Raw genomic sequence first — 72,089 nt, 5'->3', positions numbered from 1 at the left:
CTTATGAGACTCCTGTTGTCTTCATTGAGCCATGGGAAATAGGGCTATAAGGTCAAATGTTTAATTGGTACCAATCACTGTGGCTCCACTGACCTCAATCCAGGTGAACCCATTTACACCATCCAAGGATTGGGCCTTGAATAGTGGCAGGGTGTGAGCGCAGAGCTATGACAGGTTACAAGGACAGACACAAATAAACAAATAATACAGATTTGGGATGTCAGGCTGGAGTTCTGTTAGGCATGAAGCATTCTTAAAGAATCCAGCCTCACTGATAAAAGCTTTGCTAAAAATTGCCCATTTGTCTCTGTGTGCATGATCCTGCTCTAAGAAAAAAAAATGCAAATCACATGTAGGCAACTGTATTAGTGAAAGTTATAAAGCCTTTAATTATACAATAGTTGGGGAGTTACTGCACAGCTAACAGTGTTAAGTGTTCAGTAATGCCCCACAGCTATTTGTAAAAACCCTTCCTGTTAGTGCCAAGTAGCTTACAGGGACAGTAAAACAAGCAGTGAGCTACAAACTAAAAATTAAACTATAGTGGTAATTGCAGGTTCCAGACCTCTGTTGTCTTGTTGTTGTGCTCAGTGAAAGGAGGAGATGAAGAGGCTTTAAGTCTTCTTTGAAGTCCTCAGCCTTTGATGTGATTTGGCTGCCTAAATCATCCCAGGTGTAGGTTAAACCAGTCACAGGATTGCCATAACCTCTTGCTCTACTTCCTAGGAGTACTGATTGCCTTGGCTACTCCTTTTTGCTCTCAGCTGCATGCAACACTCCTGCCCTCTTAGCCAGATGAGCACCAGCTGTTGCATGACTGGTGGCCAATCACAATCACAAGCTATAAAAACCAAGCCTAAAGTATATATTCCAGTCAACTGAGGTTGACATTTCATCCAGAACATGGCAAGTAGGAAAAAAACAGCCTCCACTGATGGCTAGTGAGCTGTGATTACCAACCTGTCCTGTACAGCATAAGAATCTAGCACAGGAGGTTTCTTCCAGGTTGGTTTCTGAAAGGCTGAGGCAGAGAGTGGTAGGCAGTGACTCTGCTTTGTAAATGTTGGTACAGACTTACTGGAGTTGCTGCAGCAGAATGTGAATTGCAGTTCAGAGTACTAAAGAGATAAAAGTTACATTTTTCATGTGATTATCTCCTTTAAAGTGCTCTACAGCTGTGCCATGACACATGTGCATAGCTGCAGAGTGCTTTTAAGTGGCTGATTATAAATTAACCCTTATCAAATGAAGGCACTCCACTTGAGAGCACTTTAGGGAACTTGTGTTCTGTATGGTTAATTTTGTTGTGGGATCCAGGTTGGGATGCTGCAGCTCAGCCCTGTCCCACCCCCAAGACTGTCAGCAGGAAGGGAGTGGGGAGGGGAAGTGAGATCCTGCCTGGGGTTTGCCCTGGCTGAGCTGGAAGAGGTGGGTGGATTGGAGTCCCCCTGCCTCATGCCCTGCCCTCCCCCCAGTTCAGTCGGGGCAAACCTCAACCAGCAGCTTGCTCCCCCTCCCTTTTGGCTGGCAGCCCTGGAACTGGTGGAGGGTGGGGAGAAGGGGTGGCTCCTCAGCTTCAGGCAGGCTCCTTGGACTCCTACAGGCAGACTTAATTTGTACCCCCTTCCCCAACCAAACAGGCAAATGTCTGTTGGGTCGTGGGGGGGGGACACTCTAATTCATGGTGCTTTATATAAAGTGGCATGAGTTACAGCAGGGGCCTGCTTGTCTGTCACCCTTATATGTCAGCCTGGGACAAGCATCACTTTCCTGCTGGAGCACCTGGAGGAGGGGAACCATTGCAAGAGCTGTTGCATCCCTGCAGCTTAATGGCTGTTGCTTCTTTGCTAGAAAGAGTTCTTACACAAGCTTCATTCAAACCCTGAGGAAACAACCAGAGGTTTTGCATTAATTTTTAATGGGGATTTGATTGAGCTTTAAGGCAGGTAGTGTAAGCATTCAAAGCTTTTTACAAAACAATACATGCATGAGTCGGTCTGATTTTTTTCCAATTTCTTGGCAGCCAGGAACATTTCGGAGATGAATTTATCAAGTTCTCAAGTGACTCAGTGCTCTTCCTCCCTGGGCTTTTTAAAACTTTGCTGCACTGGGGATTCAGATCATTGTTTTGATCAAGCAACTTTATCTTTAAGCAGGAAGAAGATTAGAACCCCCTTCCTCCCACTTACATTGAGCTTCTTCCTGTCACAACTCCTGCTCACCCCTTTGGCTCTGGTTGCAGCATTCTTGGGCTGGATGGTGCTGAAAATGACTACACCCTGTCTACAGCAGAGATTTCCCTGTTGCAAATATAGCTGGCAAGATATTTCCTAGTGCAGGTGCATCCTTGGAGTCAGCAATGAGGCACTAGCCCAATATGTTAAAGTACCTTCCCCTGATCCAGTTCCCAATAGTTACTGAATGATTTTCATGGAGATAGGTGGGACACAGATGGGCCATTATTGTGGCTGAGAATGTCCTACCAGCAGCAGCTAAACTCTCTTATTTCAGTGGTTAGTCAGAGGGTGATCAGTCACTAAAGAGGCAATGGGCCCTATTTCAACTCTTTTATTGGTTTCAATAAGAAGTAACCAATTTTTTTTGTTTGGGTCACCATTATTGTTGAGCTACATCAAACCCATTAAAAATCTGGTAGCAGCTGCCTCAAGTTCGAATACCTCTAAAGCTGCTCTTTGACCCCACCTCCCACTTTGATGGGTATAAATCTAGAGGAGAGTGGCTGACCCAACTCCATTACTGAGGATTGGAGCCCAACCAAATCAAATCACACTCAGATATTGGTTTCCTGAAATTCAGCTCTGGGTCATGGTGTCATAGCCACCTCTAGTAATTATTTGTGTTATCTGACAACTGAGACAGAACAATGGGTGACCCCTTCCATCCTCTCCTTGAGAAACTGACTTCTTTCCTGCTACAGGGTTAACAAGCATCTTTGTACTTTGCTGTCAATATGGAGATGAATGTGAGCCCACAGTGATTCATAGGCAATACTGCATTCCATGTTTATTACTGAGAGTGGGTTGGGTTAGGGATTTAAAAAAAACAGCCATGGCTATTCTCAACTGAATGCAATGGCTGAATCCAATGCAATGGCTACTTCTAATCTTATCTATTTAACTGATTTATTCATACACCTGTTCTTAAGTCATTTCTCCAGTTCCTGGCCAGGATTAGAATGGTTCTATAGTGCTAGAGAAGTTAGAGATGTTAGCTGCATTCAGATGCAGCTGTAGCCTGAAAGGTAACTTTTAGGGGGATGCCTAATACTTTGACTAATCCACTGTGGATCATGCTATCAGAACTAGACAGTCACTAAGACTCTTGAGCATATAATTGGGTAAGGGGCATCTTTTCACTTATCTTAGTTTATTCTTTTCACAACTGTAGCTCTGTTCTTACTGGAGATGGATAAGAAAGCCTAGTATGCAAAGACTTTAGTTACCAATTGGTTACTCCTTTCTTGCTATTTCACTGCTCCATACACAAGTTAATTTGTTTAACTAAAGGCATGATATTAAACCAGTTGCGTTAAGCTGGTACAAATTTGGGTATGGATGTAGTTGGAGAAGTTTAAATCCAATTGATATTTGTTTAACTTAGACCTGTCAATGACCATGTATATATTTGTGGGAAGATCAGACCTTATAGACCCAGTTCACATATAGTCAGTATGTTTTAAGCACATGCTCTGGTCATACTTCATGCTTGAACATGTTTCATGACTTGTTGAATGACAACTGGAAAAGTGAAGCAGCCTCTTTATCTCCAGACACACTTTAAGAATAGCCCTATAAACAAGAGCTGCAGGGCATGGGGTTCTTCTCCTCCTTCTCCTTTCCCAGCTCAGTTGAGCAATACTCTGTTTCTGTTGTGGCTGTTTCTTACTCCTCCTGTTTCAGTGGGTTTATCCTTTTCTTCATGTTAAGATGTGCATAGAATGTTGAGGAGACTGTACACCACTGCTAGTGCTATCTCAACGGGTCGTTTTGGGGGCATAACAAACATGAGAAACATAGTTGTATGGGTCACCACCTGATCACATTATGCACTGATCATAGTTTTATTTTGTTGTGAAATCAGCACATTTAACAAGGTCAGATATTTCACAAAATCATAAAAGATAAGTCTTCCCTCGTTTCCTGAATCATGAAGTTTGAGCGCCCATAGTTTAACCTACATAACTGGAAATTCAGACTCTTTTAATCTGCATTTGGTATCTGATTCCCAATTCCTTTTCTGTTCCAAATTTAGTTCAATTTATGTGGTAAAATTATACACGGAATCATTTGGCTGCACCTAGTGAGAAGGATAGAGGCCTTGCAGGTAAAGGCATTAGGAAAGAATCTTGACATTGATTACAGCGGAGGGACAGTTTACTGCTGAGTGTATATGGCTAGGGACAGACATTCAAAAAGCCTGAGCCTGAATTGATTCAATTTTTGCAGGTTAGTCTAACCTGGCTAGGCTGAACTGGTTTGTAACTGCACAGGTATCCCCTCTGGACTGAGAAAATGCTAGCACATGCCTGCAGTGGCTCATGCTGAGCTGCAGGAGATAGTGACGTGATACTCTGAGGGTTCTGCCCACCCCTCCCCCCACTGTTAATAACAGAGCATTGAGTTACACAGTGGGCAGTTACACAGGGCATTGTTAGCATTTATCACCCCATCAGCAAAATGACAGCCTCTCTCATTAGTTCAAGCTCTTCTTAAACAACTTCTTCCAAGGAAGAAGCAGAGGGACATTACCATCTACCTGTTGATTAGCTCCAAAAAGCCCTAGGTCAACACTGTTTTGTCTGCCTTTGTCCTGTCTCCCACAGCATGGACTATAGCCAGTATGTGATATGCTAGCTAATGCTAAGAGGTCTTTGTGTAAGGCAGAAGGGAGGAGAAAGCCAAGCAGACTCCACTGTACCTGCAGTCTCTGCTGGAGCTGCAGCCAGGGAGCAGAGGGGAGAGGCCAGCCCTGCTGGGCTGGAGCAGAGGGCAGAGCCCTACCCTGAGTTGCAAAGCATCTTGGATGCTGGACAACTCTGATTTAACTTAAACCAGGTAGGGGTCTGGGACAGACATTGCATAAACCAGTTTGAGCCAAATCAGTTAAGTCTGACACTATATTCAACCAGGTTTATCTCAAACTGGTTTCAGTCATATTCAAACTGGTTTATGTGCACTGAACATCTGTTCTGTTACAGGTTTAAACCAGTATCTGATCACTTAAACTGGTGTATGTGTAATATCTGTCCCTAGTCTATGAGGCAGTAGAACTGACTTAGGCAAACGGCTAAAATATCAAGATATCAGTGACAAGAGGGAGTGGGAGAGTTGTCATGGAGAATTGGGGACTTGTGTTTCTTCTTTAGACAGACAAGGAAGAGAAGATGAGAATAGCTGCGGCAGTCATGGAAGAGACCAGGCAAACTTCAGAGAGAACAAAGATGTTTGTACACAGAAAATTTATGATGTATCCTTTGAGTGGGTACCTGACGGATGGTTGAGATTGAAGACAGAACTCATGGAAATGAAGATGCAAAGATCAGAGGTACAGCTAAAGACAATGGTGGAGTTCAAACAGAAATTCAAGGACGTGATGGAGGAAAAGGGAGACAAGGTTTCATGGACAACTCAAGACTTGCCAAAAAAGGGGATATGGAGGGCAAATTCCTAGACAAAGTTGGCAACCGTGGGAGAACAAGACCGGGAGGATGAAGCAGAGGAATAGACCAGGAGAGTCCAGATATTGGAGAAGAGAGAGAGTTAAGAGACATGTTTGCTTCATTGGAGGAGAAAAAGGCTGAAACAGAAGATAAGGTAGCAAGGAAGAGAAGAACAGCTAAGCCACAACAAAAGCAGAAGAAACAATGAAGACAGTCAGAGACGAGAGCCAAATGATAAATCAGCACAACAAATAGAAGACTGTGAGAGACACCAGAAGACAAGGCAATTGTAACAGGGAGTCAGAGTCTCCTGTTACTTTAAGGGGAGAGCACAGCAGGCCAAGCTTGCTGTGTGACAACTGGAAAAGTGGGGCTGGCAGTTGGGCAAAGGCTAGCTGCTAGAAAGCAAGCAGACCAGAGATAACAGGGATAGGAGCTACCCCTGGGGAGTGACTATCCTGGAACTAGCTGCATTGCAGGAAGCAGCCAAAGGGCAGACCTCCAGGCAGCAAGCAGCAGGATTAAGCTGCAGCACAGGAAGGCAGGCTGGCCATTAAGCCAAAATGGCTGAGGCTTTGGGCACATAAGCCTAGCACCTGAGATGAAGCAGTTAGTCTGGCCCTGAATGCTGCATGGAGAGGAGCTCCTGAGGGAGACAGCTTCAGGAGACAGACTGGCAGGCACCTGAGCTGTCTCACAGAACTGGAAGGAGAGAGTTACGGGGCACTTGTGACATGCAGTGAGGCAATGACCCAGAGTGGGGTGCATTGCAGTAGTGAAGCAGGTTGATTTTATTTATGTTGTGATTATATATGGGACTGGAGGACTGGACAGTGGCTACAAGGGAGGAAGAAGGCACAGAGGGGGTGCCTGTGGGGCACTCCATCATCTAGCCTAGCCTGTGGTCAGGGACCCAGAGGCCTGAGGACTGGAGTGGAGATAAGCCATAGCTGAGAGGATTGAGGCCTGTGTAGGAGAGCTGGAACCCAGGAGGCACTGCAGCCAAGACAGGACCAGGGGCCCAGAGCTCAGGGCACATGAGTGCAGGACAGTGGACCTGGGCTGAGGGGCACAGCCAGAATAAAAGGGCTAAGGCTGGGAAGTCTACAGCCTGTACAAAGGTTCAAGGCCTCAGGGAGCAAGGGCTGTTCTGGGGCCAGGGAACCCCCTCCAAATTAATATGGAGCAACACCTTAAAGGCATGGGCATGGATATAAGGAAAAACAGAGGCCACAAATACAGCTTATAAAATGACTGGTGCCTTGAGGCACTGATAGGGCCAAGAGAGCTACAATTTAGTGCCTAAGGGTTGAGACTGAGGAACTAAGCCTCAGTTTTGGACACTGAGGAAGCCTCACTATACAGGATAAGATACATCAAGGTGATATAAAAATCGTGGTTCGTTTCTCGGGAGGTGGAAAAAGACCTTCACAGACACACTCTATTAGCAACACAAAAGGTATATATTTGCAAATAGGGTCAGAGAGAGAGACAAAAGATCAATCACTCTGCCCCCGAGCACAATCATTAGCAGGCTTTTATCCCCCCTCTCCTGACCACGTGTGTAGAAGGAGGAATTTTTACAACTCATTTCCGGTTCATACAAACATATATGTAAACATGTCGCTTCATACGTCCCATGTGCATTATAATTAACTACTTAAGTATGCGGGGCGGGTAGGCTTAATATGCATTAGGCTATCACGCGTGCGTGGATGGAACCCAAGGTTACTCAAGGTTCAACCTGAAGGCAAAAATGGCATTTGCTCTTATCTTAGCCTTAGGAATGTGGGGTCATGAAAGAAAGTGTGATTTAGTGTAACAAAGAGATAGTAAATTTGCAGGACAGAGAGGGAGTGATACCTTAGTACAATGGGCTTTTGGTGGTTTTTCCCATCAATTTCCAACCCCCCCCTTCCCTCTCCCATTAAGGAGACAAGGAGGGGTAGCAGCTGTGTTTTTTTTTTTTTTTCCCTAAATCTGCTATTGATAATGCATTTTTAATAATATTTCTAACAATATCCCCCCTCGAGATGCTTTCTGATCTTTACTTCATTCGGGCATATCAAGATAATTACGAGGAATTTTTCTGAGGACCATGACCTTTGCAGCAGTCTGTGCTTTTAGAGGGACTGCTGCAACCTGCATTCCTTCCACTGTGGTGGTTATCAATCTAGTGAGACAAGGAATAAGGCAAGGGATAAAAATCAAACCAGTTAGAGCACACAAAAGCACAAACCCTACCTTTTTCCACCAGGGTCCTCCAAATAATTGAAACCACCAGTCCTTATTCCATGTGGTTTCCCACGTTTGTATTGGTACATGGGCTATTTTTCTAATCTCTTTGGCAATCTTTAAGACTGCTTTCCCGTTGTCATCTATTTGGAGGCAACAGTTAGAAAGGTTGAGCTTTTCGCAGACTCCCCTTCCTCTGCAAGTAAATAGTCTAAGGCCATCCGATTTTGGTATATGGCTGCTCTCATCTGAGAACTTTGTCGGGCCAATAACTCGAGAGCAGTGGCGGTCTGGTTAGTAATTACTTCCAAGACTGCCTGCAACCGGATGATTCTATTCAGCATATATATTGGTGTCCGGTATCCCCAACTCCCATCATTAGCCCATGTAGCTGGTCCATAATACTCAATAATCCTCTGAGGGGGCCACTCATCCTTCTTCCACTTTTGGGAGCTACCCTGTGTCAAACTTACATCAATACTTCTCTTGGCCCTTTTCCAATCATCATACAAAGAGACTCCTAGCTTATTTCCAACCTCAGACGGTAACAAAAAGAAAGCTGGTACAATTACTCCCATATAGCAAGTTCCCGTCCACCCCTGTGGTAGTATTGTATAGGCCCGTCGTCCGCAAATCCAATAGTATCCTCTTAAGGCCCTATTTTCTCTATTGGTGGCATTTGGAGGGGCCCAACCATAGGGCATCTCGGGAAACCCCAAGCCTCCTTCTGGACCCAAAGGACCAGCAACTGCGTGGCCTCCTTTCATGGAACATTCCCATAGCCCATCCTGGTTCTTGTCTGTACAATCTGTCCGATCATCACTTTGATTTGTGGCACTCCAATATTTATTAAACCACACAATTGTTCCATTGGGATGCTGCCACATTAGCCGATTATACCCTGGGCTATTAGGATAATAAAGCCGTTCTAATCTTGTAAGGTTCATCCACCTTACTTTTAAAGTCCATATGCAACGGCTGTGTCCCAACCTTTTTCCTGTACCATTATTACTGATGCAATACTCTCCTAACGCCACTTGGGAAAGTTCCCAACTGTGGTTCTCATCCCATTTTTGACTAGTACTTTTAACATCTGCCTTACTACTTACTAGCCATTTCGGGGCCAAAGGAAAAGCCCTCCCAGGCCACTGGCCTCTGGCCTCCCGAAGCCCCCCACAGGCCCAGCAGTTGGTAAGATTAAAAGTACCTGCAATTCTTTCCATCATATCAACATACAAATTTGTCCCTGGGGGAGCAATTTGGGAAAGCGAGGGTGTGAGCCAGCGGTTAAGGCTGCTCAATTCTGCTTCTTTCATTATGCAGATAACAACAAGGCACATTAAGATTCCCACCATATTTTCCCTTTTACTTCCTTGTCTAATTTTCTGAGCTTTGATTAAGCCGTCTCAGGCGCACTTGGAGATCACCAGTAGGTTCACAGCTCCACTTGCTGGCTTCTTGTTCCAAAGACGACTCAGCTTCCGGAGTGAGTTCGTCTTGGGAGTTGTTGTCCTCTGACGCTTGTGGATGTCGTTTCACACGGGTATGGTGTATCCAACGATCATGGCCAGTAATCTTTACAGCGGTGTGGGTTGTTAGAAGTACCTGGAAAGGGCCACTCCACCTCTTAGTCAAAGGCTCCTTTTTCCACCGCTGCACCAAGACCCAGTCTCCCGGGGAGAAGTCATGTACCGGTACGTCTAAAGGCAGACGCTGAAAGGAGGCTGCATACCTGTGAAGAGAAAACAAGACAGACTGCAAGGCAATAACATATGTATGAAGTTCACTATTACCTAATTCAAAAGTTACATTCTCTCGCATCCCAGGAGGTAAGACTCGAGGCGGCTTGCCAAACATAATTTCATATGGGGTCAATTTGAGGCCCCGTCGGGGAGTGTTTCGAATGCAAGTAAGAGCTAGCGGCAATGCTTGAGGCCACTTAAGGCGTGTTTCAATACAGATTTTGGTGAGCAAAGTCTTTAAAGTTCTATTCATGCGTTCCACTTGTCCTGAACTCTGTGGTCTCCATGGTGTGTGTAGTTTCCAAGTAACCTTGAGAGCTTGTGCGACTTCTTGAACCACTCTTCCCACAAAGTGTTGTCCTTGATCCGACTCGATGGACTCAGGCAGGGAATACCGGGGAATGATCTCCTGTAACAAATACTTCACTACTGCAGCTGCAGTGGCAGTCCTGGTGGGCCAAGCCTCGACCCAACCAGAGAGCTGGTCTACCATGACAAGTAAAAACCCGTGATGTTCGGATCGTGGGAGCTCGGCAAAATCAATCTGCCATGCCTGTCCAGGGTACGCTGCCCAGGGTCTACCTCCCATTGGCACAGGGGGTTTCCTTCGAGGGTTTACTTTCTGGCATGTAATGCACCTGGTAGCAATGCGCTGAGCTTCTACATATAGCCCTGGGGCTACTGCTTGGTGGATCATTAGATCACCCATTGCCAAACCTCCCATATGGGTTCTTGCATGGAGCTGTTGCAGCACCTCCCGAAGCAATGGCCTGGGTATCATGACTTTCCCTCCTGGTACTATCCACCACCCCTGGGAGTTCTTTTCTGCACAAGCTTTCTGTGCAAATTTATCTTCTTCAGGGGAATACTGTGGGACTAAATCCTGAACGTATGGCCATATGGCATGGGACATGGCCTGCTTGGATACCTCTTCCGCTTCTCCCCCAATAAATGCAGCTTCCTTTGCTGCTGCATCAGCCTTTGCATTTCCAAGCTTATGCTTTTTCTCAGCAGCCTTCCCATGGGCCCGCACATGAATGACTGCTACCTCTTTAGGCTGGTGGAGTGCCTCTAGTAGTTTGATAATCTGGGGGCCATTAGCAATCTTATTCCCAGAGGCAGTAATGAAACCCCTTTCTTTCCACAATAGTCCGTGCGCATGGACTGTAGAAAAAGCATAGCGAGAGTCAGTGTATATATTAACTCGCTGGTCTGTCCCCAGCTGTAATGCTCGGGTGAGCGCAGTGAGTTCCGCGGCCTGTGCCGACCATGAGCTCGGCAATGACTCCCTCCATACTACCTTATCCAAGGTTACCACTGCACATCCTGTTCGTCTTTTTCCATCGATGACAGAGCTGGAGCCGTCCACAAAGTATTCAACATCTGGGTCTTCAATTGGGTCCTCAGCAAGATCAGGTCGCACCTGCGTGGTCTGATTCAGGACCTCAAGGCAGTCATGCGTCGGTTGCCCTGGCTCTGGCAGCAAGGTTGCAGGGTTTAAGGCTGTAGTATGTTTGAAAGTAAGTCCTGGATTAGAGAGCAAAAATATCTCATACCGTGATTGTCTGGAGGGGTTAAGAAATTTCCCTCCCTCAGTCCCTAGGATCTGGGGAACTCCATGAGGAGTGAGTATTTCCATATCCGCACCCATGACTATCTTCTGGGCTTCTTCAACAACCACTGCTGTGGCTGCCACAGCCCGAAGACAGGCTGGCCACCCGAGTGCAACTGGATCTAGAACCTTTGAATAATATCCCACGGGTCTCCAGGTCGGGCCCGATGGCTGTGTCAGCACCCCTGATGCAACCCCTCGATTCTCATGAACATACAGTCGATATGGCTTTTTACTGTTTGGGATGGCTAAGGCTGGGGGCTGGGTTAATGCTGCCTTCAGCAGATCAAAAGCATGCTGCATTTCTTTATTCCATTTCCATTTAGTGAGACTCTCCTTAGTCAGGGATTCATACAGTGGTCTAGCCTTCCCACCATAATCTGGTATCCATAGTCGACAGAACCCAGTTAGCCCTAGGAATGCTCGCAGCTCCTTGGGTGACTTAGGTGGGGTTAGACCTTGGATTGCCTGTATGCGATCTGCACTCAGGGCTCTGACTCCTTTTGAGAGCTTATATCCCAAAAATGTGACTTCAGGCTGACATATTTGGGCTTTTTCTCTAGAGACTTTATATCCTTTTTTTCCCAGAGTGTTTAGGAGTGACCTGGTGGCTTCCTCGCAGAGCTGCAAGTTTGGGCTTGCAACTAGCAGGTCCACATACTGGAGGAGAGTCACTGCGGGGTGTGATCCCTTCCATTCCCCCAAGTCCTTCTGAAGGGCAAGTCCGAAAATATGGGGGGCTGCTATAAATCCTTGTGGAAGAACTGTCCACATGAGTTGGGCTTTATGGAAAGTATCTGGATCCTCCCATTCAAAAGCAAACAATTTTTGACTCTCTTGGTGAAGAGGAATAGAGAAGAAAGCATCTTTCAAATCTAGCACTGAAAATATTTCAGCTTCCCCCGGTACTTGTGTCAAAATCGTGTGAGGGTTCGGGACTACAGGATGGTCTGAAAGGACCCTCTTATTTACTGCCCGTAAGTCTTGGACCAGTCTGTATGAGACCCCATCTGCCTTTGGCACTCCAAGAATGGGGGTGTTATAGGGTGAAGACCCTTCCACTAGCCATCCGTACCTCTTGTATTTCTCTATTAACGGCTTGAGTCCAGCTCTGGCCGCTCGGCTGAGTGGGTACTGCTTTACCCGAACGGGCCCCTCCCCATCCTTGAGTAAGATCCTTACCGGGGAGACGAACTTAGCTCGCGCAGGGGTTCCATCAGCCCATACCGAGGGGTCTACTCCGGTCATGTGATCTTCTGGACTTACTGCAGGGCGTCGGTCCTCCAGGAGAGCCATCTGATAGTTCGAGCTCTGCTTGACAGGTAGCTGGACCACCATCTGATCATCTCTGAAAAAGATTTCAGCTTGCAATTTTGTGAGTAAGTCCCGCCAAAGGAGTGCAACCGGGCAACTTGGAGAATACACAAAGGAGTGCTCGAGCAAATGGTCTCCCACCTTGGTGAGGAGTGGTTTACAAACAGGGAGTCGAGTTTGCATTCCCTCAATCCCTTCTACAAGTACATGCTGTTCACTAGTTCCTGCACAGGGGGGTTTTTCTGGAATCATTGAAAATGTAGCCCCAGTATCCACCAAGGCTTCAAAGTTTTTGCCACCAACCCTAATAGTTACCATGGGATCTTCTCGGGCTCCAACCCGAAGGGTAGTGGTCTTAGATCCCTGTCCCCTTCATTCTGAATCCTCACCCTTGTCTTCTGCCCGCATGAGGTGACCTCTCGGTTCCCCCTCTCTCTTCTCCTTCAACTTCGGGCATTCTCTCTTCCAGTGTCCTTTCTCCTTGCAATAAGCACAAACATCTGCTCCCACTCTTTCTCCCTTCCTCTTCTGTATCCCAGCCTTTCCAGGGTTCCCTCCAGTTATAGCAGCTGCTAGTGCTGCCATCTGTCGCTGAGCCTTTTTATCCTCCTTGCGCTCCTGCACTTGCTCACGATTCCCATACACCTTATATGCAATTTCCACCAGCTCTGAAATCGGTTTCCCAGCACCTCCCTCAGTTTTCTGTAACTTCTTACGGATATCAGCAGCAGATTGACCAATAAACATAAGATTTACCATGCGCTGGTTATCTGGGGCTTCTGGATCCAGATCCGAAAACCTGCGAAACGCCTCATACAGCCTCCCAAGGAAAGCTGAGGGATCCTCCTCTCTTCCCTGTCTCACTTCATACAACTTAGACAGATTGGTAATCCGAGGCACTGCCTTTCCCATTGCTTCCACTATAATTCCCAAATACCATGCACTCAGCTCTCTGCCCTCTGCAGTATGATTGTCCCATCTCGGCTCTTCTACCGGGTAGGTATCACGCAGAGTACGACCAGCAGCACCCTCTGACTCAACTCTGGCTGCCGCAATATGCTCTGCTGTACCTAACACTAATCTCCTCTCCTCCGGGGTTAGGAGGGTCTGGAGCATCATCTGGACATCAGCCCAAGTGGGTCGATGAGTCTGCCCAATAGATCGAAACAAATCCCTCATCTTTTCAGGGTCTTCACGAAAAGAGGGGCTCTGATTTTTCCAGTTAAATAAATCTGAAGTGCTAAATGGGGTGTAGACAAAAGTTGCAGTGCCTCCTTCCCCAATAACCTCTCGCATCGGACAGTTCAACACCGGCTGTGACTCTACAGGCTTGCGCAAATAATAACCCTTATTTCCTGATTCAGATGAGGCACTTGGCTGAGGCTCACGCTCTAACTCATTAGGTATGCATTGGTACGTCGGTGGTGGTCTCTCTGAGGGAGGGGGCGGTGGTGCAGAAGGACTGGATGCCGAGGAGGCGTCTGACTCATCTTCGCTACCCGACAGGGCAACCGGCGCACGGGTCCGGTACTCAGCCAATTCAGAATTCCCCCCCTCATTAGACTCAGGAAGTACAGGCAGCCCCCCCCGAGCCTTTTTCTTAACAAGCATCACATGAGACTTCGCTAAGTAATTCTTAATCCAAGGTGGCTGATTTTGAACCACCCACAACCAACAATCAATATAAGGAAACTGATTCCAATACCCATTTTGCATAACAATTTCATGGATAGCTATCACTTCTTTTAGCACAAAGGATCCTTTCGGGGTCCAGTGGACCCCAAATGTTGGCCACTCGAGTTGACAAAACTTAGTTAAATCACCTTTTTTCATTTTTATTCCATAATCGGCCGGCCTTGCAAATTTATTAAAATGACGTAATAAGACTTTTAGAGGGGTATCAATATTGTTTTCTACACGAGAGCTATTCGTACCCATTTGCCCACAAAAATGCGCCCAATGCACACCAAATACCAAAAAGATCTCAACAACAGATGATTTACAATGAGAGCTAAGCCTAGAATTTCTCAGCAAACTTACACATCCTTTGTTTTAGATCCGTACACCAGATTGGGCAAAGGGAATTCGTATACTCACTCAGATACCCCAGAGATCTCGATCCAAATTCCAAAGTGTGTCTGCCTCTCCAGAAACTCAGAATTTACATAGGATACTTCCTTTAACTTCCCGGATATTTGGACTTAAACCTCAAATACCAGGGTGAGTCCAAAGTCGGCTCGGTGTGCACAAATCCCTGGTACCGGAGGTGCTCCGTCACTGAATTCCGGGGTAGTCCTCGAGAAGCCCCACGTTGGGCACCAATTTTGATATAAAAATCGTGGTTCGTTTCTCGGGAGGTGGAAAAAGACCTTCACAGACACACTCTATTAGCAACACAAAAGGTATATATTTGCAAATAGGGTCAGAGAGAGAGACAAAAGATCAATCACTCTGCCCCCGAGCACAATCATTAGCAGGCTTTTATCCCCCCTCTCCTGACCACGTGTGTAGAAGGAGGAATTTTTACAACTCATTTCCGGTTCATACAAACATATATGTAAACATGTCGCTTCATACGTCCCATGTGCATTATAATTAACTACTTAAGTATGCGGGGCGGGTAGGCTTAATATGCATTAGGCTATCACGCGTGCGTGGATGGAACCCAAGGTTACTCAAGGTTCAACCTGAAGGCAAAAATGGCATTTGCTCTTATCTTAGCCTTAGGAATGTGGGGTCATGAAAGAAAGTGTGATTTAGTGTAACAAAGAGATAGTAAATTTGCAGGACAGAGAGGGAGTGATACCTTAGTACAATGGGCTTTTGGTGGTTTTTCCCATCAATTTCCAACCCCCCCCTTCCCTCTCCCATTAAGGAGACAAGGAGGGGTAGCAGCTGTGTTTTTTTTTTTTTTCCCTAAATCTGCTATTGATAATGCATTTTTAATAATATTTCTAACAAAGGTGTGGCAGAAGAGGTAAAAAGGGAGGGTATCCCAAAGAGCCAGAGTTGGGTAGGAGTCAGGGAGAAGTTGCTTGCCCACAAGGGGGTGTCACACCTACCCCGGGGTCAGATCCTGGTACAGTGATCTGCAGACAAAAGGAAGAAAGGAAGGAAAAGGGACTAAGATTCATACCAGCATCAGGAAGACACAGGTCTTTATGCCTGGGGACTCCTTGTTAAACAGCATTGACAAGCCTGTCACCAGAGCAGATCAAGAGAATAGAAGGGCAAGTTATCTGCTTGCATGTGGATGTGAGGCTGAAAAGGATATGTTATAGACTAGAAAGAATCTGCCAATCACCCTTTATGTTGGAATAAAAGATGCTGGCAGATTCCTGGTGGAATGGGTGAAGCTAGGAAAGATGTTAAAAAAAAAAAAAAGGGGGGAGACCCAGACAATCTTCTGGTCACTAGAAAAAAAGGGCAAAAACATGACAAAATAATGAATCATAGAAAAAAAGGGCAGGAAGGACTCTTAGGAGGTCAGCAGATGAATAAAAAATTGGTGTCATAAGGAAAGTTCTGTGATGACTCATCAGAAGCACTGATGGAAAAAGGGCTCTTCCCAATGGATAGATACCATTTGTCATGCCGGCCCATGGGCAGCCAGTTATGTGGTCACCTTAGAGTCCAGAGAAGCCAGGAAGTCATAAGCCAGGAGACCTGTCTGGGGAACCAAAATGGAGATCCAGAGGATCAGGCAAAACACAAGATCAGGAAGCTAACTGGATCAGGTATCAGGGGCTAGGGACAGATATTCAAAAAGCCAGAGCCTGAATTGACTCAACCTTTGCACGTTAGTCTAACCTGCTTAGTTTGAATTAGTTTATAACAGCGCACACATGCAGGCACATGCCTGCAGTTGCTCAGGCCAGGAGCCAGGGGTGCTAGAGCATACCCTCTGCTTCAGGGAAGCTGTGTTGGGGGGGTGCGGCCAGTCTGGGCTGAACTGGCCAGAAAGGGGTTTAATTCCTCCCTCCCCGCTCCACTGGCAGGGACAGGAGCTGGATCTGCCAGGCGCTCCCCTCTTGCTGCTGCAGCAGCAGACCAGCATGGCCCCTGAGGCGCCTCTGTAAGGCGCACCAGCATTTGCGCTGGTGTTTGCACAAGGCAAGTGTGCAGAAGAAACCAGGTCGGAGACTTAACCAGGGGATAAAGGAGGACACTTTGCTCTACAATAATGGTGAGTACACAGTGGACTGCCAGGGCCCTGGCCTAGATAGCGCTTTCTGCCTAAGGCTCCTCTGCAGCCTCCACGCAGACGGAGCCCATGTGGGGGCTGGAGCCACTCTCCCCCCCTGTCTGTGGGGGCTGCCTGGAAGGGCCTCGGTGGCCTGGGGTGGGGGGCAGCAGGAGTTCCCTCGCCTGTCCCACATGTGCCCTCCTTCGGGCCTTGGAGGAGCAGGTGGGGGAGCTCCAGGCTGAGGTCAGCAGGCTGCAGGGGATTAGAGCAGCTGAGGATGAAATTGATGGATACTTTCATTCTCTGCAGAGACAAAAACCTAGAGGAGAAGCCACCCGGGAAGCACCCACTGCAGAAGTATGGCAGATGGTCACCTTGAGCCAGGACTATTCATGCTATCTCAGTGGCAGCTCTCCAGGTACAGTTGGGGAATAGGCATGAGGCTCTGGCAGCCATGGAGGAGGAGGTAGGAGAGGATGCCTCCAAGGGAGCTGAGGCCACTCTAAGCACAGCACAGGCCAAGAACTACCGGAACACCAGGAGGAAGACACGCTGAGCCCTTGTCATTGGCAATTCCATTCTGAGATGAACAGAGGGGCCCATCTGACACTCTGACCCCAAGACATGTGAGGCTGTTGCCTGCCTGGAGCTCGGATTCAGGATGTCACAGAGATGATCCCAGACCTCATCCAATCCTCTGATCATTACCCCATGGTCCTCATCCATGTGGGAATGAATGACACAGCCAGGGGCAACCTGGATCACATCATGAGTGACTACAAGGCTCTAGGGGTAAAGCTCAAGGAAACAGGGGCACAGGTGTTTTTTTTCTTCTATCTTTTCAGTGCGTAGACGTGGATGGCACCATGAGACATGCATCGGCGAGGTTAACCAGTGGCTTCATCCAGTGTTACCAGGCAGGCTTTGGGTTCTTGGACCATGACCCACCTTTCTGCACAGAGGACATACTCAGGCAAGACAGGCTTCATCTCTCCCCAAAAGGTAAGCGTGTTTTTTCTTCCGGGCTGGCTGATCTCATACAATGAGCTTTAAACTAGGTTCGCCAGGGGACGGGAACACAGAGGAATATGAGGACACTTCACCATCAAGCCAAGTGACATGCATAGGTAGTACCCAGGTAGGTGTTGGCAGCCAGGGCAGCCTTAAGAACAAGGGGGTGGCATGTGCACCTACAGGAGGCTTCAAATTTCTCTACACAAATGCTCAAAGCATGGGGAATAAACGGGAGGAACTCGCCTTCCTGCTAGCTAGCAAAAACCCAGACCTAATGGGGCTCACAGAAACCTGGTGAGATTCTACCCACGACTGGGCAGTGGACATCCATGGGTATAGGCTGTACAGGCAAGACAGAGCAGGAAACTGAGGGGGTGCTATATATCAAAGTGCAATACACGTCCTCAATGATCAAGATGGGGTCAGAGGAGGGGCAAAATGAGGCGCTCTGGGTAAGAATGCAAGGGTTCGTGCAGAAAGGGATTTGCTGGTGGGCGTCTATTACAAACCGCCTCACCAGGGGATGAGCTGGACCTGGAATTCTCAGGTCAGCTCATAGAGGCTGTGAAGTCAAAGGGATATGGTGGTCATGGGTGACCTAAACTACCCAGACATCTGCTGGGAGGAGCAGTCAGCCAGGTTCAACTGCTTATGTAGGTTCCTAGCTGGAATACAGAACCTCCATCTATCCCAGGAGGTTCATAATCCCACCAAGGGAAATGCCTTGCTGGACTTGGTCCTTGCCACAGGCAATGACCTGGTGAGGGATCTGTGGGTACTCAACCACCTGAGCAACAGTGACCATTGCCCGCTGGAATTTATTATCCGGCGCAGGGTGGTGAAAGCTAGCAGCAAAGCAGAGGTCCTCAACTTCAGGAGGGCTGACTTCTGTAAACTAAGAAGTTTAGTAGGAGAGGCACTGGGGTCTCAGAGCTTCAATGAGATGGGAGTCCAAGATGTGTGGTTGTTCCTCAAGGAGACAATCCTCTGAGCTCAAAGAGAGTCGGTCCCATTGTGCACCAAGGGGGACAGGAGTGCTAAGAAGTCCCCATGGCTCAGCAAAGGCATCCAGGGATGCCTGAGGGTAAAAAAGGAGGCATACAAACAGTGGAAGCGAGGGGCTATCATGAAGGAGGATTGCACCTCCATTGCTCAGGACTACAGGGAGGCAGTTAGGAAGGCCAAGGCTGAAATGGAGCTAGGGCTACCAACCAGAATTATGGATAATGTAGCAGGCTTGCCTTTTAGAGCTTGGGTTGAGTCCCAGGCTTGAAATCTTGCTGTTTTGATTGGTGGAGCTCATCCCCCAATCAGGAGGCAGCCCTTTCCTAAGGGGAGGGGGAGAGGAGTTTCCCACCCCATGGACCTGATTGAAGACTGCAATACTCAGGTCCAGAAGACTTTAGAGGCGGAGCCCTGGACAGTATAAAAGGAGCTTGGTGCCCAGCATGAGGGGAGCACATCCGGGAGAGAGAAGAGCAGGACTTAGAAGAGCTGAGGAGAGCTGCAAAGCAGTAGCACCCCTGAAGATTTCCATCAGTGGGGAATGGAAGATGGCTCTAGCAGCTAGGCTCTCGCTATGCAGCATGACACATGGCATACAGACCTTAGGAGCTGCATGAGGCGGCTCAGGTCTGCAACCTCTGGTGTGTGGTCAGAGACACAGTGCACAGAGTAGGACCTTTGGAGCACTTGGGAGGCTCAGGTCCTCAACCCCCAGAACAAGGCTGGGAGCTCGGTGCAGGAGGCACTGCGCGGAGGGTCCAGGAGCAGACCAAGCCTAGTGCTCCATGAGGCAGCCCAGGTCTCCTACCCATACCAAAAGGTTGAGTCCAGAGAGCCCAACAGTGATTGAGCTACTGAGCCAGCTGACAGGGCCAAGTCAGAGGCCCCAGAATCCCTGCATAGTGAAGCCCTGTTCCAGGGGACAGCGACCCCCCACTAAAGCCCACTGCAGGTGAGAGAGCAGCCTGGGCCAAAGGATGAGGACAACCCGCCATGCCTGGGAGCCTTGAGTTGCAGAGAAGTGGATTCCCACAAGGGAGGGGAGTCCTCCCCAGTTACTTAAGGGCTCCTGAAAGAGGAGGTCCCACTGAGAGGGGCACCCCAAAAGTTACCAGTTTCTTTGTAGAGCTTGGGAAAAGCCCAATGACATTATGGTTTCCTCTCAGGATTAAGTTTATCTTTGGGGTTTATCTGTTTCAGATCAGATACTTACCTGTATCTGGAACACTGATATAAGGTTTTATGTCATTTACCCAGAGGGTATTGTTTATGTTACTGGTTTAGATATCTTATAAATATATATATACATTGTACGTATGTTTATATCCACGTTCCTTTCCCTTGTGATAAGTTAATGTAAATAAATTTGTATATAGTTAAGTCCCCTGACTGTCCTGGCCTGGTTCTATAGAGACGGAGGGAAACTGAGCGGTCTGCAGTTCCCACCCCACAGCACACCTGCCAGCTAACAGTCCCCTTCAACTGGAGAAGGGGATTATATACTCAAGTTAGCTGGGCTAAAATAATAAAAAGTCCTTTTTCAAATGCATAGGAAGTAAGAAGGCACCAGGTAACGTGGGACCCCTACAGGATGGGCTTGGCAATCTAGTGATTGCAGCAAACCAAAAAGCTGAGCCCTTTAATGAATTCTTTGCCTCCATATTCCTGAACAGGGACCAGGACATTTCCCCCACTAGAATTGTGGACAGACCCAGGGGAGGCACTGTCATGCCTAGGGTCAGGGATGACCTATTTAGGGAACTTTTGAAGGGGCTGGACGTGTTTAAATCAGTAGGTCCAGATGCTTTTCACCCAAGGGTGCTGAGGGAATTGGTGGGGGTGATAGCGGGGCCCCTGGCACAGCTCATGAGCACTTGTGGAGCACTGGCCAGGTACCAGAGAATTGGAAAAGGGCCAATGTGGCCCCCATTTACAAAAAGGGGAGAAAGGAGGACCCTGTCAATTATAGGCCAGTCAGTCTTACCTCAGTCCTTTGAAAGACCTTTGAGAAAATTATCAAGGAGCACATCTGCAAGGGTCCAGCAGGGAAGGTAATGCTCAGGGGCAACCAACATGAGTTCATTGAGGACAGGTCCTGCCTGACTAACCTGGTTTCTTTTTATGATCAGGTCACAAAGTCCCTGAACAAGGGTGTCAGGGTGGATGTCATCTTCCTGGACTTTAAGAAGGCCTTTGACATGGTTTCCCACCACATTCTCTTAAAAAAAACTTGGTGACTGCAGTATTGATGCCTACACAGTCAGATGAGTGGTAAACTGGCTAGATGGTTGCACCCAGAGAGTGGTTGTGGATGGATCATTTTCGACCTGGAGGGATGTGGGCAGTGAAGTCCCCCAGGGTTCAGTCCTGGGGCCTGTACTGTTCAACATATTTATCAGCGATCTGGATGTGGAATGCACGCTGTCCAAATTCACTGACGACAACAAGTTGTGGGGCAAGGTAGGCACACTGGAGGGGAGGGACAGAATCCAGCTAGATCTAGACAGGTTACAGGGGTGGGTGAATAAGAATAGGATAGAATTCAATGCAGACAAGTACAAGGTGCTGCATCTGGGGAGAAAGAACCAACAACACACCTTTGGCGGTGGAACACTCTTCTTGTCAACACAGTGGTAGAAAGGGATCTTGGAGTCATTGTTAACTCTAGGATGGACATGAGGCACCAATGCAAGGAAGCAGTCAGTAAGGCTAACCGCACCTTGTTGTGCATCTATAGATGCATCACAAGCAGGTCCAGAGAGGTGATCCTTCCCCTCTATGCAGCATTGGTCAGGCCACAGTTGGACTACTGCATCCAGTTCTGTGCACCGCACTTCAAGAGGAATGTGGCTAGCACTGAGAGGGTCCAGAGGAGGGCCACTCATATGGTCAAGGGGCAGCAGGGCAGGCAAAAGAGGCTAAAGGGCCTGAACCTATTCAGCTTCCACAAACGAAGGCTGAGAGGAGATCTGGTGGTCATTTACAAGCTCACTGGGGGGGGCCAGCGAGAATTGGGGGAGGCTCTGTTCCCCCGGGCACCACCCGGGATTACTAGGAATAACGGTCACAAATTGTTAGAGAGAAGGTTCAGGCTACACATCAGAAGGCATTATTTTACAGTTAGGGCTGCCAGAATCTGGAATGGCTCCCAGGTGAGGTGGTGCTCTCTCCTATCTTGGGGGTCTTCAAAAGGAGGCTGGACAGATATTTAGCCAGGGTGATATGACCATGGCACCCATTCCTGCCTGAGGCAGGGGTCAGACTTGATGATCTGTTTAGGTTCCTTCCAGCCCTAAGCACTATGAAACTATGAAAATACCAGGTTTATCTCAAACCAGTTTTGGCCATTTTGAAACTGGTTTACATGCACATATACAAACACACAAATCAACTGGATGCATACACACACACTACCAATTCAGGTGCATACACGTGCAAACTAGCCTACACACATGCATACATATTACCAATTCAGGCACATACACTATACACCCCAAAAGTTAGACAAAAATCAATTGTCCATACCTGCACACTCAGTACACATACACAGATCACTAATTCATATATAATTCACACAATGACATATATATACACACACTCACCATTTCACACACATACAACCCACCTACACATAGGTAAGTTCTGAACTTGGATGGCATGGTATATATGTGTGTGCTTGGGGTACCTGGGATACTTGAGGGAAGGTTAAGGTGAGAGAGAGCCAGTTAAAGTGTAGGGAGTGAAAGTTGCCAGAACTGAGATTAGAACCAGTGGACTAGAGAGAAGCTGGCTGAGAAACTGAGGCTTGCAGTTGCTTAAGATAGAGTGGGGCTGGAAACTGAGGCAGACAGCTGAGAAGTGCTTTGGGTTAGAATACAAGGCAGTTGAGGGGAAAGAGACTTAATGGTGGGGATCTAGTACAGACCTCCCAACCAAAGGGAAGAGCTAGACCAGGAATTCTTAAGTCAACTCATGGAGGTAGTGAAATCAAAGGATGTGGTCGTCATGGGGGACTTGAACTTTCCAGACATCTGCTGGAAAGAGCAGTCAGCCAGGTCTGACTGCTCACATAACTTCCTAGCCAGAATGCAGGACCTCCATCTAACCCAGGAGGTGCACAGCCCCACCAGGGGAGACGCCTTGTTGGACCTGGTGCTGGCCACAGGTGACGACCTGGTGAGGGGGCTGCATGTGCTCGACCACCTGGGCGACAGTGATCATTGCCTGCTAGAATTCACCATCCAGCGCAAGGTGACAAAGGCCTACAGCAAGACAGCAGCCCTAGATTTCAGGAAGGTGGACTTCAATGAGCTAAGGAAAATAGTCGGGGAAGCACTGAGGACCTGGAGGGGAGGGGAGGGGAGCCAGGTGTCCAAGAAGAGTGGTCGCTTCTTAAGGAGACGATCCTCCAAGCCCAAAGGGAGGTAATCCCAACACGGATCAAAGGGAGCAGGGGGGCACATAAGCCCCCATGGCTCACCAAATGCATCTGGGAATGTCTCCTGGCAAAAAGGGAGGCATACACCCAATGGAAGGGAGGGGCCATCACCAGGGACGACTTTACTGCAGTTGCTCAGGGGGGCAGTCAGGAAGGCCAAGGTGGAGATGGACCTGGGACTAGCTTCCCAGATCAAGGACAACAAGAAGTCCTTTTTTAGCTACACAGGGGGCAAAAAGAAGGTTCCAGGTAATATGGGGCCCCTGCAGGAAACTCTAGGAAATTTGATCATCACACCAGACAACAAAGCCAACATATTGAACCGTTTCTTTGCCTCCATTATCCTAAGCAGGGACCGGAACAGTCATCCCTCCTCTGGCCCCCCTTAGATCCCAGGGGAGGTGCACCTGGGCCAAGGGTTAGTGAGGAACTAGTTAGGGAACTTCTGGAAGGACTGGATGTATTCAAATCAGCTGATCCGGATGATCTCCACCCTCGAGTACTGAGGGAATTGGCTGAGGTCATTGTGGGACCCCTGGCACGGCTTTATGAGCACTCATGGTGCTCTGGTGTGGTGCCAGAGGACTGGAAGAGGGCCAGTGTGGTTCCCATCTTCAAAAAGGGGAGAAAGGAGGACCCAGGAAACTATAGGTCAGTTAGTCTTACCTCAATCCTGGGCAAGCTTTTTGAGAAAATTATTCTGGCACATATCCACGAGGGGCCAGCAGGGGAGATTATGCTTACAGGCAACCAACACAGGTTCATTAGCAACAGATCCTGTCAGACCAACCTGGTGACCTTCTATGACCAGATCACCAAATCCTTAGATGCAGGGGTAGCAGTGGACATAGTCTTCCTCGACTTTCATAAGGCCTTCGACACTATCTCTCACCCCGTTCTCTTTAAGAAACTGGGGGATTGTGGTGTCCACACCCACACAGTCAATTGGGTCGCGAACTGGCTGGAGGGTAGCACCAAGAGAGTGCTGGTGGATGGGTCATTTTCAGCTTGCAGGGATGTGGGCAGTGGGGTTCTGCAGGACTCGGTCCTCGGGCCTGCACTGTTCAACATCTTCATCAGTGACTTGGACGAGGGGGTAAAAAGCACCTTGTTCTAATTTGCTGATGATGCTAAGATGTGGGAGGATGTGGGCATGCTAAAAAGGAGGAATAGGCTGCAATTGGACCTAGACAGGTTACAGGGGTGGGCGGATGAGAATAGGATGGGATTCAGCATCGACAAATGCAAAGTGATGCACCTGGGGAGGAACAATCGGCACCATACCTACAGGCTGGGGAACTCCCTTCTGTCAGTACAGAGGCAGAAAAGGATCTTGGAGTCATCATTGATGCCAAGATGAACATGGGCCGGCAGTGTGGGGATGCAGTCAGGAAGGCCAACCACACCTTGTCATGCACCCACAGATGCACCTCGAGCCAGTCCAAGGAGGTGATACTCCCCCTCTATGCGGCACTGGTCGGGCCGCAGCTGGAGTAATGCATCCAGTTCTGGCACCGCACTTCAAGAGGGATGTGGACAGCATGGAGAGGATCCAGACACCAGTCTGACACCAGTCGTTTGACACCAGTACTCTTTCTTACCATAGTTTCATAGTTTCTAGGGTCGGAAGGGACCTGAGCAGATCATCTAGTCCGATCCCCTGCCATGGCAAGAAAGAATACTGGGGTCAAATGACCCCAGCAAGATGTTCATCTAACCTCCTCTTAAACACCCCCAGGGTAGAAGCCTGCACCACTTCTCTTGGAAGCTGGTTCCAGACCCTAGCCGCCCTGACTGTGAAGTAGTGCCTCCTGATATCTAACCTAAACCTACCCACTGCCATCTTGTGACCGTTATTCCTGGTCACTCCTGGCGGTGCTCGGGGAAACAGTGACTCCCCCAATGCCTGCTGATCCCCCCTGACTAGTTTATAACAGGCCACAAGATCCCCCCTCGGCCTTCTCTTTTGGAGGCTGAACAGGTTCAGGTCCCGCAGCCTCTCCTAATAGGGCCTGCCCTGCTGTCCCCTGATCATACGAGTGGCCCTCCTCTGGACCCTCTCCATGCTGTCAACATCCCTCTTGAAGTGTGGTGCCCAGAATTGGATGCAATACTTCAGCTGCGGCCTGACCAGTGCCGCATAGAGGGGGAGGATCACCTCTTTGGACCTACTCAAGATGCATATGTGGATGCATGACAAGGTGCGGGTGGCCTTCCTGACTGCCTTCCCACACTGCCGGCCCATGCTCATCTTGGAGTCATTGATGACCCCCAGATCCCTTTCTGCCTCCGTGCTGACAAGAGGGGAGTTCCCCAACCTGTAGGTATGGTGCCGGTTGTTCCTCCCCAGGTGCATCACCTTGCACTTGTCTGTGTTGAAACCCATCCTATTCTCATCTGCCCACCCTTGTAACCTGTCTAGGTCTGATTGTAGCCTGTTGCATCCTTCCAATGTGCCCACGTCCCCCCCCACATCTTAGTGTCATCAGCAAATTTGAACAGGGTGCTTTTTACCCCCTCATCCAAATCACTGATGAAGATGTTGAACAGTGCGGGCCCAAGGACCGAGCCCTGCGGAATCCCACTGCCCACGTCCTTCCAGGCTGAGAAGGACCCATCCACTACCACCTTCTGGGTGCCACAGTTGGTGACCCATTTGACTGTGTGGGTGTCTATACCACAGCCCCCCAGTTTCTTAATGAGAACAGGGTGAGAGACAGTGTCAAAAGCCTTCCGGAAGTCCAGGAAGATTATATCCACTGCTATCCCTGCATCTAATGATCTGGTGATCTGATCGTAAAAGGCCACCACGTTGGTCTGACAGGACCTGCTGCTGATGAACCCGTGTTGGTTGCCCCTAAGCATGTAGTCCCCTGCTGGCCCCTCCTGGATGTGTGCCAGCATAATTTTCTCGAACAGCTTGTCTAGGATCGAGGTGAGACTAACCGGCCTATAGTTTCCCGGGTCCTCCGTCCTGCCTTTTTTGAAGATGGGGACCACGTTGGCCCTCTTCCAGTCCTCCGGTACCTCACCAGAGCACCACAAGTGCTCCTAAAGTTGTGCCAGGGGTCTTGCAATGACCTCGGCCAGTTCCTTTAGAACTCTAGGGTGGAGATCATCCGGGCCAGCTGACTTGAATACGTCCAACCCCTCCAGAAACTCCCTAACTAAATCGTCGCTAACCCGTGGTGCAGGTGTGCTTCCCCTGGGGCCCGAGGGTGGCCCAGCAGGGAGGTGGCTGTTCTGGTCCCTACTTAAGAAGACGGAGGCAAAGAAATCGTTAAACATGTTAGCTTTGCCGTCTGGTGTGACGACCAAGTTTCCCATGGCGTCCTGCAAGGGCCTCACATTACCCAGGACCTTCTTTTTACCCCCTACGTATTTAAAAAAGGACTTTTTATTGTCCTTAATCTGGGAAGCTAGCCCCAGTTCCATCTCTGCCTTGGCCTTCCTAACTACGCCCCTACTTCCCCGAGCAACTACAGAATAGTCCTCCCTGGTGATGACCCCTTCTTTCCATTGGGTATAAGCCTCCTTTTTAGCAAGGAGACATTCCCGGATGCTTTTGGTGAGCCACAGAGGCTTGTGTGCTCTACTGCTCCCTTTGATCCTCGTTGGGATTACCTTGGAGGATTGTCTCCTTAAGGAGCGACCACTCTTCTTGGACACCTGTCTCCCCTCCCCTCCGGGACCTCAGCGCTTCTCCAACTATCCTCCTTAGCTCATTGAAGTCTGCCCTCCTGAAATCTAGGGCCGCTGCCTTACTGCATGCCTTTGCCACCTTGCGCTGGATGGTGAATTCCAGCAGGCAGTGATCGCTGTCGCCCAGGTGGTCGAGCACCCGCAGCCCCCTCACCAGGTCATCACCCATGCCCAGCACTAGGTCCAACAAGGCGTCCCCCCGGTGGGGCTGTGCACCTCCTGGGTTAGATGGAGGTCCTGCACTCTGGCCAAGAACCTATGTGAGCATTCAGACCTGGCTGACTGCTCTTCCCAGCAGATGTCTGGGAAATTCAGGTCCCCCATGACTACCACATCTTTAGCCTTCACTACCTCTGTGAGCTGACCCAAGAAATCCTGGTCAAGCTCTTCTCCCTGGTCGGGAGGTCTGTAGTAGACTCCCACCGTTAAGTCCCTTTCCCCTCAACTGCCTTGTACTCTAACCCAAAGCACTTCAGAGTGCCCCTCCCCTGACTCTTTGCTAATTAACGAGGATGTGTATTCCTCCTTAATATAGAGTGCCACGCCCCCACCTCTCTTTCCTATCCTGTCCCTCCTGTACAGCCTATAGCCCATGGCAGGGGGTCGGACTTGATGATCTGCTCAGGTCCCTTCCAACCCTAGAAACTATGAAACTATGATATTGGGGGGGTGGGGGGGCAGATAAGTGGTGGCAAGGAGGAGACAGCCAGGGAAGACAGAGAGAGAGGGGCAGAAACCTGGGAGCTTGAGGCTGGAAACAGGCCTACAGCTTAAAGACTAGGGGTGCAGATAAGTGGTGGCAAGGAGGAAACAGTCAGGAAACAGACAAAAACCTAACTTGGGGTTTAAAAATAACAGGTTTATTAGTCAGCACACTACACAGCCCCATGAAGTTATTGATTCCCACACACACAAGCACTCACAATGGCAGCAGGAGAAAGAGACTCAGTGGAAGGGTTGGAGTCCAGGTGGGGAAGAGAAGTAGAGTCCAAGTCCTTGGTTGAAGAGGGGGTAGGTGGTGATAGCTACCTATCCAGGCTGGAAAGGGGTCCTTGTCCATTAGATGTTGTCCAGAGGGGGGTCGCCGGCAGGGCCTCTGGGTGGATAGGTGGTTTGGCATAGTGCTGGTCCAGACGGAGAGGCCCAAAGTGTCAGTTTTCACTACTACTTTTGTAGGGGAGACTACCCCTGATCTCCTAGGGGGAGGGCCTGTCCAGGCAATGTCAATCCTGTTCCAGAGGGCTCCAGGTAGTCTTACTGAGCATGTGCAGCCTGGCACAATGGTGGGTTGCCTCATCTTTTTTTTTCTTGAATGCTGAGGGTGGTTTCAAGGGCTGGGTCATTGGTCCAGGTATTGGTGTTGATGGTTCGGGAGCTATTTTTAGACCTACTGCCATTGTCTCTCAAGCACCCTCATTCATCCCCATTCATTCAGGAACCAAGTTACATAGGAGAGGTAGGTGTGAGTCATGGGTTACACAACTGGGCCTGGGGACAGGATGGAGACTTGACAAACAAAATAGAAACTTGACTTAGGCTAACTTACATATGTAGGCCTAAATCATATAGTACCAGTAAAACAGTAATATAGAACAGTAAAAAGCAATATGAACATAATAATTATACAATATAAAGAAGGAGAAAAACAAAACAAATGCAACTTGCTACCAAAATAAAATGCTGAAGCTTATCCTATGTCTTAGCTCACTTATACTTATCTATAGGGAATAGAGAGGGAAAGAAAAAGTTAGAAATGGTTGGGGAAGGGGAGGGCATGCATTTTAAAAGAAAAGAAAAGAAAAATGGGGTTTTGCTACAGGGTTGAAAGGGACCTCATGAGATCATCAGGTCCAAGCCCCTGCTCTGGGCAGGAAAGATTGCTGGAGTCAAATAACTCCAGCAAGTTATTCATCCAGTCTCCTTTTGAAGATCTTCAGGGTAGGTGCCTGCATCACCCCCGCTGGGAGTCTATTCCAGAGTCTGGTCACACAAACCATGAAGAAGTTTTTCCTTATATGCAGTCTGAAACCTTCTTCTAGGAGTTTATGACCATTGCTCCTGGTTTTCTCCTACAGTGCTTTGGTGAATTGTTGTTCGCTTATCCCCGATGCTCACCCCTGATACTTTGTAAGCTGCCACCAAATCCCCCTGAACTCTTTTCTCTTTCTAGGCTGAACAGTTCTATATCTAGCAGTCTTTCCTCGTATGGCTTGCTTTTCAGGCCTCTAATCATATGAGTGGCTCTTCTCTGGCCTCTCTCAAGTTTCTCCACATCCTTCTTGAAGTGTGGCACCCAGAACTAGACGTGGTACCCCAGCCGCAGCCTCACCAATATCGAGTAGAGCAGGAAAATAACTTCCTTAGTTTTGCTTGAGATGTATCGGTTGATGCATGCCAGCATATTGTTTGCTTTGCTAACTGTAGGATCACACTGGTGGCTTATATTCATTTTATGGTCAATTATGACCCCCAGGTCCCTTTTGGACATGGTGCTAGCTGGTGTAGCACCACCAGCTCTTCAAGTTTGTTATGGATTTTTTCCTCCATAGATAGAGCACTTTACACTTCTCAGTGTTCAACAGCATCTGGTTCTGGTCCGCTCATCTAATTAATCCATCTAGGTGTGCCTGGATCATCAGCCTACCCCAATGCATGAGTCAGAGCCAGGTCAGGTATACAAAGGGTCAGGTACAGCACAAGGTGAGGAGGCTATCCAGGTCAGGTATCCAAAAAATCCATCAGAGCCAGTAACAGTACAATACAAAGGTGCAGCAACCTAGGTATCATGTTGCACCTTGTTGCCCAAACACTTCTCCTTCCAGGTCAGGGGCTTATATGGGAAGGGGTAAAAGGTCAGTTTACCTTGGCTGACCACTCCAGTGCCAGGGAGTATGTGCATGCCTAGGCCTGGATGGAGTGTTATGACCACCTGTGTCTGCCTTAGTGTCCCACTGGGGAGGTGGCAGACTGGGGTGAGCCACTATGCTAGGTAGACCAAGGCCCTGGGTTCAAGGCTATGGCTGTGACCTGATACCATGAGAGTACCTGGGTTCTGGGATTAAGGCCCTTGTAATCTCCAGTCACGTAACTTTGAAACCTACCACTAATACACAGGAAGAGGAAGAATGGGCAAGTGAGGCTATGGGAATGAATAAATGAAAGTGTAGGAGAAAGAGCAACAAAGAAAAGGGAGGTACTAATATTGATGGGAATAGCAGTCAGGTTGGCAACATGTTCAGTAAAAGGGCAGTGCTGTACACCAGTGCAATTATGGTGGGACAAGTGCCTCCAGGCACTGACTTGGGGCACCAGTTTAACCCTCTATCCCCAAGAGCCTTTGCCAATGCATGCACAGTTCAAACATTGGAACAAGGCAAGCACAGCCCAGTGCCCAGCAGAGGGGAGGAAGGTGAAATGATGCCTCTCCCTTCTCCTCCAGCAGAGGTTTTGCCGTAAAGGCACAGCTCTGCCCCTGGAGGTGGAAGGGGTGAACAGGCTCCAGGAAGCCTGCATCAGTCAGTGACTGTAGCCTGACAACAGCAGGAGTATCTAATACTCAAGTGAGAAGAGCCACAACAAGTAAGACGCTTTCCCCCTCTACCCTGCAATGGTCAGTATAATTCCCCCCTTCTATGCCCACTCCTCCATTCTTCAGGCACTGAAAGAGCTTGTTATACCTCTGGGGCCTTAGTTAGGGGACTTAGTGTGCAAGAAGCAACTGAAATGATTGTATAGTAATTCCAGGAGCCTGGGTGGCAAAATGGGGAGACTCAAACTAGTAGTGCAGGATGGAAAAGTGGATATTATAGAGATAACACACATTGTGGAATAGCAACCAAGGTTGGTATTGACAAGTATACACTGTTCAGGAAAGACAGGAGTAAAGATAAAGGATAGGTAGGATAATATGGTACATTAATGATATGATAGACCAAAAAGAAAAAGAAGGAGAGCATGAATAAAAGTGATCCTATTTGGGTCAAAATCTCTGTGGAGAAGGATGGTAAAAAGAGATTTATTTATTGGGGTTTTTCAGGATTCTGTTATTATTCACCAGGATCTTATCTGGATATGGATAGAGAGCTTTATATAGTTGTTAAGAGAACTGTGTGATTATGGGAGACTAACTCCCCAGATGTAAACTGGAGATCAGACTGAATTTTATTAGTGAATGTTAAGAGTCGTGAACCAAAAAATGACAAAGCCATAAGGGAAATATAGAGTGCCTGAGCGAGGGACTAACATAAAAGGGATGGGGGTGAGGGGGGAGCGCAACTAGGTTACAGAAAATATTAACAACTATACTAACAACTAGCCAAATGCTCATCATGAATGACGGATTTCCAAGGAGTGTTTACATGGCTGGCCCTGAAGGGTGGCCCTGCCCCTGCCTATTCTGTTGCCCCTCACTATCAAGCCACAGCCCCCCCCAGCCCTGCTGCTGCCCCTCACTCCCAACGCACTGACCCCAGCCCTGCCAGTGCCCCTCACTCACCAAACTGCAGTACCCTGCTCCCTGGGCCCAGATAATGCCCCTCACTCCTGACCCACAGCCCCCACCCCCCATCTCTGCTAGTGCTCCTCACTCCCGACCCACAGCCCCCTACCCACCCACCCCCAGCTCTGCCAGAGGGCCCCAGCTGTCCCCGTCCTGACTGGGCCAGAGCACAGTGGCTCTAATTCATGCAGGCAATGGCAGAGCGTGTCTGACCCCAGCGCAGACTGAGGCAAGAGGAGGGGAGGCTTGTGGCAGCCCTTGCGGTGGGATGAGGCTGCTGCACTGCACCAGGCAGCCTGGCCATAGCCCCCTCCCCATTTTCAGGAATGATTAATTAAAATGGGAACGGATGGATAAAAAGGTAGCTGGAGTGATCGAGGGAAAGAACAGTTTACCTTTTGACAAGAACCTAAAAGATCTTGGCTTGTTAGCTAGGAGAGCAAAGAGGAAGAGGAAATATAATTGTTCGCTATGAATACCTGAGATGCACACAATAGAAGGGGAAGGAACTATCAGTATTTAATCCAGGGCTCTCCAAATGGTTAAATAAGGGTTAAATTGTGGCCCATGGGGCTTGTCAGCATGGCTTCTGGAGCCACTGTGTTGGCACAGCTCCAGAACTCAGGATGAATTCTGCCACTTGTCCCTCCTACCCCCTTGCCCACAGCTGAATTCAGGGGTTTTGGTCACAGTTGATGACTCAGATTGCCAGCACGGAGAAAGGGGAGGCAAGAAGCAGCAATGTTTACCCTTGGGTTCTGGAGCTGGGCCAACACTGCAGCCCCAGCTGCCACGTAACAAACTGCTGTCCCTCCTCAAAAAGTGAATAAATGAAGGCTGGAAAAGAATTAATGAAGGCTGGAAATGAGAAGGTTTCTAGCCATCAGAGGAGTAAGGTTGTGGAGCAGCTTCACAATGAGAGTAACAGCAACCAAAATCCCTAATAGCTTTTAAGATGGAATTTGATCAGTTTATGAAAAGGATTGCATGCCATGGTTTTCTTCCAGTCCTGTGTCCCCAGTATTTCTCCTTCAATAAAACAAGGTGATTCTTTTGCAGTTTAAAACACTGAACTTCTAATAAATTTTCTTTCAAGTATTTACACTTGGATAGCTGAAATCAATGTTACTTGACCTGCGACCTGCAGGTCTGGGCCACCCAGCCCATAGGACTTTCCACGCATCCAGACATTTTGGGGCTGGAAATTTGGCAGTGGCAGAGCAGTATTTATTGCTGCAGCTTCCAGAGCCATGCCACTTAATGCAGCCACCACTACCAAATTTCTGGACCTGTGGTAAATCCCACAGGCCCTGGGCACCAGGCTGTGCTGAGATGCAAGTTGGGCCATGGCTGGATATTGTTCATAGGGCCATGCCAGTGCTCAGGGTTGGTCGGCAGCGAAATCCAGCACATGAGGTCAGGCTGGCATGTGGAGTCATTCTCTGGCTGGATCCAGCAAGTAGCTTTGGATTGTGGACCAAACCTGTGCACTGACCCCAGGCTGGATGTAGCTCATAGACCAATCTCACCCACAAGATCCATTCCACTGATGCCATTAATCCAGCCCATGGGGCCAAAAGGTTGAACACCACTGGTTTAAACTTTATTTTGGTCTGCATGGCTGGTTTCTCTGGGGAAAGTGAAATACTTGGTAGGAACAGAAATAACAGGTGTTAGCAGCCATATGGTGGAAAACGAATGGTAATATCCAAAGCATTGACCCTGCATAATTTTTTAAGGAGACAGCATTAGACAGTAAGTCATTGTGTTATTTATGAACAAAGAAGATGTTGCAATTAAAATAGGCAGCTTGATAAAGCATTGCAATATGTGATAAAGTGCTAATAGACCAAGTGAGCAAATCAGAGTGGAGCAAATGATTCCAAAAATCTTAGGAATTAGTCTTCATACAACAGCTGAGATGATTGCACAAAATGTTACCAGAATGCTTAGATCTGAAATAACAAAAGTGTTTGGTACTTCAGGGTGCCTACGGATGTTCTGTAAGGCTTTGATTATGAATCATTTCACATCTGCAATTTTAATCACTAGTGAAAAGTTCTGGACTATCCAGTCAGGACCTATTTGCAGCCTGGATAGAAATCATGTCTTCGAAACTTCCTTGCTATTGTATTTTAGCCTGGAACTGCAGTGACCTTGGTAGATCAGTTCCCATGTCACATTGAGTCCTTGATCTCTGCTTAGATTGCCAACAAAGTTATCTATTTATGGTGATATAGGGGCATTTGTGATATCTGCTAAGAACTGGACTGAGATTAGTAGCTCATTTCACTTAAGATGCTGAAGACATCCATCACTTTCTGTTACTGTTTAGTTGGACTGGAATCTTAGCAGCTGCCTCAAAATGAAAGGCTTCACATGATTATTGACTCCTTAAATTATACAACCTCTTAATTACATAGATTGCCATATTTTCTCACATATATTACACCCTGGAATATAATACACGCCTTGTTTTTGAGAGGCAGTTTGAAGAAAAAAAATTCCAGAGTTATGGCTACAAGATCAGGGACAGAGTATAATTTTCAACTAACCTACCCTCCTTTTCCTGCTTAGAAAGAGACCAGGAGCAGATAGCAGACAGCAAAATTACCCTTAAAATATTAGCACAATTAGTGGAACATCAAGATCATTAAAAAGGACAGCTGTCCATCAACACTTTCGAAGTAGAGAACCATGTGCCATTAAGTTAACTGACTCCCTCAACTACCTGAATAGTAATTCCACACCTGCTGCATTATAGTGGGAATAAAAGTAAGATGCTTCTCTCCTGGACCCGTCTTAATACATGTACCCCAATTTTGGGGAGGCTGATTTTAGGGGAAAAAGTGCAGTTAATACATGCACCCCAATTTTGCAGGGCCTGATTTTAGGGGGAAAGGTGCATGTTGTATGTAAGAAAATAAATTAAGTCTTGGGTTCAAAACTATTATGAAAGAAGGGTGGAAAGTGAATATGTTCTGACACAAAGGTCCAGATCCACAAAGGTATTTAGCTGCCTTATTCCTAGTGTCTTCGCTCTGTTGTTTGTTTGTTGTAGTGCATAGGAAGCTAGGTTAGGGGCACAAGAGACAGATTCTAAAATGGTCTAAGCCACTGTTGCTCTGTTGATTTCAATACCAATAGTCCAATTCATGCAAGAGGAGCACCTGAACCAGCTTCCATTATTACAGTTCAGTTAGCTATTTCAGAAGACTGATGTAATCTGGAATAAATGGATCATTACAGTGTGGGGCAGAAGTTAGCCATGGATATGCTCCCACACTGAAATGCCTGGTATGGCCATTATTTACCACTTACTGACCATCACCTGAGTGGGTAGAAGACAATCCCCATCTGAACAAGCCAAAGAAGTTGAATTATGCCTGAACATCTTGATAGACTGATGATTGGTATGCTATCGTGTGAAGTATCCTAGTATGGAGCTTTAATGTTTCCATTGCCCTGTGTGTCAGAAGTGTACAAACTGAAATGTACAAGCTGAAAGATTCAGTAAAAATCTTCTTTGAAGTGGATTGTTTAAAAATATGGGGTTTAATGGTGTTGACATCTGTCTCAGACTTTTTGCTAAAGTGCTGATGGATAAGCTGACATACTCAGGAGCATTTTCAGCCATGTAATCACAGAGATAAGAAGTGGCAGAAGTTAAGAAAACACAGGAGGTATAAATGAAAAAAGAAAGACTTTTTCAAGTAGATGGTGAATGTTAGAGAGGACAGGCAGAATGTTAGAGAGCACACCAGTGCTTAGTCCAGTAGAAAGACCAGCACGGGCAGCACGCTTTCTCAGTAGATCCCTAAGGATGCTTTTTAATTAGAACTCAAATTGGGCATCAATTGTTTCTTAGAAAAGAAGTTATGCAATAGAATTTCTTGGGGAACTGGGTACTTTAATCTGGGTACTTTAAACCCATCAGAAAGGGTAGCACAGTGGTAGATTCCAGAGTGGGGTGGGCAAAATACAGCCTGTGGGCTGGACCTTGTCTGCCAAGTGATTCTATGCCGCCCACAGCAGGTCCCTCAGCCCCGCCTAGCCCAGGTGTGGGAGGGCAGCCTGAGCCATGGCACACGTGGCCAGTCCCACTGCTACCACTGCTCCCCACCCCTCTTCCCAAGCCTTCAACAGCTCACCAAACTCTGGGTCAACACCCTCCCACCCCCATATGCTTCAGCAGCCCATCAAAACTCCTTAAGTGCTCTCCAGCCCAAATAATTGCCCTCCCCTGTGTTAGACTGACTCACAAGAAACAACATATTGTGTGGTCAGCTGGCCAGGCTTTAAAACACACTTTTTAAAACCAGAAATCCACAGCAATTTAAAGAGATAATACAGGAAAACTCCCCATCTATGCACCAGTTCAACCCTGCACCTGTTACCTTAGGGCTAGATTTTATGTGAAGTTGAAAATATTTTTCTGTGGTGCCAGCAAATTACAACCCCCCCCACACACATATATTCAATATCCATCAAGATAGTGATCTGGGTTGGATGGCTGCCACATTTCACCCATCCATTGCTCCATCCTTCTTTTCTCATCCACACCAAGGTGCTTATCTTAATGCACCTAGCCCCTGGACTTGAGCAGCCCATCATGTGGAGTTCTTACTCTGTCTTTCTTAGCTGTGCAATTGCATGATCCAAAGAACTGTCTTGCCTTCAGACTGAGGAAAACTCTCTGCAGTTAAATAGCATCTACATTTATGCAGTACACAAGGTATTTCTTAAAGAAAATGTATGCGAGTACAGGGACAGCAGAAGGAAGTACAGTGCATGCATTTATTTTAGGTAGCATTGGCAAATTTCTAAGAACCAGAACTGTGGGTGAGATGTTTAGCAACTGTAAATTGGCATTGTCCAACAGACCTCCATTGAAATCCAGCCACTTATACACATTGAGAATCTGACTGTGTCTGCGTGTAATGAAAGGGCATAAACTGTCACATGCACAGCTGCCTTGTTGTAGATGCGTTTTTCCCCAGAAGGGCTGACCACATCTTGTTTTACAACTGTTCTTTGGAAACATCAAGACATAAAGCTAAGTCATTTGGTGGATGTGGGTGCAAAGAGGAATGACATGCATCCAGTTCTGTCAAATATTTTTATCTGGCCATTGCCAGGAATACTTAGGGAGTTCTTCTGTGTGGGGCTTTAATCCCTTTATTATAGTAGCATGCAGGTGATCCAAGGTTAGAGATATAAACAGCATTCTGATTAATTCACTATGCTGGGGATCAAGCCTTTTGTGCTGATTCACATGGAAGCTTGTATCTGCTTGTGCAGACTTTTGTGTAGTTTCATGCGGTAATGCTCATGTAGTTAGCATTAGGGGGTTGGCCACAACTGCAGAAGCTTGACTGATCTCTGTGGCGAGGTTTGGTGTTTGTTTGTTTGTTTGGGGGGTTGCATCAACAGCTTTTTGGGGAAATACAAAACTCTCAGAGCCATTTTAACCCCAGTTACAAACAGACCAAAATCAGATCCTTGGGCACAGCAAAATTAATGATTGCCCTTTTTCTTATGTATGGAAGAATGAAAATAATTGCTAATGTTTAGCACTTACCTGCTGCAGGGCACAGAGATGTGTCTGTTCCTTTAGGGGAACTACACAGTTTGAGGGGCTTACCAGTGTTCTATGTGCCTAGAGAAGGGCTGAGCCAGCACCAGAGGGTCTGAGAGCCAAGGGGACTGAGTGTATAAGCTAGGGTATAGCCCCAGGCTGGAAGGTATACCAGCTGGAAGATAAGCAAGGTTTGCTCTCTTAAAGGGGCAGAGGGTTGCTTCTACTGTATGCGTTTCTGTTATAACCCAGGGACTTATGGCTTATGTTAATGTTTAATCCCGTGGTTTGGGTTGGGACTGTAAGGGGTGGTTACGGAGGTCCCATTAGTGCCCAAAAGGGCACACGACTGCCTTGAGCCCTATTAGGGGCAGGTTCAAGGCTTGAACTTCTGTTGAGCCCAGACAGGGGCATAGTACAAAGCTATAGAGCCACACAGGGGTCAGGGGCCCGATCAGGGGCCTGAGCAAGATGCAGCCACAGATGCCAAGAGCCTGGCGCTTGAAAGGGATACAGTCATGAGAGATTGTTGAGCCCAGAGTGGGCACAGTGCTACGTTAGAGCCACAGGACCACATGGGGACAGGGGCCCAGTGCCAGAGGGACACAGCCACACAGGGCCCTGGGCCTGGCAGACAGGGGCCAGGGGCCTATTAACTGAAGGGACAATCAAGAGCTAGAGCCTGAGAACCACATCTGACACAGTGGGCCTATGCTAAAAAGCCTAGAGAGATAAAAGGAGGAAAGGCCAAGGAAGCTGAGGCCCTGACAGAGGCATGTGTGTTATTATAGCATCCACAATGCATGGGGTGGGGTGGAGGGGAGGATTTGGAGCCACGCAATTAGCCCATAAGGCTTGAGTTATGGAGGGAGGTCCAGTGAGGGGCCCAAGTACCAGTGAGGACTAGTGGGGGTTCAGCAGAAGCAGGGCCATGCAAAGGCCCATGGGCACCCTCCCTATTTATTATTTTACCATCAAGGCATGGCAGGAAAGACAAGAAGGTGCCTTAGGGGTGGTGTGGGCTTGGTCACAAAGCCACCAGAGGGCATTACGGCTACTCCGGTACCCTGACGCATGACATTATCCAGCATTTTTCACCAGTGCTTTACAAAACACACCTTATTACTCAATGTGTCTTATTATTCACATATTCCAGAAGAGGAAATTGAGCCTCAGAGAGGGGAAGGCCAACCTTTTCAAACTAAAGTGTTTCATGCCAAGCTTCCAAATCATTGTTTATTCTACAGTAAAGTGACCTGTTTTTAGAGAAAATGAGCATCTATGGTTTTCCTGGAGATGAATGGAATGTAAGCACTTCTGAAAAGCAACCCACTTTAGTTACAGCTACAAATAGGCAACTGAACATGACTTCAAGCATTTAGCTTGAAAATGTTGACTTAATTGACACAGTCTGCAGTGTTGTAATAGGATCTCTTGACTAAGTCTTATTTCCACTATCATCTGAGTCCCATTTACTGCATGTTCATGAATATGAGCCGGCAATGCAACACAGTAGCTGCTAGGGCCAATAATACTCTGGCATGTGTCAATTAATGCATCTCCAGTAAATCCAAAGAAGTGATTCTCCCACTTTACTCAACATTGGTTCATCCGCAGCTGGAATATTGTGTCCAGTTCTGGGCGCCACACTTCAACATGGATGTGCTAAAACTCGAGAGGGTCCAGAGAAAGGCCACCCATATGATCAGGGACTTGTATAGCAAGCCATACGAGGAGAGGCTGAGGGATCTCGGACTCTTGAGCCTAGAGAAAAGAAGGCTGAGAGGGGACCTGACTGCAGCTTACCACTATATTAGAGGTGTTCATCAGGGGCTCAGTGAACAACCGTTCACCAGGGCAGCCTGGGGGAAAACTAGAAACAACAGCCACAACCCCAGGAAAATAGTTTCAGATTGAACATTAGGGAAAACTTCTTCACAATTAGGGTGTCCAGACTATGGAACAAGCTCTCCGCAGAGGTGGTGCAATAATCTACCCTAGAGGTCTTCAAGAAAAGACTGGACAGTCACCTGGCTGGGGTCACCTGACCCCAGATGTCTTTTCTGTTCATGCAGGGGGCTGGACCCGATGAGCCTTTGGGGTCCCTTCCAGCCCTATGATCAGTGCATATAGAAATCACATGAAAGCCCTGCTAACAGCAGAAAGCAAAGCAGGCCCAAGAATAGAACTTGTCATACCACATATGGCTTGCATGGAATTACTGGGAAAATAACTTAATACATGCTTTGCAAGATCAACAGAGAGTAAATTAGTAAGACCAGGACAGGAGACCAAAACAAAGATCCAGGTGATCTGACAAAGAGGTGTCCCTATCTGGTAGGAGTGTCACACTAATTGGCAAGAAAAAGATGTGAATGGTATCATCTAAAGATGTTTTAGTAATTGGTGAGAACTAGATTGTATATACTGTAAACATGAAGTTATTTTAATTGGTGTTTAAGAACCCATAACGCTTTACACTGTGCTTAGAGGGCCAACCGTTGCATATTATGCCTGTACTATGCCCACAAATAACCCAGCTGGTACCATATACCAGCTGATCATGGATGCCACTGTCTAGGCTTGCTTGTGGACAGTAAACCTGGCTGAGCTTTCTGTCACCAAGAACTGAAGCCTGCAGTCTCTTTCTTATAGTGATGAGGTTGCTAATGGTACCGCATTTGAGACAGTACCCTGACAGTGCACATATACCATCCAAATTGAGGAAGCCCAATGCAGTTGGTAACATCCAGCTCCTTAACAACACTAACAAAATCTTATAACAATGACAGAGTCTGCCCTGACACCATTGGTGGCTCCCTCGAGGCCTATGCATACCAATACTGAAAAGCAACAGGTTGAGAGCTGCAGCTGTGCCCCAGTTGTTCTTCCTGTATCTATTGCTTGTTTCCAGAAAGTTGCTCAGCTGGCTTCTTGTCCAGTTTTAGTTTTAGGTTTGCTTACAGCTATGGAACAAACTGGCTATGGAGGCTACAGAGCAGAGCCCAGCTGCAGCAAGGCAACGTCACTCTTACAAATGTTGTTTACATTTGGCTCATATTTAACTGGTGAAAAATGCGATCCTGGCCTTGGACTGATACTCTATACTGACCCCAGGGAGAAGCCTACACACTCAGCCTCTGCAGTTCTAACTGGAATGAACGGCATTGCTTCCCAACACCCCAGTGAACCTACAGCAGTAATGGAGCACCCTCAGTCTGCACCTCCCACTTACTCTCTGGGTGAATCAGGCATCCCATTCTCCAGGGTTCAGCATGTAGAACCTGTCAGAAAGGAAAGGAGGGAATTTGTAATAGCCTGTAGGAAACTAGTTCACTCCAGCTGGAAGTTAGTCTGGGACTGACACGTTACCAAAGATGTTGGTGGAATATGTGAAGGTGCTTGCCAGGGAGAGATTACAGCTCCTAACAGAAGAACTCTGACTTCAGAGTTGCTTCTCAATTTAGCCAAATACATTTCCCTCCTTTGTTACTTTAATATACAACTGTATCTCAGTTATAAACAAAGAGTTAACAACTATCTGTCCTTCACGTGTGATCTTATGAGAGACAGCTCAGGCCTCCATCAATATCTTTCTGAAGTGAATAATAATTAAAACTCAATTCCTTGGCTGTGTTAAACAGGTCTGAGGCTTTCCCCTGAGGCTGCAGAGCTCTGTTGCAGAAGCTCACATGGCCCTGTACAAAGTGTGCCTGTTCTAGATCAGAGCTGCTAGCTTCTATCACTCTTTTAGCACAAATCATAAATTCACTTCTACATTTTGAAAAGCATTGGCAAACAGCAACATGCAGCACATTACAACTGCATGAAATAGTCTCCTCATTCATAGCCAGCTGCCAGAAGAAATGTAAACTCTAGATAGTAGCCACTGCTTTTGTTTGTAAAAAGGCTATTGCAGGCAGTCCTCGGACTTACAGCACAATTGGTTCCTGAAAACAGCATCTTAAGTTGAAACATTGTAACTTGGAACCAATTTTATCATAAGAAACAATGTTATAAATGGGGGATGGGTTCCTGAACCAATGCCCGATACCCTGTTTTCACTAAAAATACCCCAGAATTTTGTACTCGATCAATTATAGATGAGTAATATAGCTACATTAATGTATTTATATCATAAATAGCAATCATATTGATTTAGAAGGACTTCTTTCAGGTGACTTTGCTGGACTTTTTGAAGGGTTCTTGGCTGGAGTCTTCTCAGGAGTCTTGGCTGCAGGTTCTTCTGGAGTCTTGTCTGCTTTCTTAAAGAAAATATCTAAGCAAGTTTGGACAGATTTCTCCAGGGAGATAAGTGATGGAGTGAACTCATTTGCTGGTGTGGCATTGCATCAGATCAAGCGCTGTAAGTCGAAACTGACATAAAGTTGAAACAGGGTGTCAATTTATAAACATTGTAAGTGTGAAACATTGTAACTTGAAAAGTTGTAAGTCGAGGACTGCCTGTACACTCAGGTTCAACAAAAACATGCATAATTCCTTCTGGATTTGTGTCTGTTTGTCGCCTGCCACGTCTTGCTCATTATTATACTATGGGGAGGCTGCCCTTGATCATATTGTCTGGACATGGTCCTACTGGACCCCACTGAATCTCGTGAGTTCTCAGATCCTGATTCAGATCCCGCACAAAATGGGTGCCTCCCAGGACACCCTCAGCCTTATGGGCTAGGTGCATGGCTCCAAAACTGCCCCTTTACCAAGCCCCAAGCCTTGCAGATGTCATACCAATGTTGTTCCCTTGAGTTGCATCTTCAGCTTAGTCCAGCCCCCATCCCCTTCTCACTGTGCCCTCTGTCGCTGGGGTCTGTTCATCCCCAAACACTGCACCCACACTCACACTGAGGTTTCTCACACTGTAGTAGGTCCTCAGTGAGGCCTCTTCCTTTCCCAATAGCCTCAGTCCGATCCTCCAGTATTATAACAAAACATGAGCCCCTGGGCTATAACATAACACTGAAGTTCAGGGTGTGCTCTGCCCTTTTTAAAAGAATCCAACTTCTTCCCTGGCACTAAGTGTCTAGTAGGCAAGGGTACCTCATTAGGCCTAAGTGCAGCATATCGGGTAGTTGCAGTGCCTCTGGGCCATTCCTCCCTGGAGGCTACTTCCCACTGCTGGCTGCCTACTGATTACTGACTGTCTTGTCCCAGCCCTGGGTTTTATATGGGCCCATAGCCCTGCCTCTTCCAGTCAGCTGACCCAGTGCAGTTGCAGGCTAATTTGCTCCTTAGCCTGTTGCCATGGTAGCCTGCACCTGTGGGGTTCTGTCTGGCTCTCCCCAGGCAGTTCCTGCTCTTAGAGGAACAGGCACCTTAGTGCCTGCAACAGTCACACATACCCACATTCAGTGTTCATTCACCACCAGCTACAGATTTTTTTCCAGTGAATCACATGCAGTAATATTCATTGGTTAAATGGTCTCACACCCAAAATTACAATAGACCAGATTCTCTGCTGGTGTAAAAGAGTGTAACACTACTGACTGTTAACATTACTTAACTTTTATATAACATTTTTATTTCACCAATCTTTATATGCTTTATATGAAATGTAAGTATTCCTCCCCTCTTACCAATTTACCAACAGAAAATGGAGGCCCAGTGCCTCATTCAAGGTCACAGAGCTAATCCAACAGCAAGACCAATTCCAATATCCTGCCCCATAACTACAGGTACCATAAGGAGTATAAATTACCTAGCGTTGGCTATGTGGCTTTAATGTAAACTCATTTCTCTCCATGTCCCATATAACTGTTCCTGATTCTAATTTACTTGGAGTAGTACCTCATGTCTTGAATTTTATTGTTTTTCTTCTTCTTTTCTTGTGTCCTGACACAATGTTCAGATTTGGGTACAGAAACAGACACATACTATATCTCAATCTGTAACCATAGCAAGGTCTAGAAGATACCCAGCTAACAGATTTGTTGTTCATCACAGGTTGATGAACAGATCTGTTGTTCATCAAACATTGTTCACATGCCTGACTCCTGCCTTCCAAAGAGAATCTTTTTCTCACAGCTGAAAGAAAGTCAGCAAAGTAGCGGAGAACAAAGAAATTGCTTCAAAGACACCCTGAAGGCAAACACGAAGAGATATAACATCAACATCAACACTTGGGAGACCCTTGCTCAGGACCAACCAAAATGGAGGAAGGTTCTTTGGAAGGGACCTCAACACTTTGAAACAACTCATCAACAGGCAGAAGAGGAAAAGAGGAACAGGTGAAAAGAACATCAGAACATCCATCACAGCAACACAGTGCCCATCCCTCCTGGAAACACCTGTGACAAGACATGTGGATGTAGAATTGGGCTATGGAGTCACCTGCGGATTCAGTATTAAGATCCTTGGAAGACAATCTTACTCATTTGCAAGTGATCACCCATACAAACATACTGTTCATCACAGCAATTGGACCATGTGGTTGGCTGATTAGTGAAACATGTAAGTTTCTCCATATACCCTCAATGCAGTTCTGAGTCCTATGGGCTAGGTATGTACTGTGTTCTGGTAAATTTACAGAATTGCACTAAAGTATGAGTTTGAGGCTGAACCTGGGATACAGGTTGGATTTGGATCCAAAGGGAGCATGGTTTTATGGGTAGTTCTTAGGAGATATTGGTCTAGAATGGCAGAAATTCCACAGAATCCATTTATTTTGGGAGATACCCACGAATTCACTGATCACATTTAAAATATTTTTGCCCATCTGAAAATGTGCTGATTTGCGAGTGATCTTGTATCATAATAATACTTGTGGCACTGGTGAAATCTCTGAAGCTTCTCATAGCATTTTTGTGTGACCTTTTTAGTATGAAGTTCACAGAAGTTTCTGTTCTTATTATATTTCTGTCATCTTGGTCATGCAAATAGCTATTCTTGTGGGAGTTTGACTGCATATTAACCACAACCAGAAAAAAAGACCTCTGCTGAAACTTCAGGTGGAGGCAATTAAAGGCAGCCATCCACATAATCTTTGGCAGGAGATTATTCATATTTGAGGTGCTGTGACTGGGCAGAGTTTAACATTCCATTCTATATGAAAACAACATTAGTTTGATTTTGTATTAACATTGGAAACCCCCTTTTCTTTCAAATATTATAAGTATAAAGGCAGGTTCAAACTTTTCTCAGAAAAGGATAGAGGTGTTTTGGGTGTAGGTATTTGGTTTAGCTTATTATGGAAGCAGGAGTAATCCAGGCCCTGATCTGTTGTCATTATTTATGACAGTGGGTCATGGCACCATCCTTCATCACTGAAACTTTGGAATTATCATTTTAGATCATTTTAGATCTAACCAGTAGTCCTTTTAGTTCAGATCTTTTCTCTAGTAATGTTCAGAATCATTCACTTCAAAGGAAGGCTCAAGCAACCATTTTAGTGAACTTGCATTTGGAAATTACCTGTCTGTAGAGGGTGTTTCTTCTTCATCCTCATCAGATAGTGTCTTTTTATATCCTGAGGCATAAGATCTTGGATCCCTTTTTATATTTTTAACCTTTCTAATATAATTGTGGCTCTTCCCATTATTTGTATAGATGGCTAATCCTTTTTTCCCCAACTATTAAGTTGGTCTAATAAAAGATATCACGTCTACCCAAAGAACCTTATCTGCCTATGACCTTGGAACAACACATCTACAACCAACAACCCTGATCCTCCCTCCTGAATCTTGCCACGTTCTGAATATCTTCCAAAGGATTTTACATCCAGGCTGGCATCAGTCTACTGCTTCTGTATTTCTAAAAGGACAACAGTATAGCGGGATCATCAGAGCACCTACTGAGTGTTTCAATACAGTGTAAAAGGCTCCTATGGAGCACCCACCGGGAAAAGTAGCAGAGCATAAGCATTTCACAGAGAGATGGTAATCAGGCATTGAAATTAGTAACATTAACTCACCATCTGTTTCAAGATACAAGCATATTTTTCTTACAACAGGTACTGCAAGGAAATATCCTCTGCTGTACTACAGGAGATGGATAATAAATAAATCTCACTTTTCTTTTAAGTACTTTGATTCCTGCACATTGGACTTAGAACTGATGCATATACGACATCTGGTGGATTTTAGCTGTACCTGCAGCATGAGGAGTATAGTTTATTGTAAGCAATTTTTAAAACATCCCTACCACACAGACATTGAAAACTAAAGCTATATTTTGTGTGGAGGACAGTCATGAGTATTTTATTCCCTTACCTTCTCTTCTCTAGACTAGGTGTAATTACAGGTTTCTTACTTCCTACTTCATAGGAAACCCCACATTCTCTGTCTGGCACCTATCAGCACATGACTCTAACATTTCTGTCTTCCCTATCTAAATGAATAGAAATTATTTCTTGGACTCACACCTTGAACACCCCTATCTACCTTTCTTTGTTCCAGTTTCCCTCTTTATTTTACACCTTTAATATAACCATTCTAAATGCTTGTGCCATTGACTTCAGTGGGGCTCTGCTCAAGTACAGGGGGGTTTTCATAATAGCTTACTTACTACTTTCAAGTACCACATGTTAGCAAATAGGAAATAGAAAATTATCAGGACAGAGATATGCATCTTCTACAATGACTTGGAATTTGGGGAAGGGAAGAATTTAAAACTAAGTCGGCAGAGAACAGTAATGTGTGTAAAATCAAGTGAGAGAAGAAACCAGGCCACTGATTCTTCGTGCAGGCAGCAGTCAATCTGACATCCTAGGCGAGTTCTCTCCATTTTTCCAAATGCCTCCTGTCTCTAGAGGAAACTGTCGTAAGTCTGATGAGTCCCAGATGATGACCCTGGGATCTTGTTATGTTAATAGAGCCCAAGACTGTAGAAGCTGTAGATTTTCACTTGACTCCTATAGGAATTATCTAGGTTGTATCCAGTCTCTGTTGCCTTCAGATTATACAGGGATCAAGGTGCAAGGAAGTGCTTTATTGGAGGACTAGTGAGACAGTAGGATGAATGATGTGTGCCAGTGTGGGTCCCCTTTGAGAACTCTGTAGTTCAGTACGGTATATTGCCTTCTTGTTCTGATTTTAGGAGCTCAGCATGGTCTTAGAATCACAGAATCATAGAAGTAGGGTCAGAAGGGACCTTGTAGATCTTCAAGTCCAACCCCCAACCTGAGCAGGAGAAAAAACTGGGCTCAAATGATTCCAGCTAAGTAGGCATCAAGCCTCCTCTTAAAGACCCCCAGGGTAGGATCCAGCACCACTTCCCTTGGAAGTTGGTTCCAGATCCTAGCTGCCCTAACTGTGAAGTAGGTCTAATCTAAACCTACTCTCCAACAACTTGTGGCCATTATTCCTTGTTATGCCAGGGGCATTAGGGGAAACAAGGTCTCTCCAAAACCGTTCTGGTCCCCCCTAGTGAGTTTATAGATGATCACCAGTGTACTAGTAGTAGGAATAGGGCTGCTGAAGCTCCCTGAAGCAGCACAGATGTGGGTTGCTGGGGCAACCAGGCTGGTCACATGACCAAAAAGGGGCAGGAGCAGGAGCAGGAGCAGGCCATAAACAGCTAGGCCAAAGCCTAGCTGGAAGTTCCCTCCAGACAGCTGCAGGAGCAGGAGCAGGAGCAGGAGCAGGCCGGGTGGATGGTTGCTGCCTGACCACACAGACCGGCTGCGATGATGCAGGGGAAGAGAGAACCCTAAGGGAGGTACGGCTAAGAGCCAGTGTGACACGGAGTTTATGTTGTGAGCCAGAAGGCTCCTTGTGGCTATGTTACAGCCGTTTGGCTCTGGGCTTAGTTACAGTTATACCGGAGGACCGGGTGAGGCTGTAGGAGTGTGAGGAGGCCTCACAGGAGCTCCCCTATAATCTGGGGGTTCCTAGTGCCCAGAGGGCACAGTGAGTGGTGCCGGGCGGGCACAGCTGTTTGCGCCAGTGGGGCGTGTGTTGGGGGTGTTGACCCTGACCGGAGGACCGGGTGAGGCTGTAGGGGTGTGAGGAGGCCTCCCGGGGGCTACCCAGTAACTTGGGGGCTCCCGGTGCCCAGTGGGGCACAGCTGTCCATGCCAGTGAGGCACGGTGTGAGGGGGCAGAGACCCCAACCCTGAGGGCGGAGTTGGCCCCCTTCGGGCTGACGATCCCAAAAAAGGGCAGGGGGCCAGGCACGGCTACGGGCCACCTGAGCCCCGGGCACGAGAAATGCGGCACAAGTGTTAGAAATGGAATATTGTCAGAAATGCACAGCTTGCATCTTGCACCTGATAAGAAAGAAATACTGCCAAGGACTTTTTTTTCTTTCCCAGCCTTGCCACAGCCTTTCTTATGCTAAATTGCAGACTCTCCCCCAGCTTCTCCCTAGCCTTTCTCATACAGATTACAGAAGCTGGAATTCAACTGACTGTGTCCTTGAAAGGGGCAGTCCTGCTGTAGTTTCTGAGCATGCTTAATTAGCTGATGCATATTTACCTCTCCGCCCTGCATACTTAAGTAGTTAATTATACTATACATGCGATGTATGTAGTGATGTAACCACATGTATGCTTGTATGAACGGAAGTGAGCTGTAAGAGTTCCTGTTTCTGCACACGTGCCCAGGAGGGAGAAGATAAATATTCCCTGCAAAATTCCTTTGTTGGTTCAGAGTAATCTGAGTTCTTGACTCTGCTCTGACCCTATTTGCAAATACACCTTTTGTGCCATCTAATGAGTGTGTGTCTGTGATTTTTGTGGCCTCCAGAGAAACGAACCGCCTTTGTGCAACACAAGCACGAGAGGCACGGCATAGGCCCAGAGGGGGCAAGCCCAGTAGGGTGTACAACCCGGAGGAAGGGTCAGGGGGCCAGGCACGGCTACGGCCCACCTGAGCCCCAGGTGCGAGAGGCACGGCACAGGCCCCAGAAGGGGCAATGAGTGCGAGAGGCGCGCGAGCTAGGCCCAAGAAGGCGGGTCTGGGGCCGGGCAGGGAAAGGGCTGCCTGAGCCCAACTTTGAGAAGCCCGAGTAAGGGCGGGAAGCGCGGCACAGGCCCCAGAGAGGGCGGGGAGCGCAGGAAGCGCAGCACAGGCCCCAGGAGCGATCAGTCTCCTACCGACACTAAGCCCTGGAGAAGGGTGGGCGCGCGGTATACGTCCCGGAGAGGGGCAGGCGCACGGCATAAGCCCGGAGAAGGGCTGAAGTGCAGATTGGGGCCTGAACAATAAGAGCTTGACAGAGCCGAACAGAAGCCCGGGGGGGCGAATAGGCCCAGGAGAGGGCGAGAGGGGAATAGGAGCCCAGGAGAGGCGAGTGTATGACATGAGAACGTCCAGTACAGCTGCGAGGCTTGGGGCGTGCTAAAGGGGAGGTTTGGAGGCACGCATAGCCCTTAAGGCTGGGGTGCACCGAGTCACCCTATAAGGATGGGGAATAGTGACAGCATATTACTGTGGACAGAGGAATCGTAGGCAGCCTCCCTTACAGAACCATTACAGCAAAGATGTGGCGGGCGAGACAAGAGGGTGCTAGGTCGTCCATGTGACACGGTAAGGGGGCGCAAGGGGGATCACGGCCACCCCCACGGCCCTGCCCCTTGACAACCCGGTCCCCCCTCAGCCTTCTCTTGTGAAGGCTGAACAGGTTCAGGTCCCGCAGTCTCTCATTGTAGGGTCTGTCCAGTTGTCCCCGGATCATGTGGGTGGCCCTCCTCTGGACCTTCTCAATGTTGTCCACATCCCTCCAGAAGTGGGGCACACAGAACTGGATGCACTACTCCAGCTGTGGCCTGACCAGTGTTACGTAGAGTAGGAGGATCACCTCCTTGTCCCTGCTTGAGATGCACCTGTGGATGCACAACAAGGTCTGCTTAGCCCTGCCGACCGTGACCTTGTATTGTCAGCCTATGTTCATCTTGGAGTTCATCTTAGGGAATCTGAGGCTTCTAGTGAAGCCTAAAGTGCTGGTTTGAACCTAAAGAAGCCTGTGGTTCACCCTGGCTAAAAGGCAAGATGAGAGGATCTCCCTTAAACTGACTGCTTGTGGTAAGTGAAATCTATAGGTGGAGGAAGAAAAAAATTTGAGGTTGGGGGCTGAGCATGTATATGTATATGCACATGCACATACCCCCAGGCAGGAAAGTTGGTGGGGGGAAAATGGGTAGGGAGTAGGGCTGGGACTGGGAGGGAGCAGAGCCGAGCTGGGCTCAGGATTGAGATTGGGATCCACTGCACCTGTGTGGCCAGCCCTTCCCCCACCCCCAGGGTTGTTGCCCAGCACTGGCACCCCCATGCCAATGAATCTGCTGCCCCCCCAGCCCCACACTGGCCCCAGCTGCATCCCCACACTGGCCCCGGCCCTGCACCGCCCAGGGGTCCAAAATGGGGCCAGCCTCAGCTGTGCTGCCGGGCCAGAGAGGACAGAGCCCTTGGACTCTTGCACCTGTCCTGCCTTGAGTCATCATTGCTGTCTTGGGGGCACACGGAGGGGGTGGCAGCTCCTGCCACTGCATGTGTCCCAGGAGAGCATGGGGGGCGAGTACCCCCTGGATCTGCGTGGGGCAAGGGAGGGTACCACTGCAGGCTGGGGCAGAGGCTGTGCTGGGCTCTTCCCAGCCCAGCCCCTCCACAACCAGGAACAGCGCAGCCCTGCCTGCAACAGCAGCCTGCCCTGCCCCACACAGATCCCAGGGCACACCCCGCCCCATGCCTCCTGGGGTGTGCATAGCAACAGGAGCCACGCCCTCCAGATGAGCCACTCACGGCTCAGTCCCGTGCCCCACCAGCTGTGCAGCACCTGCCCCTCCCCTAGCCCCAGCCCCACTCCCTCCCTACCCCAACTGCACTGGAAGCCCTCAGCCAGGCTGCCTTGCAGCCCTACCACTGCCCCGCATTTGTGAAGGGCTAAGCCCTGTTAGCTCACCCTTCTGCCGCCTATGGTGTGGTCTACAAGAAGATATGAATAATTGGATCTAATCGGCTTGTTTTCCTTAATGTCAAAGTGGGTTCGGCACTTTTGAAGAGTGACGTAAGGCTTCGGTCCTCTCTAGTAGATCATTGGTCTCTAGTGTAATTAAACTTAAGCCTTAAAAACCTGTCCCAATGGTTCTCAGGGATTCTTGTAACAGGATCAGCCCCCAGGGCACCAGCTGTCATGCCCCCTGGTGGCCACTCAACTCCTGCCCCAACACTGGCTCCTTGAGGTACTCTCCCTTTTTACCTCATCTGCCATGTCTTGATGGAATTATTTCAGTATAAAAAGAGGCTGCCCCAGGGTCCTAGAGTGAGCCCAGTCCAGCTCAGCCTTGACCCTCAAACACAACACTAAGCTGGGGACCCTTCTGGCCCTGTTAGTGCCTCAAGGCACCAGTCATCTTATGGGCTGTTTGTGGGCTCCTTCCTCCCCTGAAGCCTGCCCTATACTTCACAGATGTTGCTTTAAGTTCTCTACCAGGCCTGCTGACCCCATTCATCAATCAATCAATTCACCTAATCTGGCCCTGGCAAGGTTTTCTTCTCCTTGGACTGCTGGCCCTAGTCTGGCTTCTGCCCTTCTTGGGCTTCCACCCCTTTCCCCAGGCTTTAGCCACTCCATGGCTTCAGCCTGCTCTGGCTTCAGCCTTTCTGCTGTGGCCTTAGTCTTCCTGGCCTTGGCTTGCCCCTCCAGCCTTCCTAGGTTACTGACTCCAGACTGGGCCATTGTAGTTCTGTTCTCAGCCCTCAGTCCCCTGGCTAAACTGCTTCAGTTCCATCCCAGCACTTAGCTATCTGGATCCTTGACCCCAGCCTAGGCTGCTTACCACAGACCATGGCCTCCACACCTCCCCCATCACCAGAAACCTAGTTCTCCAGTTAGCATAATCAGAATATAAACACAAGCACAAAGGCTGTACAATAAAAATCCTCCCCACACTGGGTCATTGCATCCCACAAGCAATAGGTCCCCCTTAGCTCTTTCCTTGCTGCTGTCTAGAACAGCTTGGGTGCAAGTCAATCTGTCTCCTGCAGCCATCTCATTCAGGCATTCCTCTTCTGCAGCCTGCAAAGCCAAACAAACTGCTTGCCCTAGTGTTATTGGGCTTACAAGCAAGCTTGGTCTGCCACTCTCTCCTTAAAGTAACATGAGCTTCTTGTGTATTTGCAAGGATATAACCCTCTGGAACACTGAAGAACCTGTTCATCTCACAAAGACAGAGTGGTAACTGGGTAACTGAACTCCAGAGGGAGATATCAGGCTTGGTTTATTAGCTGAAGGCACCCACCTGTGACCTAGTTCCTCTCTGATCCTTTCTCTATCCCAGGATACTAGAGGGAAGCTTCTTGGCCTTCAAGCTTCTTGGCCTTCTTGGCCTACAGATACAGATATATAGCGAGCAGAAGGAAGGTGCAGAGTAAATAGGGCCCCTGCAGCACAAATCAGGACAGTTGGTGGCTGACACAGGGGGAAAAAGGCCACTCTTCAATGAGTTCTTCACTTTAGTATTCCTGAGTAGTGGCCAAGACAATTCCCCCAGTTTGAACATAAATAGATGTCCGGGAGGCTCTAGACCACCAATAGTTAGTGCTGACTTAGTTAAGGAGCACTTTGAGGGGCTGGATGGGTACAAGTCAGCAGGCCCGGATGACCTCCATCCATGGGTGCTGAAGGAATTGTCATAGCTGAGCTGCTGGCACAGCTGTTTGAGCACTCATGGTGCTCCAACCAGGCCCCTGAGGACTGGAAAAAGGCCCATTTTTAAGAAGGGGAGAAGGGATGAGCCAGATAACTTTAGGCCAGTCAGTCTTACCTCTATCTTTGGGAAAACACTGGAAAAAATCATTAAAGAGCGCATTTGTGAAGGCCCAGCAGGAGAATTGATGCTGAAAGGAAACCAGCACAGGTTAGTCACAGGTAGATCCTGCCTGACAAACCTTATAGCCTTTTATGACCAGGTAACACATTGCCTTGACACTGGAGTTGAGGCAGATGTCATCTACTTGGACTTTAAGAAGGTCTTCAATACAGTTTCGCATCCTATTCTAATAAGGAAGCTAGCAAGCTGTGGAGCGGATGCTTACAGTCAGGTGAGTGGCAAACTGGCTTAGGGACTGCACTGAGAGAGTGGTGGTGGATGGGTCATTTTTGACCTGGAAGGAGGTAGGCAGTGGTGTCCCACAGGGTTTGGTCCTTGGACCAGTGTTATTTAATATCTTCATCAGTGATTTGAACAAGGGTGTGGAGAGCACCCTGTCCAAATTCACAGATGACACCAAGTTATGGGGCAACGTTGACACACTGGAGGGCAGGGAGCAGATACAGGCAGATCTGGACAAGTTGGAGCAATGGACAAAATGAAACAGGATGCAATTCAACAAAGACAAATGCAAGGTACTCCACCTAGGGAGAAGGAATCCACTGCACACCTATCGGTTAGGGGATACCCTCCGCAACAGCTGAAAGGGATCTTGGAGTCATAATTGACTCCAAGATGAACATGAGCCGGCAGTGTAATGAAGCCATCAACAAAGCCAATCGCACCTTATCGTGCATTAGCAGATGCATGACCAACAGATCGAGGGAGGTGATGCTCCTCCTCTATGCGGCATTGGTCAGGTCACAGTTGGAGTACTGTGTCCAGTTCTGGGCGCCACACTTCAAGAGGGATGTGGAGAATCTGGAGAGGGTCCAGAGGAGGGCCACTCACATGATTAGTGGCCTCCATGCAAGACCCTACAAGGGGAGGTTGAGGGATCTGGATCTCTTCAGCCTTCACAAGAGACATCTGAGGGGAGACCTTGTAGCAGCCTATACATTTATTAAGGGAGGACAACACAGAGTTGGAGATGCACTATTTACCAGGGAACCCCTAAGAGTAGCTAGGAACAATGGGTGCAAACTAGCAGAGAGTAGATTCAAGTTAGACATTAGGAAATAATTTTTCACAGTAAGGGTGGCCAGAATCTGGAATGGGCTGCCAAGAGAGGTAGTACTATCAAAAGACATCTGGATGTTTATCTTGCTAGGATCCTATGATCTCTGCTGACTTCCTGCCCCCTGGGGCAGGGGGCTGGACTCAATGATCTTCCAAGGTCCCCTCTAGCCCTAATGTCTATGAAATCTAACTTGGAGGTCTTCAAGAGGAGACTAGACAGGCACCTCAGTCCTTTTCGGACACGATGATCCTTCGGGGTCCCTTCTGACTCTACAGTCTATGAATCTATGAAAATTACTCTACCTGTGGTACTTGGAGTGCTCACAGTAGAGATGGTTCAGTGCAGTTTCATGCCTCCTATATCAGATATTTTATCCTGAAATAGGTGAACGTAAAGGGACTGTGACCAGTCTCAGTGCTTCTGAGGCTGCTCTAACAGTCCTTAATCCTGGGAATGCCTCTCCCTCAGAATGATTTTTACTGCTTGGGACTGAAAGGATGGATGGTGCCAAGCACCAGCTCATTCATGAGCTATTTACGCATGCCCTGCCAGCTAAATGCTGAAATTGTTGTACAGAGACCTCATTAATTTACTGATCTCAGTGTCCTCTCTTGACTGGGATTATTCCAGCCCCCAAGGCCTGGAATAGACTCCCTCTAGAGGTGGTGCAGGCACTCTTAAAAGAAACATTTGGACATCTATCTTGCTGGGATCCTTTTGACCCTAGCTGACTTCCTGCCCCTGGGGCTGGGAGTTGGACTCAATGAATCTCTGAGGTCCCTTCCGGCCCTAATGTCTATGAAATCTATGAAAGCCCTTCCCTGCTGCTGTCAACAGAGACATCCTCATCTTTAGGTAGGCTGGTTAAGGTACATCTAATTTAACAGAAGATAAGAAAGATGCTCTCACAGACATCTTTTTGGCTAGAAACAAGCTCACTTTTGCTTTTCCTTTCTAATTGAAACAAAGGAAGAAAAGATATTGCTTGGGACATTGGGGACCAACTTTTTTAGTAGGTATGTTACAAATCAAGCCCTGCACCCTCCCTAAGTGCCAATCTGATTTTCTTCCTCTGCCTGGTCTTCTGCTATGCTTTCTGCTCCCCGCCCTGTGCTTCTGGCCTGATCTGCTCTGCTTTCTGCTTACTGCACATCTGCCACTGTGCTGGCTGACCTCTCCTTAATCTGCTGTGTACCCTACACAGATACTGCTTGTTCCACATGTGGCACTTATGTCATAGGCTGGCCACCCCTAGTCTTGTTGAGAGCAGTTACTTCTACAGTGGCTGCTCCAGCCTAAAATTTTCCTAAAAATCTTAATCCGTCAAAAGAGGTCTCTCATCACTGTGCTGCATTGACAGCACTGGGACCGTGACCATTACCAGTGGGCCTGTAACCAAACACTGGACCCCACTGCAGGCCCTTGAATCTGTTGTTATTGTCTGAAAGGTTTATGTGTGCTGTAACCTTTATACCAGTTCCTGAGTCTTCTCATTTCAGTCCTGGATGCTCCAAGCCCCAGTATGTGCGCTGCCAGCCAGAGTCAAAGCTGCTCTCCACCAAGCACTTAGTGAGGAACACAGAAATATGAGGTTATTGTCAAAACCCAAACCATAGGGTTGGTGTTGCAACATAATGTAGTCCTCATTTGCATGACTTTTGACAACCAGGGACTAAATTCATGGGTGTTTGGTGCCTTTTGAGTCTGGGGCCACTTTTGCTGGTGGCCCCACTCCCTGGCCAGCACTCGCAGGGTGGGGGCACCGGTGCTCCCGCCTGCCCCCTGCCAGCTGGCTAAACAGGGAGGGCGGCCTGGTAGGGGGTGCACTGGCACTCTCGGGGGTGCATGTGCACCCCCATGCACCACATATGCATTGCCCATGACTAAATCTATATCATTAAGGCATCAGAAAGATGGGGTTGGGAGATTATCTTCCGTCCCTGGTCCAATTCACACTGTCATTGTATGTGTTGAGCCTGTCCTTGAAACACATACCATGTCAATGCATATCAAATTATGAATCAGCAAGCAGTGGGTCTGAGGTTGCTATGCCTCTAAGGGGCAGATTACGCACAATACATTACGTCTGTCTTGCGATCAGCAGAACTAGCCTACTATTTCAATATAAGACCTTTCCAATCCATGCTCAGATTCTGAACTGTTTTGAAAAAGAAGATTGAGATATTCTAGTGCTTCAGCCTCTTATCATTTGATTGCTCCAGATGACTTCTTTAGCTGATCACACTGTTTCCTGGGGCCTGTATCCCATCATATTGAAGGGTACACATGCTGTGGCCACCTTTCCTTCCTAAAATACTAGTATTAAGGTTATTCCTAGGGGTGAGAGGTGAGCTCCTGCCTCACCCGTTATGTGCTTCCCCACCATGGCAGCATGACTCATACCAGCCAGCCAGTTCTCCATGATACTCTTCTGGGGTGTGACCCTGGATTGGTGCATCTGGCCACTGGGCACAGGACTGGCTGTTTCCCTATGGGAAACAAGAGTACCTTTGTCCTCTTCCAGTTTCCACTGTCTGATTGCGGTACCTCTTTCTAAGTAAGAACTGGTATGCATAGCTAATCTAGATCCAGGATGAGAAGTGAGGTATGCTTTTCAGTCTATGGCTGCCATCTATATGAGAAATAATTCATTGGCTTTTATGTTCGAGTTGGAACTGACTTTTGCCAGTTGCTTCAGTTTGAAGGGTAATTGATGCCTCACTCCAGATGGCTGGAGACGAAGGCATGTTAAAAAAAATGAGCTGTTAGCAGACGGGGGCATTTTGTCACACAGGATAGCACCTTCAGGCAATATCCTGGAACTTCATATTGCTAGTCACCAGTGTCTAAATTAGTGGTTCTCAATCTTTTTAGACTCAAGGCACCCTTCCCCACTTTTGTTAATTAAACAGCACCCAATTTCAAAATCTAATTTATTTATTAACAGTGCTTACCTCCTTGAAGAAGGTAGCCAGGGAGAGCCTGAGCCTGCACCTATATGTTTACTTCCTCACATCCAGAGCCTGAACCTGTTCTTATCTACTTACCTGCTCATACCTTGCTTATCTCCTCACACTTCCTGCAGCACCCTTCAAAGGATCTCACAGCATTTCAAAATGCTGCAACACCCTGGATGAGAATCACTGTTCTAAAATGGTTCAGTGTTTGATTCTTCTCTGGCTTACAGTAAATGGGTAGTCTGAAAATTAGTGACAGGAGCTTGACTTGTACAAGTTATACTGATCACAGGGTAGCCTCTGCATTTGTGGAGTAAAAATTTTTGCACAGGAGAGGCTGGGTCCAATACGGGAAAGGCTGGGTCCTTTGACAGGGTGTAAAGTCCCTTTAAGAAGTCAGAGGTGCAGCTAGGTGCAGGTGGAGGGAATCAGGCTGCTAGGTGGTTTCCCACCTGGGAGCGTGAAAAATGCCCCAGCTGCATTGAAAAGGCAGAAGGAGCTTGTGGAAGCTGGAAAGCCTTAAGGGAGAAAGGCACTAATTTGTTTTACAGCCTGAAAGGAGGAAAGCCGTATTTTGTTTGTTAGCCTAAAGAGAAAATTACTTTTTTTTGGTTGTTTGACTTCCTTTGCTGCAAAGACATATAGGTTCATCCTTTCAGGTTACCTGCCTGCTCTAGCAATTCCATCAGTGGCAACATCTTCCGCGAGGTCTTGGCTCTGTCACCACTGCCTGCTGTCTCCCACTCTAGCCCTGTCATACTGAAACTTCACTAAATACAGGCTAGGTAAGAGAAAAGGGCTCTTGACCCATGCTTTTGTAACTGCATTCAGGCCAATTTCATCCACATGCATTTTACTCAGGGACAACATCAGACATTTTGTACATCTTTTGCATACCATGCTCATTGTTTGTCATTAAACTTACCCCAGTTTTCAAGGTCAAGGTAGTGCTATAAATTCCCTCCATTCCACTGGAAGACATCTAAATATAGCAAGATAGGAAGGGGTTTTGAGTGACAGAAAGCTAGTATTATATTATTTATACAGCAACTGCTGCAGGACTGTGTTAGGTCAGGATAGTTCTGAGATAGCCAAGAACCTCTATACGAGTCATGTGCATCATTCCCCATAATGCCTGTTGCTTGGAGGACTAAGATGGAAGCCATTGAGAAATTTCCCCCACATTTTTATTTTTAAAAATCTTTGCATAGACATGGGTCTTGTCATTGTCAGTCATCATTTAAAAATAAATGAGATGAGAGGAAAGTGACAGAAGCACTTGGATTAGAAATCAGTATTGGGTAACTCCTCTGAGGTGCCTCCTCAAGACAGGGAGCATTCATGTAGCCAGGCCGGATGTGAGTGTTGGAAGATCATGCTAGTGGGGGGTCTTGCCTGTGTAGAGTGAGGCTTATGCTAATGTTGGAGTCTTTTTGTTCAAGTATGAAAAATGATTCTGAAAGCCTCTAGTCAGCTTAAAAGCCTGGACAGATAATGCCAAGCCCCATAAATGAAAATGCAGATTCTCTTCCTGAATGAGGATTGGTTTGGAAGCCCTAAAGCTCTCCCTGTATTATAAGGCATCTTGATGATTAACTTTGTAGTGTGGGCATTATCCTATTACAGATAATCAATTGGACATGGAACAGTAATTGCTAGTGCCATCACCAGCTAAAAACCCAAAATATTTTTCTGCGTGAAGCTCAAAAATCCTCAGCAGCCTCCATGCTCCCACGCTTTACAATATTCTATCGCACTTATGGTTTTCAGCATTGCTTTCCAAGGACTGGGAGGACTGGTCCTAATATGCAACAGGGCATTAGTTCAAGTCAAGCCAAGACTTCACAAGATCACCACATAGCATACCAACTTCTGTTCAGTCATGGCTGCATCCTGTGTGTTGTATAAATGAATGAAATGAAACCTCTACTTTCATGGGGGTATGAAATTAAATGAAACCTCATTCTGAAAATTTAGCTCTGGATGGCTGGCTTCCCCTCAGTCTGTGCCTCATGTGAAAATATGGGTGACCTCGATGTGAAAAGATGATTTTCATACCCTCCAAATTTAATCAGCAGACCTGTCTTTCTTTGCTGGGAACCTGAAGGGCTAAACTTCTCCCTCTCCTCCAGATGTATCTCTACTGCTGTGCCTCCCTGTTCCAGTCCTCCAGAATAGATTCCGCTATCTTCTCCTGCCCTGCTGGCATCTGTGATGTCCAATTCTTCTAACTCTTGAATATAAAACATTTCTTCCTAACTGGTGAAATGATTGTGGAATGTGGTGGGTTTATTCTAATCAGTTCTCCAGCTAGTTTGTGCAACTCAGTCTCAGTTGTAGGGCTGTTCATCATCCTTATCTCATCTACTACCCAGGTGCGTCCTGGTCTTCATCTCCTTCCAACTGCCCACTTTGCTCTGTGTCTGAATCCTAATGGTTTGTCCCTCTGCATACAAACTCTACTATACTTCGTTCTTCATTTGATGTTGTGAACCCTTTTCTCTTATGTTATTTTATGGAAAAAGCCAATAGGGTTTTTCCACGTCTGTCTCCATCTGCTGGTCTAGCTCAGGTCTGGAGAGTAGAGAAGGGTCTGAGATAAGGGTAAGCTTATCCTTCAAGGCTTCCCTGCTCTGACCAGTCTGTAGTGAAAAGCAATGCCTTTATTCAAACCCTCTGTATCAAAACCCTTTCCCATTCTTCTCCCTTAGGTGGTAAAAGGAGGTTGGAACTGGATTACCAGTGTAGACTCTCCCACATCAGCTACATGGACTTCTTTTTCAGGATGCTGAGAAGGGAAGCTGCCAAGGATTGACTAGAAGACTAGGAGCCTTAGCTAAACTCAAGGCTTTGCTCAGTCATTTCATAGCCTAACCTCTCTAGTTTAGATACACTCAGTATATGGAAATCTACATCTTGGTGTAACTCCAGGATCTGAAAAAAGGAAGGGATGTATGAGATACTGGCCATATGACCAAGCCAACTGTACTTCAGAACTTTCCAATTGAGTCATCCTTAAGATTGAGCATAAGAATTCCCCCTTCAACCCTGGCTAGACAGTTACTTTAGTCACTGATCCATTGTTTAGAATCATTTCAATCCAAAATTGCAACTGAGCAGTGCTCAGAGAATGGTTCATCTGCCCTTCATGAATTGTCATGGGGGCTCAAGGCAGAAGGGGATAACTTGTGCATTTGCCCTTGGGCCATAAGGGGCAGCTATGTTGGGAAGGTAAAACATGATTTAAGTTACTGGTTCCTTCCTCCTCTAGAACTGCCTGTGTGCCATAGGCTTCAGTTTGTCATTATCCCATGGACCCCTGCTTCTGGTGCATGCTGGACAGTGGAGAAATGCAAACTTTTCACACTATTAAAACACAGTAAAAATATGCAAGAGGGGTCTTGTCCATCTCTTCCTTCCTGATGTTGGGTGAATAGGGAGAACTCATCCAATGGTACAACAAGAAACTTGTCTGTCTTACTAAAACCCAGCTGCACTTAAAGAGGACTGGACTTTCTCTTCCTCTGAGAGGTCTCATCCTAAACATTAGAACCTTCTTTTGACTATCCAGAGTAAAATACATTGCAACACCCTACTGTTACCACACTAGATACTTCTGCCTTTCCTACTAAAGTCAGGGCTGTAGCTGACCTAAAGAGCCACTTCGCTGTCTTGTATGCAAACACCATTCGTTCCCATTGCACAGCTTGCTAACTGCTGGGGCCAGCACAGTCTCAGGTTTTTTTCATTATTCTTGCTCAAGTGCAGAGGAAGACAACTGGAGGCAAAAGTGTGTTGCTTCTAGATCCCTGACTCCTGTTTGGCTTGAATAACAGACGTTTGTTGCCATACTACCTGTTTCCTGCTGAGAGAAAGCTGAAGTCTGTCAGAGCTCACACATTCTAAGGCTTCCATTTTTAAGTGGGTATTGAATGCTCTCCTGAAAAAGGCACCATGTTAGATGGAGATGTATGATCAGCTTGGTAGGATGCAGGTGATATTTATCAATAGTTATGAGCAAGTGTTTACAAGAATCAGCTTCCCCCTGCACAGGAGTGAGGTGCAGTGCTGTAACCAGTTTGCTCACCCACAGCTACAAAACGAAGTTGGTTAACAGGAAGTTCTACAAGTCCGTAGAAAGAACCCAGTGAGCTGTAACCCAACCTGCAGGTGCTTAAGAACTATCGCTGGGAGGAAGGTAGTAGAAAGAAACACAGTTTAAATGCAAAGCAGGAAAGACATTTGAGAATATCTTTCTCCAGACAAGCCATGGGGGAAAATGAAAGAGTTTAGTTCTGGAGAGGAGTAAAGAGTTGTTAAAGGGGGGCCACCTGATGGTGTCCTTTCTCCTCCCCTGCCCCCAAAAACTCACTGCTCAGTCAGGTCTCTAGTAGAAGCTTCTGAATTAAATTATGAAAAATTGACTTCAACTGCAAATTTTGCAACTGTTCGTCTCCCAACCAGTCTTGTTCCTGAAATGAAACAAAACCTCCACTGCTCCAGGCCCAAAGAAGGAAATGCATCACAGTCACGCTATTTGCTCAAAGCTGGGTCTGGGAGCAGCTAGGAGCTGTTCTACTCTCACAGTTTTCAAGAGCAGTGGGGGAGGGGGAGGAAGAACACCCCCAGAAACCTTGTACCACAGCTTTGTTCTTTGCTGCAGCAACTACCACCACTTGAAGTGAGCTTTCTAGTAATGAGCTAAAGAATGCTGAATTAGCAATTAGCTACAGCCCTAAGTGTAGCAATTAGCTACACCCCAACAAGTGTTCTTTACTTGTGCATCAGGTAGAGTAAGAAACAACAGTACCCAGCTGGTGCGCTACTGTATGGCAGTGAAAGCTGGAAGAGCAATACATATATGCCCCTTCTCCCAAAACAGCTAATAGTAAATTCTGGAATTACAGAAGCTTTTCTAGATGGCAGAGGTACTCTAGGTGGCATGGTGGCCACCTCATTTGTGGGGATGAGGGTAGTCTACTAGGAAGATCATCGGGCATAGGAGTGTCCCTGGCTTTGCAAACCTTGCCTAGGAAGACTATACCTTTGGCCTGTCCTAGGGATGCAGCTACACCTAAAAGGCTTTTTTTTCCCTGGCTACCCTGGCTACTTGACAGAACTGCTTGTAAGAGATCTATGTTCCTCTGGGGCCTAGCAGGGTTCCTAATGGTTGGCTTTGGATTTAGGACCCAGTTGCCTTGTTGTAGGAGGGGGACCCACATTGGCAACACATAGGGGGTGCACGCGGGTGCATGTGCACCTCCTGAGTGTGGCGGTGCACCCCACATGTAAAGGCGCTGTCAACACTGCGAACGATCACTGCTTGTCACCCCCTCATCACCAACACCGATGGCAGCATCTGCAGGGAGTCCGTGATCGCCGCTGTTGCCGCCAATGCTGCCGGTGGCGTCTGCAGGTGGTCGCCAGCCGCTGGTCGGCGCTCACCACTACCCCCTCCCCCACCGCCAACAGTGCCACAGCCGCCTGCAGGAGCTCCCCACTTGCCGCCACCTGTGGGAGCTCACCATGCCCCCCCAGCCTCTGCAAACAAGCAGCATTCCAGTGGGGTGGATGAGACAGGCTGGTGGTGTGCCCCCTGTACCACCCTTATCTTGTGTTATGAAACAGTATAATACATGTTCCCCTCTTTCTGAGGCTGTGTTTGTATCCATTGGCCTTGTTATGTTAGACAGCCTGTCTGCTTCCAAGGCTGTGTGAAACTGTGTATGTGAAACCCTGGCTTTTTAGAAATCAATTAACCTCTGCTGCCCATTTTGAACCATTCTAATACATATACATATACCTATAAGCCAATTCCCAAAAACAAACCTTTAAATATCATTTCTAAGCCAATGCTAATGAAACTGCCCTTGAGCAGGCAGCAAGACAACAGGCTTGGGGAGGAACCTTGGTTGCAGGGCTTTGCCATCTTATTGCTTCTCAGACTCCTGTCTCTAACAGTCCAGTTACTGCACCAAGCACACACTGAGCACTCCCCACCAGGGCTATTGCATTCCTCATGTTTTTACAGCTGGACACAATGTCTCAGCTAGCTAAGAGCGCTTGTAGATGAACGGCTGCCGTTGTTCCTCATGGTACTGGGATCAGCAGTCTCTCTGACTCCCCTCTGCTGGTTACAGGATATAGTGAGGCTGAAAGATACAACGCTTCAGTGGGGGATGGGGCAGGAGGGCCTGGCTGGATCCCCCTGCTCCTACACTGCCCTGGTGAGGTTGGTTTATGGAGTTGTAGAGACTATCCCCTGCCTGTGGCTCTTGCTGTGGCCTGCTCATGCACCGTTTGTTCACTGGGCTGGGGGATGTGCTCTTCTTTCATCTCCCTTTCTGTCCCCTGCGGCCTCTTTGCCCTGTTTGCCTTGAGCGGGTGGCCTGTACTGCTACTTCCTGGCACTGTGCTTGGGTGCATTTCTCTTGATGCTCCTGTGCCCTGGCAGAGCAGTCCCAGGCTGTGGTAGCTGGAGCAATGTCCTGCTGGCCCAGTGCTGTACACTGTCTCCCCCTTGGAAGTCAGGTGCTGGCAGCAGGGTCTGGCCTCACAGGTCCTGTGTCCAGAGAAGCCATGGCAGGGCTATGGTGAATGGCAGGTCCCAAGGTATCCTTCCTGCATCCTCTGCAGGCTATCCATAGTGGTACAGAAACCCCCAGGGTGGGGCTCAAGGGAAATCAGGTCACTACTCTCTTGGAGCAAGTGGCAGCCTCTCCAATGAGGGAAAGGTGAGTACAGCTGGTATTGGCACTAGATTTATGACCCAGTCCTGATATCTTGTTCCATGTGGACCCAAACCCTCAGACTGACCACAACACCTCTTAAATTCATAGATTGTAAGGGGCTGAAAGGGACCACGCAAGATCATTGGGTCCAGCCCCCTTACACTAGGCAGGAAAGACAACTGGGGTCAGGTGACCCCAGTGAAGTGACCATCCAGTCTCCTCTTGAAGATTTCTAGGGTAGCTGATTGTACCACCTCTGAAGGGAGTTTATTCCAGAGTCTGGACACCCTAACTGTGAAAAAGTTTTTCCTAGTGTTAAGCCTGAAACAGTCTTCCAGGAGTTTGTGAACATTACTCCTGGTTTTCCTCCTCACAGTGCCCTGGTGAACAGTTGTTTGCCAAGCCCTTGATGTATTCCCCCGATGTAGCAGTAAGCTGCTACCAAGTCCCCTCTCAGCCTTTTTTTTTTTAGCTTGAAGAAGCCCAAGTCCTTCAGCCTTTCCTCATATGGCTTGCCTTGCAAGTCTCCAATCATACAGGTGGCTCTTCTCTGGACGCTCTCAAGCGTTTCCACGTCCTTGTTGAAGTGCAGCACCCAGAATCAGACACAGTACTCCAGCTGTTGTCTCCCCAATGCCAAGTAAAATGGAAGAATCACTTCCTTGGTTTTGCTTGAGATGCATCGGTTGATGCATACCAGAGTATTGTTTGCCCTGATGGCTACAGCATTGCACTGACGGCTCATGTTCATACTGTGGTCTATTATTACCCCTAGGTCCCTTTCAGTTGTGGTGCTAGTCAGTTTGCTCCCATCGAGCCTGTAAGTATGTTGGGGATCATTCGTCTCCAGATGGAGCACTTAACACTTCTCAGAGTTGAACTTCATCTGGTTCTGATCTGCCCAACTTGCCAGCCTATCTAGGTCTACCTGTACCTGCAGCCTATCTTCAAGCATGACCATGCTCCCCCATAACTTGATGTTGTCTGCGAACCTGGCCAGTGAGCTCTTCACCCCCACATCCAAATCATTGATAAAGATGTTGAAAAGCACTGGACCAAGCATGGACACCTGAGGGACACCACTGGCCACTTCTCACCAGGACAACATGGATCCGTTCAATAGAACTCTCTGGGTCCTACCCCGCAGCCAGCTTCCTACCCACCTAACTGTCAAGCAGTTAAGCTCACAATCCTCTAATTTTCCTTTGAGAACATTATGGGATAACAGATCAAAGGCCTTTTGGAAGTCTGGGTATACAATGTCCTCCTCTCTCTTATTCGTGTGGCACGTTACCTGGTCATAGAAGGAGATGAGATTGGTAAAACAAGATCTGCCCATGATGAAGTCATGCTGGCTGTCATTCAGAATCCTATCTTCTGCAAGTATATCACACATAGACTTTTTGATGAATTTTTCCAGGATTTTCCCTGGGATAGAAGTTAGGCAAATTGACTTATAGTTGTCAGGGTCATCTCTCCTCCCCTTCTTGAAAATGGGCACAATATTATCTCTCTTCCAGTCTTCACGGACCTCCACCAAGCACCACAAGTTTTGGAAGAGTTTCGCCAGAGGTCCCGTGATGACTTTGGCCAGCTCCTTCAGCACTCTCGGATGAAGTTCTTTCAGTCCTGCTGACCTATAAATGTCTAACTTTTCTAACTGATCATTCACCAGCTCAACGTCAACGGTAGAAAGGCAGTCATTCCCACCATGCCCATTATGAATCTTATCTAGTATGATAAAAACCCAAAATAGTGTCACCTTAGTCTGGTGAAATACTGAAGCAAAGTAGTCATTCAGGAGTTTGGTTTTCTCTTGAATGTCATTAGCCAGCTGTTCTGAGTTGTTAAGCAATGGCCCCACACTTCTATTTTTTTTCCTCCTGTTCCCTATGTATCTAAAGAAGGACTTCTGATTGTCCTTGATTTTCATTGCTAGTTTAAATTCTGTCACTGCCTCAGCCTTTCTAATCTGCTCCCTACAACTGCAAGCCATTATTGTATACTCCCCCTTGGGCAGTGTCCCAAGCTAGTGTGAGCTGTTGTTGTATAGTCCTCCTTGGGGACTGTTCCAAGCTTCCATCATTTGTATTCCTCTTTCTTCTTTTTCAAGAGGACTGTGATATCCCTATTAAGTCAAGAGAGCTTACCAGCCCTTCTTCTACCTTTCCTCCACAAAGGAATAGACTTCTTTTGGGCTTCAAGGAACGTGTCCTTGAGGAACACCCACTCTTTGTGCACTCCTTTCACCTTCGGTCCCTGGTCCCACAAAGCTTCCCATACTGCCCTGAGCCCCTACTGCCCTAAGCCTGTTGAAATTCATTTTTTTGAAGTCCAAATCTTCAACCCTGCTAACTGATTTGCCTGCCTTGTGATGGATAGTAAATGTAATGGTTTTCTTGTCACTGTTGCCCAGGCTACCCTCTATATTCAAGTCACTCACCAAATCATCTCCTTTGGCCAAGACCAAGTCTAGGAGAGCACTACCTCTGGTTGGCCTGTGCACTTCCTGAGTCAGGTAGAGTCCTTTGAAACAGGTCACGAAGCAACATGATCAATCCAACTTAGCTGCATGTTCCTCCCAAAAGATGCCTGGTTAATTGAAGTCTGTCACAGGGTCACGCAGGTGCCCTGATCCTATGAAGCAATAAGGGCCGCTGAAGCTCCCTGAGACAGCACAAGTGGTGGTTGCCGGAGCAACCAGGCTGGTCACATGGCCAGAAGTGGGCAAGGCCGGGCCTTTATAAGCAGCCCAGGCCAGAGCCTTAGTTAGCAGTTCCCTTCTGGCAGCCTGAGGTGCAGGAGTTCTGCAGCAGAGCAGAGCAGAGCAGAACTGATTGTTGCAGCCTGACCATCCAAGCAGCTACAGCATGGTGAGGGTGGAGAGGACCCTGACTGGGAGGCCTTTGTGAGAGAGCCAGGTGGGCTTAGATCTTATGTTATAGCCAGGAGGCTTATTGTTGTGTTTCAGCTGTTTGGCTTATGGTTCTGTTTAGTTACTGTTACACCGGAGGACTGGGTGAGGCTATAAGGGGACGGAGGAGGCCTCATCTAGGAGCGCCCCAGTAGAGTGGGGGTACTCCCAGCGCCGGAGTGTGGTGCTGCATTGCAGGGTGTACTACCCCAGCCCTGGGGGGGGCACAGTGCCAGTGAGGGCACTGTAGTTGGGGTATAAGACCCCAGCCCTGAGAAGGGCAAAGAGGATTTTGGGGCCAGGCATGGCTAAGGCCACCTGAGCCCCACTGCAAGGAGCACCAGTGAGAAGCCCGAGGGGCTCGTGTTAGGCTCCAAGGGGTGAGCCACACAAGGAGAAGCCTAGGGTGGGTGCTACTAGAGAGACGAGCCCGGAGAGGGTGAGTCCATGATTATAGAGAACCTGGAGGGGGCAGAGAAAAGCCCCAGGAGCGGGTGCGTACTTGAGGGAAGCCCCATGAGGGGACGAGTACAGAGAGAAGCCCCAGTGGGGTCAGGTTTTAAGCAAAGTCCCAGGAGTGGGCATATACTATTGATAGAAACCCCAGTAGGGGTGTGGACCAAAAAGGATCCCAGAGGGGCTCCCAGTGTTGGGTACCCCAAAGAGTCAGAGGGGCCAGGTAAGGCTCAGGCCGCCTGAGCCCCACTGGGAATCGATAGAAACCCCAGTAGGGGTGTGGACTGAAAAGGATCCCAGAGGGGCTCCCAGTCTCGGGGAACCCTGAAGGGTCAAAGGGGCCAGGTAAGGCTCCCACCGCCTGAGCCCAATTGGGAATTAATAGAAACCCCAGTAGGGGTGTGGAACGAAAAGGATCCCAGAAGGGCTTCACAGTGGTGGGGACTCCGAAGGGTCAAACGAGCCAGGTAAGGCTCCGGCCGCCTGAGCCCAACCGGAAAGAGTACTGTCAGTCAGCCCGAGAGGGCTAATGGATAGAGGGGCGCCGGTTGCGTGACAAGCCCAGGGGCGCCAGAGAAAGGGGCGCCGGTTGCGTGACAAGCCCAGGGGCGCCAGAGAAAGGGGCGCCAGTTGCGTGACAAGCCCAGGGGCGCCAGAGAAAGGGACACAGAAAAAGAAAAGGACCTGGTAACATCCGGAAGACCTGCGAGGCTTGGGGTGTGCTAAAGGGGAGGTAGGAGGCACGTGTAGCCCATAAGGCTGGGGTGCACCAAGTCATCCCATATAGAACGGGGGGATAGTTCAGCATAACACCGTGTATAAGGGGATCCAAGGCAGCCTCCCTTCTAGAACCATATAACAACAAGACGTGGCGGGCGAGATAAGAGGGTGCTGGATCACCTAATTGACACAGTAGGGGGTGCTAGAGGGATCATGGCTGCCCCTAGGCCCCACTCCATGACAAGTCACCCATGACAACCATGCCCCATGTGTGCGTGGCCTCTTCCAGTTCTCAAGAGAACTCCAGATTAAGCTCCTCCCCCTGTTTGGTGTCTATAATATACACCTACAGTTAGGTCTCTCTCACCATGCCTCCCCCTGTAGTTTGACCAAAAGGGTTTCAAGCCACTCTTCTTTGAAGCCAGTGTCAGCCTCCAAGAAGGTGTACTGCTCCCTCATAGAGAGCTACATCTCCACCTTTCTTTCCTACTCAGTCCCTTCTGTGTAGGGTGTATCCCTCTATGGCTATGTTGCAATCATGTCAGGAGTTCCACCAGGTCTCCGTAATCCCTACTAGATCATAGTGTCCAATGGCGAGTAGGAGGGCTAGCTCCTCCTGCTTGTTCCCCATGCTCCTGGTACCTGAGTCCTCCAGTTGAGACCCTCGATTTCCTGTCACACTGAGAGAGAGTCATTCCTTCAGTTCTTGCAAGAGTGGCTCTCCTGGTGTCCCCAACTTTGGAACTTTCTTGTGTGACAGTCCCCGGGCATGCTCCAGTCAGCATTTCCCTGTCCCCCAGTGTTCCCCTGCCCATAGGAAAATTGTATTGATACACAGTTCTAGCAAATAAGAGTAATGCAGGCAAAGCAAGCAAAATAATCCCCCTCCAACAATCCTACTTATCTACCAGTCCTAAGGCTTCACAAGGAGAATGATATACCTGGCCAGTATGTGAGTATCACTCTGTGGTTGTTTGCTTGAGGACCATCTCACCCGCCTCAGGATTTCCCCCCTGGTGCTAGGAAAATCCTTCCTTTTGTATTTTTTCTCCCCGATGACTCTTTATTTCTGGGTACCATTGATTGGTTTCCCCGTGATCATCATAATGTCCACATTCCACCTTGCCAGCATAATTCTTTGTTTCCACAAATCCATCACATGCATACATCTTAATTTGACCATTTGCCGATATATTTGACCTTCATTTGGGCATCCCTAGCCTCCTAATTTGGTCACTCCACCAAAACTGGAAATCCCAGGAGCTTTACAGCTGGTCACTGTGACCTGATGTCAATTCTGCAGGTCCTTATCTTTGTCGTGGGTTTTCAGAGCATGTTTTCAGTTTTCCAGCCTGTTTGACTGTTAGCTTCAGACAGTGTCTGCTAAAAGTCTGAGAACATGAAACATTGTCACAAACAGACTTTTAGAAACCAATTAACCCTTGCCATTCCCCTGGACCATTGTTCTAATGCAGTATTTACTCTGCCTACAAGCCAATTCCTTAAAGCAAATCTCTAAATATCATTTTCTAGCCATCAGCTGGCAGCAGAGCTGGCTGCTGTGTGTGCCACAATGAGCAGGTGAGCAGAGTCTGTGCCATAAGTGGTGATTTCTGCAGGTCTTGGTGGCATTACCAAAGGTTAGACAGATCAGTTAGCCCAGCCTCTTGAAGAACAGAGGCACAGGAAATGGGTGTCACCCTTGAAGACTGGAGACCAGTGGGTCTTAGGTGACCAGAAGGTAAGGGGACAGCCTCTGGATAGTAGGGGAGGATGGGAGCCTGGCTGGAGGTGTGGGTGAGTTGTGCTCTGAAGTTCAGAGTTTCAGCTCAATTCTTCTTCTTCTTTTGTTGGTTCATTTGTTTCTTGGCATGGGGGAAGGGGTAAAATGGTGGTTATGAATCAAATGCACTTGAACCAAAAGCAGGGATCACACCTCAGCTTTGGTTTTAAATGCAGATAGTGTGCCTGTTGTTCTGAGTACTTCTTATTTGACTGCAATTCCAAGTGCAGAAGTCCAGCATAGGAACAATTTTATTTTTTTTTCCTAATAACCACTCTCCTGCACTCTGTTTCGATGTAACTAATGTAGGACCCAGAGAGATTATTTCAGTGGAGAATTAAGAGAGTATGTGTATGTTTAGTTAGAAGTGGGTGTGGGGTGGGGTGGACAAACTGTTAAATAAGCAATAAATAAAAGTGCATCTAACTTGCTCAATCCTGAGATTAAGGGCTTTCCTGTGTAGAGTGTGTTGTATGAAAAAGATGCATACTTAGAGCCTGGACAGCTTTTATTTTAGTCTTCAACCCCTTCTGGCAACAACTGGTATGTCCTACAATACAGAGTCTACTGTATATGCATGTACATTATACCATTTTCATATTCGGGCAAAGACTGGTACCTAAAACTTTAGGTAGGTCACTGCAGCCTAGTAGTTAGAATTGGTTTATAGCTGACAAGTTAGACTGTATGCTGGCAGACCGCAGAGCCACATGCCAGAGTAGAGCTCACCTCATTGGCAGCCTGTTGGGACTTAGAGAAGTGACATGCAGTTGTTTGCAGGACAGAGGACTTGGTAAAAGTCAGTCTCTAATTAGAGCCTGTGGATAGATTTGATTGTTCTCTCAGCATCATTATGCATTGAAATTCAAAGCATGTCTCCAGCGGGCTCAGAAACAAAAATAATTGGAAAGATATGTTTGTTCTCTTTCAGATTTTCCTCCAAAAGCATGGATATTTCCCAGTGAACTTTTAAACATCTCAAAAAAAGGAATTTTCACCACTTTACTTGGAGAATGTCATGCTGCAGCTTGGCTGGTGAATGACCATGAGAGTACCCTGAGGAGGGCTGTTCCTCAACAATCCTACCATGTCTCGATGATATACAGAAGAAAAAGGAGGTGATATAATCAGTGGGACCCCATAGGGGACTTACAGGATGGTTGTAGCTGACTTGGGGCTCCATGCCCCTATTCCCTGTCCACTCACCAACTGTCAATGATAATATTTTACAATCTACAGTAGCTGCTTCAGTTCTCTGGCCCCATTTGCCTTGCACTGACTGGAGCTCTGATGTTCACCCCTCCACTGGCCCAACTCAGGGTACAGTGAGGGTGTGCCTGGCATCCTCTTCACTGTTTGACATCAACCCCTATCCCTGGGCTCACAGCTCTGGGCCTTCCCCTACCAGAAAATGTCCCTTCCTTCTTGACTCAATGGGTCTCAAAAAAAAACAAAAAAACAACCCCAACAAAACCCCCCCCCCAAAAACCAACAACAAGGGCAAAAGGAAAAGAAAACAACAAAAAGCTGTCTTTACAAAGCTGAGACAAACCCCAGCAGGCTACCTCCCTTCTAGGTCTCCCTTCCAGGCAGAAGCAAGGGAGATGAGGGAGGGTAGAGAAAAACAGGAGCTCCCTGCCTTCTCCTGTACCTATTTTAGTGGGGACCCAGTGGCTTGGGTGCCCCACAGCTTTGCCCCACAGTGTCTCCTGGACCCAGTGTCGGGTCCTTACCTCTTCCCCCTCTCTTTGGAACCATCTGTGCCTTTTGAATCTACCACAGTGGCACCTGGAGCTGGTATCATCAGCCGAATGCCACCAAGTCAGATGGACAGCGCGCTCAAAAAGCAGCACTGCAGCACCACATGCTACACCAGTCCAGGCTCACTCTCCCTGACCAGTAAGTCTCCTCAACCCCCAGTGTTCTCCACCCTTTTCCCCTCGGGGTCCAATGGGGCTCTTGGGGGTTTGGGAGGATGTGTGCGGTCCTTTCCGCTACAGAGTAACTTTACAGTCTGATCAGATCACCTTAGTTTAAAGAAAATTAAATCTAAATCTAAATTTTGTCAGTGGCTTCCCTTTGATCATGTAAATGGGGAACTCAGTTTTTATTCAGGCCTTTCTTTCACAAAGCTGCATTGACGTAACCGGGAGTTTTGCCTTTGTGAGCATTTTAGGATTTGATTTATTACCACTAGTCATGTTTTATTACATTACATTCCTATAAAATGACTGTCACAATTCCTTCACAGATGCTAAGGGCGCTGAAGTGCACTTCATGAGCACTAGAGTGCTCAGTGTACATAAGACAAGACAAAACAGTTTGGCATCAGGGATTGTTTATGACAAGAGGGGGAGGGAGCACTGTTTAAAGGAGGTAACTTGTAAGGAGCCATCTGAAGGGGGGGCATTTGCCAGATGAGCCCAGGCATAAAGGACAATGTGACAGAAGGCACAGTGTGGAGTGTGGGAGGAGACATGGACCAACAGGATGGGAAGGAACGTTATTTGCTTAATACCTGGTGAAATAATACAAGTGCTTTAGCTGAAAGTAAAGGGATCTCCAGGAGGTGAAGTGGGGGCAACATGGTTTGGTTTTTACTGAAGAGGAAAGCACATTGTCTCCATTAACTTGTCACTTGAACCCTTCAGAATTAAGTACCATAAATAATTAAGATATGGCCTTAATTATGTAGCAATCTAAAGAGCTCGCTCTTTAACTGCACATACTTATAGTACAACATCCTCACACACAGTGGTTGGTATTTCTGAATCTCACTGGTGAACACACCATGACCACTTATTGGCATCTTCTGATTCAATGACAGGTCACAACCCCTCTGTGTCCTATGTGCATTTCTTAGAGAGAGAGAGACCTGAGATCCCTGCTCTGGTACCAGGTGAGTTGGAAGGAAGCTTCCTCTGGGCTAAACCCTTTTGCAGAAGGACACATTTTATTCTGTAAGAGTAGTTTATTTGCCTGCCTGCACAGCAAAAAATCTATTGGGTTTCCCTCCCAGAAGCGCCCAAACGCAGGTCAGCTGTTTTTGTCATCTAAACTTAAAATGTATTTTCACAGGAAACAAAAAATGAGTATTCAAAGATTAATACCCTGATATGCTACTGGGAGATGAGCTGTGTTCTGTTGCTCAGCCATAACATCGCACCTTTTGTGAAAGTGAGTGCAGGCCATTAATATTTGTTGGTTTAGTTCATTTTCAACTCTGAAGTGCCTCTTCAGTGAAATGCTCACTTTTGCCCACTAGATGGCTCTGTGTGCTGCATGCTTGAAATATCAAAGGTAGAAAAAGGTCCATGTGGGTGCATGTGATATCTGTTATTAGACCAACCAAATAGTTGGAAATATTCTTCTTTGCAAGCTTACAGGCACAGACACCCTTCTTCAGGCATAGGGAGAGTCTGCTGGTATTTTGTGTTCTCCTGGGTGGAATATAAGCCAATATGCAAAATGCAGATCTGTGAAATGCAAGTGTGTGGCAGTGAGGATTTCTAAATTTTCTGAAGTTATTCTGCATAGTTATAAAGCATATATGTGTAGTAGTCAGAAGACTGTAGATGTTCATTCCTCTGGGCCTGATGTTTGTTTCTTGCATAGGCTTTGCAAATATATGTTGCTATTGAGTTTGGCTTTTTTCTTCCTGTTGTCAAGTTTCCATTTCAAA

At 47.6% G+C, this 72,089-nt stretch overlaps 1 long non-coding RNA gene across 1 annotated transcript; it reads left to right on the top strand.

The window, feature by feature from the left end:
- The first annotated feature begins 46,548 nt into the window (after nucleotides 1-46,548).
- LOC149859626 (uncharacterized) lies at nucleotides 46,549-71,501 on the top strand. The gene is made up of 4 exons (XR_016443445.1): nucleotides 46,549-46,673; nucleotides 69,339-69,525; nucleotides 70,190-70,306; nucleotides 71,235-71,501. It is a non-coding gene; the product is annotated as an uncharacterized LOC149859626 (long non-coding RNA).
- The last annotated feature ends 588 nt before the right edge of the window (nucleotides 71,502-72,089 follow it).

Source organism: Crocodylus siamensis, chromosome 7 (assembly GCF_052110815.1).
Source record: "Crocodylus siamensis isolate JL-2025a chromosome 7, ASM5211081v1, whole genome shotgun sequence".
NCBI classification, from domain to species: Eukaryota; Metazoa; Chordata; order Crocodylia; family Crocodylidae; genus Crocodylus; species Crocodylus siamensis.
This window is presented reverse-complemented; position numbering and strand designations above follow the sequence as displayed.